At 33.8% G+C, this 61,428-nt stretch overlaps 9 protein-coding genes across 18 annotated transcripts; 3 read left to right on the top strand and 6 right to left on the bottom strand.

Moving 5' to 3' along the window:
• The first annotated feature begins 5,086 nt into the window (after positions 1–5,086).
• On the top strand, positions 5,087–9,775 carry LOC120253424 (mitochondrial outer membrane protein porin 5-like). The gene is made up of 6 exons (XM_039261770.1): positions 5,087–5,244; positions 5,335–5,402; positions 8,517–8,627; positions 8,714–8,800; positions 8,892–9,100; positions 9,183–9,775. The coding sequence occupies exons 1-6, from the start codon at positions 5,199–5,201 to the stop codon at positions 9,487–9,489; spliced, it is 828 nt and encodes a 275-aa protein (XP_039117704.1). The 5' UTR covers positions 5,087–5,198; the 3' UTR covers positions 9,490–9,775.
• A 738-nt stretch (positions 9,776–10,513) lies between these two features.
• LOC120253423 lies at positions 10,514–12,076 on the bottom strand. Its single transcript, XM_039261769.1, has 2 exons — positions 11,652–12,076; positions 10,514–10,814 (listed from the first exon to the last, which is right to left on the bottom strand). Exons 1-2 carry the CDS (start codon positions 12,057–12,059, stop codon positions 10,617–10,619), a joined length of 606 nt encoding a protein of 201 aa, XP_039117703.1. The 5' UTR covers positions 12,060–12,076; the 3' UTR covers positions 10,514–10,616.
• A 3,783-nt stretch (positions 12,077–15,859) lies between these two features.
• Positions 15,860–17,335, bottom strand: LOC120253402 (F-box/kelch-repeat protein At5g43190). Its single transcript, XM_039261741.1, has one exon. It carries the CDS (start codon positions 17,129–17,131, stop codon positions 16,064–16,066), a length of 1,068 nt encoding a protein of 355 aa, XP_039117675.1. The 5' UTR covers positions 17,132–17,335; the 3' UTR covers positions 15,860–16,063.
• Positions 17,336–22,918: 5,583 nt separating this feature from the next.
• LOC120253407 (BTB/POZ domain-containing protein At3g49900) lies at positions 22,919–26,677 on the top strand. 3 transcript variants are annotated; one of them, XM_039261749.1, is made up of 4 exons: positions 22,919–23,186; positions 23,276–23,345; positions 24,844–25,338; positions 25,941–26,677. In XM_039261749.1, exons 1-4 carry the CDS (start codon positions 22,990–22,992, stop codon positions 26,559–26,561), a joined length of 1,383 nt encoding a protein of 460 aa, XP_039117683.1. In that variant the 5' UTR covers positions 22,919–22,989; the 3' UTR covers positions 26,562–26,677. The 3 variants fall into 3 exon arrangements, with proteins under 3 accessions (XP_039117683.1, XP_039117682.1, XP_039117681.1); XM_039261748.1 differs by having other exon boundaries at positions 24,838–25,338; positions 25,944–26,677; XM_039261747.1 differs by having other exon boundaries at positions 24,838–25,338.
• Positions 26,678–26,930: 253 nt separating this feature from the next.
• Positions 26,931–30,800, bottom strand: LOC120253426 (pentatricopeptide repeat-containing protein At2g16880-like). Of its 4 annotated transcripts, none has more exons than XM_039261772.1 (4): positions 28,240–30,800; positions 27,288–27,522; positions 27,085–27,204; positions 26,931–27,003 (listed from the first exon to the last, which is right to left on the bottom strand). In XM_039261772.1, exon 1 carries the CDS (start codon positions 30,756–30,758, stop codon positions 28,368–28,370), a length of 2,391 nt encoding a protein of 796 aa, XP_039117706.1. In that variant the 5' UTR covers positions 30,759–30,800; the 3' UTR covers positions 26,931–27,003; positions 27,085–27,204; positions 27,288–27,522; positions 28,240–28,367. The 4 variants fall into 4 exon arrangements, with proteins under 4 accessions (XP_039117706.1, XP_039117708.1, XP_039117709.1 ...); XM_039261774.1 differs by having other exon boundaries at positions 27,288–27,468; XM_039261775.1 differs by having other exon boundaries at positions 27,288–27,419.
• Positions 30,801–31,494: 694 nt separating this feature from the next.
• On the bottom strand, positions 31,495–34,356 carry LOC120253429. Its single transcript, XM_039261780.1, has 6 exons — positions 34,089–34,356; positions 32,864–33,008; positions 32,709–32,779; positions 32,427–32,630; positions 32,206–32,258; positions 31,495–31,804 (listed from the first exon to the last, which is right to left on the bottom strand). Exons 1-5 carry the CDS (start codon positions 34,299–34,301, stop codon positions 32,247–32,249), a joined length of 645 nt encoding a protein of 214 aa, XP_039117714.1. The 5' UTR covers positions 34,302–34,356; the 3' UTR covers positions 31,495–31,804; positions 32,206–32,246.
• Positions 34,357–35,542: 1,186 nt separating this feature from the next.
• LOC120253428 (peptidyl-prolyl cis-trans isomerase CYP65) lies at positions 35,543–40,822 on the top strand. 3 transcript variants are annotated; one of them, XM_039261777.1, is made up of 12 exons: positions 35,543–35,852; positions 35,943–36,005; positions 36,085–36,188; positions 37,906–37,997; positions 38,096–38,185; positions 38,278–38,353; positions 38,435–38,808; positions 38,924–39,180; positions 39,248–39,536; positions 39,660–39,767; positions 39,845–40,052; positions 40,518–40,822. In XM_039261777.1, exons 1-11 carry the CDS (start codon positions 35,725–35,727, stop codon positions 40,037–40,039), a joined length of 1,776 nt encoding a protein of 591 aa, XP_039117711.1. In that variant the 5' UTR covers positions 35,543–35,724; the 3' UTR covers positions 40,040–40,052; positions 40,518–40,822. The 3 variants fall into 3 exon arrangements, with proteins under 3 accessions (XP_039117711.1, XP_039117713.1, XP_039117710.1); XM_039261779.1 differs by lacking the exon at positions 40,518–40,822 and adding an exon at positions 40,386–40,510; XM_039261776.1 differs by lacking the exon at positions 40,518–40,822 and having other exon boundaries at positions 39,845–40,155.
• Positions 40,823–46,144: 5,322 nt separating this feature from the next.
• On the bottom strand, positions 46,145–47,996 carry LOC120253430 (protein SHORT-ROOT 1). Its single transcript, XM_039261781.1, has one exon. The coding sequence runs from the start codon at positions 47,877–47,879 to the stop codon at positions 46,347–46,349; it is 1,533 nt and encodes a 510-aa protein (XP_039117715.1). The 5' UTR covers positions 47,880–47,996; the 3' UTR covers positions 46,145–46,346.
• A 5,088-nt stretch (positions 47,997–53,084) lies between these two features.
• On the bottom strand, positions 53,085–60,775 carry LOC120253412. Of its 3 annotated transcripts, none has more exons than XM_039261753.1 (3): positions 60,552–60,775; positions 59,693–60,298; positions 53,085–54,056 (listed from the first exon to the last, which is right to left on the bottom strand). In XM_039261753.1, the coding sequence occupies exons 2-3, from the start codon at positions 60,239–60,241 to the stop codon at positions 53,202–53,204; spliced, it is 1,404 nt and encodes a 467-aa protein (XP_039117687.1). In that variant the 5' UTR covers positions 60,242–60,298; positions 60,552–60,775; the 3' UTR covers positions 53,085–53,201. The 3 variants fall into 3 exon arrangements, with proteins under 3 accessions (XP_039117687.1, XP_039117688.1, XP_039117690.1); XM_039261754.1 differs by having other exon boundaries at positions 59,693–60,277; XM_039261756.1 differs by having other exon boundaries at positions 59,693–60,189.
• Between the last annotated feature and the right edge of the window lie 653 nt (positions 60,776–61,428).

The following is a 61,428-nucleotide window of genomic DNA, read 5'->3' as shown; positions in this document are numbered from 1 at the left end:
GGATTCAATTGGCAGGATTGAAATGGGAATTCTGGACAATGGAGATGTTAAGTAAGATTGATAGCATATGTGCAAGTCCCTTTATTGTGACAAGTTTACGTTATCAAAGATGAAATTGGGTTTTGCTAGAATACTGTTAAAATGGATGCATCAATGGATTTCCCTGATTGCATTGATATTTGTGATGAAAATGGTGTTAGTTTCTCACAAAAGGTAATATATAAATGGCAGCCACTAGTGTGTTAAAAAAGTAGACAATTTGGATAGTTACAGCAAAATTGTAGAGTGGGGAAGGTAGAGAAAAAACAATGGAGAATCAAGGATAAAGATGTGCCAATTGATAATGGTAAGAAGAATGAGAAGGAGCTGCATCCTAATGTACCAAAGATAAATGAAGGGGACAGTCTGAATGTGCCATCTGAGAAACTCCTATTGGTTCTATACCAGGATGTAGTGGGAGTGGTGATGTGCAAGGTGATATGGGGGAGAATTAGAAATAAGTTGTGATTATAGAAATCAAGTTGAGGAACACTGATAAAAATAACATAATTGTTGATTTGAAAGCAACTACTATGCCTGGATGCTGTAACAGTTTTGAAGTCCTTAAGGTAGGGAAGGAGGGTTCTTCTATATTGTCCCAATGTGTTGGGATATGTAGTTGTATGGGTGGAGATGGTAAGAAGGGCAGGAAGGTTAGCCTGCCAAAAACTTTGCAGAATGATTATGTTGTGGAATATTAGAGGGTTGAATAACCCTCTTAAGCAATCTGGTATTAAGTCTGTTATTACCAAATATAATATTGCAGTGTTAGGAGTATTGGAGATAAGGCTAAGAGAGGCAAACAAGGATGTTGTTTGGAAAAAATTGGCATTGAATCAATGGAAGATAAGGCACAATTATGCTAATAGTGATCAAGGTAGAATTTGGGTGCTCTATAATCCTCAATAAGTATCTGTGAATGTCATTAAAGAACATATACAGTATATACATTGCAAGGTTGTATAAGGAAATGAAAGTTTTCACTGGACCTGCATATATGGTTCATATGAACCGAGCATTAGAAGGGAATTATGGGTAGAGTTGACAAGGCTAGGCAGGATAATTAATGAACCTTGGTTGATACAAGGAGATTTTAATGTAGTGAGTTATGATGGAGACATGAGAGGACGTGTACCTGTTAATCTTGACGCTGCAAGAGAATTCCAAGAGTGGACATTGGGCTTGGATTTGCTAGAGATACAATGCATTGGCCCCAAATTCACTTGAACACATTTTCAGGAGAGGGGACAGAGACTGTACATGAAACTTGATTGGTGTTTTGTCAATAATGGTTGTTTCAAAAAATTGGGGAACCAGTACGTTATATTATGAATTGGAGCTTGTTTGATCATTGCAGCCTTTTAATAGAGATGAGAAGAGATAAGAAATCAGTGAAATCTTAGTTTAGATTTTTTAACATATGGTGTGAGCATCCAAATTTTTTCAAACTTGTTGAGAGGATATGGAGTAATCCTATTAGGGGGAGTAATATGTTCAGGGTATATCAAAAGTTAAAATTGTTGTGGGGTGAATTGAGATTGTTGAATAAAAAAGAGTTTGGACTGATTTATGAGGGAGTTATGCACAATCAATCAGCTTTAGAAGACACTTAGAGAAGCCTACAAAATGGTGCTTCTAATGTTGATTTACAAAAGATTGAAAAAAGATTGATGTGTGAAATGCAAAAACTAATGAGTTGGGAAGAAAATCTATTAAAGCGAAAATCAAGATGCCAGTGGATTAATCTAGGTGATCAGAATACTAGGTTTTTGTTGAAGATATTACATGAAATGAAGGCTAGGAATTCTATTTCACAATTAGTCATGGCTGATGGGGAATTATGTACTAATCAGGAGGGCATTAAAGACGCTGTGTTGAACCATCTTAAAGGTGTACTTGGTACATGCCTACAAAGAAGATGATATTTTGATAGCACAATGTTTCAGGAGAGGTTAGTTTCAACAAATGAGTGGGAAAAGCTATGTAGTATGGTTTCTAAGTAGGAAATCAGAGAAGCCTTACGGAGCATAAAAGATGATAAAAGCCAAGGGCCCGATGGATTCAATAGTCTTTTCTTTAAGAAAACATGGTCAATCGTTGGAAAGAAATTTGCTTAGCCATTTAAGACTGTTTTGCAAATGGAAAAAAAAATGTTGAAACAAGTGAACTCTACAGCTATCACATTGATACCTAAAGTTGAGTGCCCTACATATGTGAATGATTTTAGGACCAAATCTTGTTGTAATGTGATTTATAAAGTGATCTCAAAAGTGTTGGCAGGGAGGTTGAGAGGTATACTAGAAGAAATTGTTTAGCTCAATCAGTCAGCATTCATCCTTGGAAGGAAATTGCTAATAATATCTTGTTAGCTCATGAGTTGCTACAAGGATATCACAAAGACAAGTATGGTTGTTGTGCAATGAAGGTTAATCTACAGAAGGAATATGATTCTGTGTGATGGGGTTTGGTGGAGGAAATAATGATTGCACTCAGGTTTCTTGGCCATTTTATTACCTTAGTGATGGGGGTTGTGAGGTCATGCATGTTTTCTATAATAATTAATGGCCAATTAGAAGGATTTTTTCCTGGGAAAAAAGGTCTAAGGCAAGGGGACCTAATTTCACTTTTGTTGTTTATTCTATGCATGGATTATTTATCCAGAACTCTGAAGAAAATGACAGTGGATGGGTTTTCATTTCACAGAGGATGTGAAGTATTGAAACTTTCTCATCTTTGCTTTGCTGATAATCTAATGGTGTTTTCTAATGGTGATGGAGGTTAATTGGAATTATTAAGTCAGCTATACAACATTTCTAAGAGGTATGAGGATTACAACCTAATGTATAGAAACATTTGATTTTTTTCTCATGGGTTGAGCAACATGTCAGGAAGAAAATAGTTGAAAAGTTGGTCTTTAAAGAAGGTTGTTTGCCTGTGAAATACTTGGGATGCACTTAATCTCAACCAGACTAAAAAAAGATCAATGTTGTACATTAACAACAAGGATAACTGCAAAAAATCCTAAATTGGGCTACTAAATCATTGTCTTTTTCAGGAAGACTATATTTAGTTAACTCAGTATTGACAAGTATGCATATTTACTGGTCCTTAATTTTTATATTGCCTCAAGCTGTAGTTAAGGAAGTTGAAAAGTTGTGAAGATCTTTTCTATGGAATGGGACTGATAAAGGAAAGAAAGGAGGATTGATGTCATGGGCTATGGTGTGCCAGAATAAAGTTTGTGGTGGGCTAGGAGTGAAACCAATGTTGTTATGGAATCATGCAGCTATTATAAAGTATATATGGGGATTGATCATGGAGAAAAACACTTTGTGGGCAATGTGGGTGACACAAGTCAAACTGAAGAGGCTTAGTTTTTGAGAATTACTAAACCTACTAATTGTAGCTGGAGTTGGAAAAACCTACTTAAATTAAGGGAAGCAGCAAAAGCTATGTTTGTGTATAAGCTTGGAGATGAGAAGAAATTTTTGTTCTGGTATAACCCTTGGTGTAATGGACACTCTCTAGCAGATGTATTCCCTAAAATTAAAGTGAGAGACTCAGGTTTGCTAAAAAAAGCTAGGGTCTATGAATTTTGGAGGAATGGATGCTGACGTATTCCAAATAGGTGGAACTCTGATATGATGAGAGTTTTGAATTTTTTGAATGGCAATTTTACTGTACATGATAGAGAATAGGATTTGGTGTTATGGTGGCCAGAAAAGAGAGGAGAGTTCAATGTCAAAAGTGCATTGAAAAGCTTGATGAGAATGGGAGGAAAACTGGAGTGGACAAAAAAATAGTTTGGGCGTCGAGTAATTTACCAAGACATTCATTCATCATGTGGTTGGCATTGAAGAACATGCTAATGACTAAAGAGACGCTATTTGAATGAGGTGGCACTGATTCTAGTGATTGTATGTTGTGTAGTTCTGCAGTTGAAAGGGTTGACCATTTATTCTTTGAATGTGATGCTATTAAAGCTTTATGGTCTAGAGTGTTGTGGACTGTAAAAGTATAGAGAAGGTCATTGAGTTGGAGAAGAGAGATCAGTTGGTTTGTGAGAAAAGCAAGCGGGAAAACTCTATTCGCTAGAGTGAGAGGAACTGCCTTGGATGCGAGCATTTATTTTATTTATAAGGCTAGAAATTGCTTAATCTTCCAACAAAAACAATTGAATCCTAAGGATATCTTCAGACAAATGAGAAAGGTTATAATGCTGAAGTATATGGTTAATTTTTCAATAGACGGTGGTTATGAGAGTGATTTAAGGATGAGATGGTTTAAATAGTGAAAGTGCCCATTGCTAGGAACCTTGAATACCCAAGTTGAATTGGCTTCAACGATGAGAAGCAGTTAAAGTTGTTGAAAGGTGGATGGGGATTGGAAATATGTGGAAAGAAAGAATGTGATAGGTCACGCGTTGTTAATGGCGAGTTATGCCTACGTATGGTGGTTAGTTAATGATTGTGATGATCGGTTGTTTTTTGTAGTGCTAGTATTGGATGTGGAGTATGTGCAGTGATTTCCATATATTTTTTTTTTGAAGTTGAATTAATAAAATATTTTACTTTGATTTGACCAAATATATATATATATATAATTAAATGATAACATTTATAATTTACAATATTTAATTTTAGTTAGAAAATTTTATTTCAGCTATTGTTCATTTTTCTCACAATATATATATATATATATATATATATATATAGATATATAGAGAGAGAGAGAGAGAGATCTATTTGCTCAATGTGACAACTAATATAATCAGACAAAAGTGCGTAATTTCTTTGCACTTTACAGCCAAAAAAAAATATTTATTTTCAAGGAGCAAATTGAAAAAAATCAGGGAATCTTCAGGCCCATTAGCAAGGCCTAGGCCTATTACCCGGAATGGGCCTTCTATCCGGCCCATATCCCATTAAATCGTTTCCCGGCGCACATGCTATAACGATCTCAAACAAAACATTGCGTTTCCCTACGCCCAATTTTCACGTTTCTAATTCGTTTCCCTTTTCCCGTTTCCCCTTCGGCAACGGTAGATCCAAACTTCTTGGCAGCCGCCCCTCTTCTCCATTCCTCTCTCTCTCTCTCTCTCTCTCTCTCTCTCTCTCTCTTCGTTCGCTTGCTCGCTCGCTCGCTCGCTCGCGGTGACGATGAAGGGGCCGGGACTCTACTCCGATATCGGGAAGACGGCCAAAGGTACTGAGACACTCCTCTTGCTCTGATAATACCTAGTTTTCTTCCGATTTTTTCCAATTTTTGTTGATTTTTGTGGTGTTTTTGTTCTAGATCTGCTCACGAAGGACTATAATTTTGACCACAAGTTGACAATCTCGACCCAGAGCTCTTCCGGAGTGGTATTGCGATTTATGAAACTTTTGATTGATTTATTACTGAGTTTTTTTGCTGTTTGGGTGGTTTTTGGTCAAAGTTCTGGCGAATCTTTGGGTTATGAGGTGCTGGATGTTTGATTTCATCTGTAAATTGATGTTCTGGTTGTTTTTCGTTCATGTTTGGGATTTTCTGAGTATGTTTTGATGAGTTTTTTGAGATTTGAGTTTAGGTTTTGTTTCCTGGCGATTTGATTCTTAAATCAAGGGTTGTAAATTGTTGTCTATGTGTTAAAGTACTTTATGAATTTGTTCTATTGGATTTCCATTGAAAAAGTTTGCTGGGTTTTGAGAACATCGTGGATCCTTTCTGTTTTCTTTGTTCATGTTGGAAGTTTGTTGACATGAACTGAGGAAATTATGACTGATGTTATCCACATGAGCTGTTGAATCTATTAAGGTAGACCAACATTGACATATTTGTACCATTGTCTTCAACCAAGTTTATCTATTCAAATATCATTTAGTGTTGGTGCTCTTTTCTCTCCTGTGTTTTCCTAAAGCACTGTTGTGAAGCCGTAATGTTTTGTTTTTATTACTAGATAAATTTAGCTGAGGTTCTAAAGGGCATTGCACTGTCAACCATTATGCTCTTGTCAAGGCTTGTCATATTTTATTTATTTATTTTTTTTTTTTGTGGTTTTAAAGGAGTCAACAGGGTTATTACAGGATAATGGAGTTAAAAATTAGGTAGAAATAAGTTGCAATGAGAAATTTTAGATTATTGATTCTATTTTTTTTTTTTAGCATGAGATATATGACTAAGATTCTATGGTTCCAATGAGACTTTGGTTAGATCCAATGGATAGTTTGGAACTTTAGTGTGCTAAACATCTATGAAGATTTTCGATGGTTCGTTTTCTTTATGATGTGAGATCTGATCTTGATGCATGGATAAGGTTATATCCAAATTAAATTCAACAATTTAGGCAGGAGGGCATGGCCTAGATCTGAGGATCCTTATTAGATGAGATCTAGATGGATTGGTTTATTTTTTTGGGTGCATAATGTGGTGTCTGACCTAACATGAAGATTAACATGAGATTTGCCCTAGATCCAGTGATCTGGAAGTCGGCATGTATCATTTGTTTAATGGTTGTTAAGTTTTGATGGTTTTTATGGGCATCAGTGGGTGCCTGATGGTTCTCGTGTTAGTCATTTAGGCTTCTTGCTCAATCAAAAATGTGACAGCGGATCCTCCCTTTGCCCTGAGACTTGTATGATATTCCAAAACATTTCTTTCAGAATAATTAAATTTATTGGTTATTGTTAAATTACTAAGTAATATGTGAGTTTATTAATATGGTGAATTTGAACAAAGTCTAATTGCAATGGTAGAAGCTACCACTTTACATTTCTAGAAAAGAGAAGAATCTACATTAGTTTTTTAGTGGGTTTTTTTCATTGAATAATTTATGCTTTCTCATCTTGTTCAGCTGCAAATCTTCCTTAACAAGTTCTTTTTTAACTAGTCAATAGTGCACTAAATTGAGGACACACAGTTCTGTTCTAGTAGGCTTTTTTTTCATCATTCTTCTGGCAGTTAGATGTATATGTTCTTCTTTCTTAAGTTGTGAATAGCCCATTATCAACATTTTCATTTGATAAATGTGCTGATGATCTTTGTATGGTGGTTGTTGTGTAATGATCGAGTGAAAAAGTGTATTACGGAGATATACTAGTTTCTGTTTTTGTATGCCGCTGCTGATTACATGCTATGTTTTGCTGACTCCCTTGTCCTTGCTTATCCTCCATTCTCTATGGTTAGTTTTTGCAAGGGTGCTATGTTTTTTCTATTGGTGGTACCTCATAAGAATTGGTTGTAAATTTGGTCTTGTATAAATATGCAATGCATATATGAAGCTCTTTGGTAAATTGTATGCTGGTTGGTGCTAAGTGTAATTGACATTGATATTGATTTTAGTACTTATGCTGAATGTGTTGATGATGGAGTTGGAAACAATTGCCAACCTGTAAAAAAGCATTATATTAAGTTATTGAGACCAAAACTGGAACCTGCAATGGAGAGTCATATAAAAAGTATATTGTGAGGCCCATCAAGTATGCTGGTTTAGGGACAAATGACATTTGATGTTTCATATGTGAGTTTATTTGTGATCATGACATCAATGAAACAAGAATATAAAGACACATATAGTTAAAGGGCTTGACCATGGACATGATCAACACCATGATCTTTATTTCTATCAGGTAGAGATGAATATATGACATGCCAAAAAGCAAAGTTTGTGCTAGCCCGGGTTTTTAACTAGTCAACAGTGCACTTAAAGATGGATATATGATGTGCTTTTATAATTTACAAACTCTTTTTGTATAGCATTGTTCCAGGAGAAACTAGGGCTTGTATTTATTTTTGTGGTTACTTTTATTATCTAATTTGTCAGAGGTTCATTTTTGTTGCTTATGACTACTTGATTAAATTTAGAGGTTGAGATACCATTGCACTTCGTTTGGTGTGATAATCTCGTTTCATATGTACTTGCCGAACATTATCTTGATATCTGATATTTAATCACAAGTTATGTAATAAATGAGGAATAAGATTGGGTCTTGGAAGATCTTAGACTTTATTGAATATCCTAGAACTTTGTTGACCCTAATTTCTTTTCTAGCATGATGCTTCTATTTGCTGAAATTTCTGAAATTCACTGTTTATGTTGTGGCATCACACATGTATCTTTTGTTAATGGTCTTCTTTCATTTGCAACTTGACTTTGTAAATTCCTTTCTTTCTTGGGGTTATCATCTTTATTTTTCAATGGAACTTTATTAGTTGTTGTTGTATACCAAGTAGTGATGAAGTTTAATATCTTTAAATACTGTTGTATGCCAAAATGTCCAAGGTGACATTATACTATTTGAGTGATGAGTGTTATGTTGCCTCTGGTGCTACATCCCTTTAGGCTTCTATTGCTTGTATGACAGTTCCTCCCGAATTTATCCGTGCTTCAGGTTTTTTATAACATTGTTGCTAGTTTTTTCTGTCACAGTTACTGCTTTGTTATAGGTATATTCATGAAATCTTTTCACAGGGGCAAATCATCCTGTTTTTTGTTTCAGGCCCTTACATCTGGTGCACTGAAGAAAGGGGGACTGTTTTCTTTCGACATAGGCACGGTGTACAAATACAAGGGCACCACCATTGATGTTAAAGTTGATACAAATTCAAATGTGTGTTTGTTGTTGTCTCATCATTTTCCTTTGCAGACCAATGTTTCAACTCTCAAGTAACAAGTGTGGTTCTCTTCGTGTATCAGATCTCATCAACTCTCACTTTCACGGATCTTTTGCCATCCACAAAGGCTATCGCTACACTGAAGCTGCCAGATTATAACGCCGGGAAGGTATCAAGACCCTGAACGTTGTTTTATGCTTCTTCCAATTGCTTTGGATACTTTTAAGTGACTACTTTAACCTTCTTCTCTTTTTTAAAAGGTGGAGGTTCAATATTTCCATGATCATGCAACTGTTGCATCAGCCGTAGCTGTGAAGCAGTCCCCAGTTGTCGATTTCTCGGCCACAGTTGGCGCTCATGGTGTTGCCTTTGGTGCCGAGGCAGGCTTTGACACTGCATCAGGAAACTTCACCAAATACAGTCTTGCCATTGGTCTGACAAAGCCTGATTACGCTGTTTCCTTGATTCTGTAAGCTACAAGCTTCAAAACCTTCATTCCATGAAACTGTCAACAAGGCTGTTTTTCTTACATCTCCCATTGTTGCCATCAGGGGAGACATGGGAGACTCAATCAAAGGATCATACTTGCATTATCTTGATGAGAAACAGAAAAGCGCTGCGGTCGGAGAGGTCACCAGGAAGTTCTCTACAAATGAGAATACGTTTACTGTTGGAGCAGCATACGAACTGGATCCCTTCATGACAGTTAAGAGCAAGCTAAACAATTCCGGGAAGTTGGGGGTTGCTTTACTGCATAAAGTGAAACCCATGTCCACCCTGACAATCTCGGGCGAGTTCGACACCAAAGCCTTGGACAAGACTCCAAAGTTTGGTTTAGCTCTGGCTCTCAAGCCCTGATAAAAGTCGTAATATTGAATTTTCGGTCGGGTTAAAAGAATTACTAGCAATAAGAATTGTTCCGCAGATTTTTCTCGTCTTGTGAAGTTTTCGATTGCTGTGGATGACTCAATTCATTTTTGTGAAGGGTGTATTTAAACCCTTCATGAACTGGTCATTTTGTTGTAGTACCTGTTGTTGTCTTTGAAGTTAGAATAGCTCTGCAGCATTCCACAAAATGCTTCTGTTATTTGTGCTTGAGATTTCTTTGAATTCAATTTTCCCTAAGCTTTGTTTTTGGTGACCAGTGATTTGTTTTGCAAGTGGTGATCATCATTGGATTTATGAATATGCATTTTTAGTTTTATTCCATACATTGGAGGTAAGTCATTAGCAAGATCTCACGTGCTAGTTAGGTAAATTTCAATATGAACTCTTTAAGCGAAAAAAAATTCCAAAATATTAAATTATTCAATAAACCTAAAATTATTATATTTTATTGCTTGAAGGTGGGAAAAATGTGTATAATTAAAATTTCAAACCAATTTTAGAATATACAAATTTTTTTTTAATCAATCCAATTAAAATAATTGTTTATTGATTTATACTCATAATTTTAAGGGAAAATTAATTATAAGTTCTTGAAAGTTTTAAAACATTTTAGGCAAACTCTCTAATTTTTACAAACAATCTCTCATTTTTTTTGACAGCTTATTTTTTAGTTAATGTCGTTCACTTCATTAGTATATTCTACCTTACAACATATAGTTCCCACTTAAAATATATAATTTTTATTTAATGTTGCGCGTTTTCGTTTAACTACATAAGTTTTCATTTAATATATATAATATTTTTTTCATTTGACATTTAATATTTTCGTTTAATATTATGTATTCTTACATAAAAAGCTATGAGGTACTTTCATCAATATTAGTTACCTTTATAACAAAAAGACAGAGAAATACGTTGTCAGAAAAAAGAGAAATTTTCTATGAAAGCGTTTTTTTTATATAAATAATCAAATTTCAAATGGATTATTTGTTCCTTATCAGTAATTTTACAAGTAAAATATACAATTTTAAAAACCTAATACTATATATATATAACATTATAATTGATTAGTATAAATAAATAAATCATATAATTGGTTATGATTTCTCCGAATACAAAGAACGATCATGTGGAGGTTTGAACATTTTGGACCATTTAACAAGAAGGTGTTGGATATGAGCATCCATTCTAGTGCCACGACCTCCCCAAACGAGCATGTGAACCAAGTCTCCAATTGATGAACCATCCACTTCATGCACCACTTTGAACCCCATCCGACTGTAGAACCGAACCAGCTGCCATTATTCATTAATAGTTAATTAATCAACGCCCAAATCAAATCCCCCCATTAATTAAGATAATACCCATCATAAACATAAACAAATATTAAAAATTACACAAATATCCTTCGTATCATCCATACTTTACAAACAATGCTTGACTTTTCAGCTCATACATCAACACTGAATCAAGGGTACAGAGTAAATCATATATAGATGATATATAAATTAATTAATAATTAAAATTTTTATCAATATTTTCATTAATTATTAATAAAATAAATATATATTTAAAACAATGTCTGTATATTTATATGTATTGATATACTCCCTCCAATCTTTTTTACTTGTTTCATTTTAGAGCTTTTCTTTGAAACATTAAATATTATTTTTTCAAACTTACTTTTTATATTTAATGTACTTCTATAATTTTCAATAAATTATATCAACTATATATATGTTATTAAACAATAAAGATAATTTTAGAAATATTTATAAATTTTAGATTTCTAACGAACTGTAACCCATTTCCTTAACATGTGTGAATTAGTTAAAATTAACAAGTAAACAAAAATGAAAGTATTAAATATTGTTTTTTCAGATTTATCTTTTATATTTAATGTACTTCTGCAACTTCCAATAAATTATATCAACAACATATTTCATTAAATAATATTTTAAATAAGTGTAATTTTGGAAACTTAATATATATATTTTCATAAATTTTATATTTCCAATTAACTTTAACTCACTTTAATTAAAAGTAATAAGTAAAAAACACCAGGAGTATTATGTTATAAGGGTGGGTCCAAGTAAAAAACGTGGTCTTATAACTGAGAATGGTATACTTACTTTGGAGTGGTAAAGTGGGGAGTCATTAATTGCCAAAAGCTGGGCCCGTTTGCAGCCCAAATCGAACCCATATCGAACAGAAACGGCCCCAAGGAAAAGGCCCAGCCCAAATAAAGACCGGTCCATGTCCAGCGTGGCCCGGCTCATCCTCATCGAATCCAAATGCAGTATCTTTTCGCCCCCAAACCACGGCCTAATTACGCCTTCTGCCCTGCCGACCTCCACGTCACCCTTCTCACCGGCGGCGTTGATCTTGAAGAAGGGCCCGAAAGTTCTCAGCTGGATCCGAAGGCCTTGAGATTTGGATACGGCCATGATCTCCGACATGGTGGGGATCTCGAGGCATGTTTTGGCCGTTGATTTGGGTGGGATTGGAGAGAAAGAGATGAGATTGGAGTTGAGAAACATGGTGGAGTTTGGGTGATCTTCGGTTCTTTGGAGGTTGTGGATAATATTAACATATTGGGTTTTTTTTCTTTTTTGGGTTTAAGCGGAGCTCCGATAATCTTCAACCCGGATCCGTTTACTCTATATATTTTATAAATATCCGAAATTACACAGTTTCTTATTTTTTTTTCTATTTAAAATTTTTAATAATAAATGAAAAACACCAAACACCAACCACCAACAACATTTTGGTTTATTGGTACTGGGTTATTATTTTTTCGGGGAAAACTCAAGATTTAGCTCTAAAGACTCCTCCCTTGTTCCTTTTTATCTGTCACAAATTCATTTTTTTTTTAATCTGTTATTTTCTAACATTAAGAAGCATTTATTTATCAAAATTACCTTTAACACTCTATTCAATTCTCTTTTAGGAATTAAATATGAGAGAAAAATGTGAAGATATAAATTAGAGGTACTTTTGAAAAAAATAATTATCTTTTTTATAAAATTTTGTGATATAACTAAGTTTTTTGGTACGTGAAATTTGGTTAATTAAGACAGATAAAAAAAATAAAATGAGTACATAAATGATGGCAAAAGTAGTTATTGAGCTGGCGGTTATGCTTCACTTTTGTACAAGTTCCTTACTTCTCTTAAATAGAATGTGCTTGTAGTCAATTTGCCCAAAAAATAAAAATAAAAATAAAAATCTTTCGGTCTACTAGCACAAAATCTTATACAAAAGGTGTCTATATTTTTATTGAGAAAATGAGTTTAAATCTAATTCAAATAGAATGAGATATTAATTCTTTATCCGCAAACCGCTTATATGACTTCTCCATATATTTTGGAAAAAAACATAAAAAATAAAAACAGATGAAATGCTTTGTTAATCATTTTCATATTTATATTTTTAAAAAGTTCACATTTCATATGTATATCTTTTTCTTTCGTATTCTATATAAAGGAAAATTGGTTATAAATCCCTCAAAAATTCTATAATTGCATATTTATACCTTTAGAAAAAACATAATTGTATATATACCCCTGACAAATATAGGTAATTGCCAATATGCCCCTATTGTTAGATTTCGTTAATCAAACTTAATTAACTGCAGTTATAACTTGGATTAAGATATACAAAAGGTCTAAAATAACTTTTGTATAGCTTAAAAAAACTTTTCAAGGATATATATACAATGGCATAATAGTAATTATATATATATGTTGTTCGTTAACGAATGATTTTTTAACTAATTTGAACCACAAGGGTATATATGCAATTATATATATTATTCAAGAGTATGTATGCAATTAACTTTTATTCAGGGATATATATGCAATTTCAAAATTATTAAGGGGTACACCTGCAAAAGCCCCTATATATAATTATAATTATAATCAACTAAAAACATAAATGTATACCTTAAAAGTTAAAACTATATTTAAATATGATGTAGCACTGCCCCTATGAGACTCGTCAATAGCGTTTTCTTAACAAACACGCAGATGTAGCATTGCCTAAACTTTTTTTTAATTCACCCTCACATTATCCACTAGTTTGACTATTATTACCTAATAAGTTATTTTTTGGATATTAAATGAAAACTAAAGTTTTCCTAATTCCTCTTTCTTCTTTTATTATTGATTTATTTACACCTTTGTCATTTAAATATTATTAAAAAAAATTTCTGTTTTTTGTTTTTATAAATTTAGGCTCAACCCTAAATTAGAAAAAGACCATGGACCATATCCAAAATAATTATTTTCACAAATTTTTAAACCACAATAGTTTTAACTACTTATGTTAGCCGAATTAAATAATTGCTGCTCATGTTCAAGGTAGAGTATTTTTTAAATTTGTAAGACACCTGCCGACCCCAAAATAATATATTAATTTTTTTTACTATTTGGTAGGCGTGTGAAATCTTTATTCAAGTTTTAATTTATTTTTTATAGGTAAAATACCTGATTTAATCGCTCTAATATAGTCAATTTGTTCGTTTGGTCTCTCTAATATGATTTGTCTCTAGGAGATCCTCTATTTTAATATTTAAAAAATATAAATTTCTCTCTAATATAATTTATCTTTAAGAGATCACTATAAGAACATATAAGAACATACATTTCTTAAATATAAAAATAAAAATATCTCATATGGACAAATCATATTAGAGAAACCAAAAGAGTAAATCGACTATATTAGAATGATTAAATAGTATTATCTTATTATTATTATTTTATGTTTGATAAATGTAAGACAATACTTTTTTTTTTCCTTTTAGCAAGTAAATAGTTTCCAATTGGAAAAACCCAAGCCAAATGGCCCCTGTTGAACAGTACTTCAATACATGATCTTATGTTAAAGACAAGATCTTTGAATAAATGTAATGTCTCATTCGCAAAGATTAATCTTATTATTATAGTTCAAATAACTTGGTCCATATAAAATATTCATTCACACACACACTAAAATAAAAATCTCAGGTTAGGAATTTCAAAGTACAAAAGCAAAACACATGAATAATAAGTAATATTAAGGTCTACGCCATTGGCATTGACTACTTGGCAGTTGTTTGCAATTCTAGAATCCCAACATGTTTCATTAACAATTGGGATAACTATCAACTCACCAACTCAAATGAACAAAAATAACAAACATATATATATATATATATATATGTAATTACATAAATGGTTCCAATTGCATTGTTAACAATTAACTGACTTTTTCTACCCTTGATTGAATATAAAAATTATTTGCTTAGGTATCAATCATTTTCAACGGTGCGGTGCTGGTACGTTTAGATCAACCTATCAGAGTTTGAATGAGTGAAAATAAAATTCAGACATAAATTGCACAATTTTTTAAAGATATTTTTCATGTATATATCATAATAATTAATAAATATATTTATCTAACAAAAATTATTTAAAATAATATATTTTAGTGATACAAAAGCCTTTTCTTAAAAAAAAAAAAAATTAGCTGAGAACTAATATAAAAGTTAAATGGTTATTGAGCAAAAGACAAACAGAAATCCATTTGGTAATCAGCCTAAGAAAATTTTAAGAACATTCAAACCTAAAGCATTGACATAGCTAAACTATGTGGCTGAAATTAGATGGATGTGAACATGCTTTTCTTTTTCTTTGCCCCTGTACTCCATTAGCCTTAACTTAAACTTTGGGCATGTTTCACCATAAACAGCTTTAAAACATTAAAAAACTTTACATTATAAAGCATAAAAGTTATCACTTTCTGTAGCTTTGGTGACCAAAATGCAACTTTATTGACTAGTTTCTATCACTTCATTGCTAATTACTGATCTCAAGAGAAACAGTTAAATTCTAGAATCCTGGAATTTGTTCAACGGTAAACTCAACATTCAACATTCCTTTCCAACTTCTGTAAAAATTTCAGTGGTAAAAGAATCTCAGTCTTTGGTATTTGATCAATACTGGAAATCCTAATCCTGTGGGCTTGCTAAAAAAATATGGACTGTAAAAAACCCACTAGGGCTTTTCTTCTCAACTAAATATCTAACAACAAGCAAGAAAATGTTAATAAATGCAACAGAGAGTATAACACTAGTTTCTTATCCAATTCCACAGCAAAACAGAGTTTGGATTCAGCAAAAGGTTGTAATTTGTGTAACAGAACTTCATATCAGATATTCAAATCACATTAATTGTTATCAATCATGAAGTCAGAAGAAAAAGTTTAGAACCACAGACATCATGCACAACTCTGCTTAAAGAACCCACACAAATCAATGCAAATGAGGATGCAATGAGAACTCACAAAATGGATGAAGAAATCTACAAATATAACAGAATCACTTTGCACATAACCAAGACTGTTGTCCAAACTCACAACACAGAAAACTTCCAATGCAATCAAAATTACAACAACAAAGAAAGGAAGAAAGAAAGAAAGAAAGAAAGAAAGAAAGAAAGAAATCTATCTACAAGACATGGAAAGAAACAGCATACCAAAAAAGCAGAAGAAGCAGAAGGCAGGCTCAAACCATGGCAAAGAGATCAGGAACAAAAGAGAACCACCGGAACCCACAGCTCCACTTCTCCTGCAGGGAAGGGCACCGGGGAAGCCAGTGCCACGTCCCACGAACCACTTTGAAGAAGAGAACCTCAGGCCAAGTAGTGCAACAAACACAAATGATCCCCTCATGACAAAGACAATAAACATGAGAGTAATTGTGATAACAAACAGAGACAAACTTCCTCATCATCATATCAGGCAACCTCCCAACTTCCTCCCACCCACCCTGAACCATCTCCCAAACCTTCAAGCTCCTAGAAATCCCATCTTGACCCACACCACCCACCAAGAAAAGACCTTTACCATCACTGCTGACAATTCTGGCAAATGCTAGATCACCAGGGAGGTCAATTGGGGAAGGGAGCCAGTCTCTGGAGCTGAGACAAAGGCGAGCAATGGAGAATGGTTCATGAGTTGTGAAATAGAGGCAACCATCAAAAAAGGCAGGTTTTTGAGGGGAGTGAGGGAGGGCAGGGGAGCGAAGGGAAGACCAAGACATGGACTGGGAGTTGTAAAGGAAAAGCAAGTTTGGGTTTGGAGAAGGGAGGATGATGGTGTAGCCATTGGAGGTGAGGACAAGAGTGGAATAAAGGGAGGGAGGACAAGGACAAGAAAGGAAGCGAGAAGAGAGAGTGAGAGGGTTAAGGAGAAGGAGAGAAAAAGAGGAGGAGAAGAGAAGAATACCAGAAGAAGAAGAAAGTAGATGAGGGTGGGATGGTGGAATAGAAAGAGATCTCCAGATATCAGAGGAAGGGGAAAAGAGAGGAAGGTGGTGAGGAGAGAACTGAGGATGGGAGAGGAGAAGAGAAGGAGGGGAAGGAGAAGGGGAAAGGAGAGAGAGGAAGGAAGGGTTGAAGAGAAGGGAATGGAAGAGTTTGCAGGTAGGACGAAGTGAGATGAGGGATTGGATAGGAAGGAGGGAGAGGATGCGGTAGAGGAGGTCTTCAGGGAGTTGGCTCCAGAGTTTGGGTTCCATGGTTTCATGTCCTTGTTTGTGCTTGTGTTTCAGCTTCATCTTATATTTCTGCATACTTCAGTTCAGTCTGAGTTGTAACTTTTCTTGTTTGTTTTGATGGGAGCTTTTGTTTTAGTTAAAGAAGAGGAGTTTTCATGGGTGTGTGTGTAGGAGAGGATGAGGATGGGAAGGAGAAGGATGGGTAGCTCATGGATTTGTACAAGAGATTTTTGAGGGGTGGTTTTGACTATGTCCCTTCCCTTGTGTGTGATGTGTGTGAGGAAGGATTAATGATGATATTTCATATTTGTGAGCTTTTCACACAAAGATATATATATATATATATATATATATATATATATATATATATATATATATATGACCTATCTTTGTTGAATTTAGCAGTAACATGGATAATTTTTTATGACTTTGAACCATTTTCTACAGGTAGTTATGGACTAAACTAGCGTATTTTTATGGCAGTGTTTTAGGCTGAGATTTGAGCATCCTAAGAAATACAATCATTTATGTTTTGGTTGTAATTTATGTTTTTGCATTTTTATGTTATCTAACTATCCAAAAGGACACCCTTTTTTATTTATCATATTTATTTAATTTATATTAATTTAAAAAATGGTTGAAATTAGTTAATTACTCATTTAAAATTACCGTTATTTAAAACTTCACTAAATGAAGTATATGATTTAATACTTATTTGATTATAATTTGTTAAAAATTATATAATTATATTAAATTAAAGATTAAATTTTAAAAAAATTATTTAATATTGGATTAAATTTTTTAATTTGATAAATAATAAAAAACATAGAAAAACTCTAAAATATAATAAATAAAAAATAAATAAATAAATAAGAGGTGTAGTTAGTTATTGATTATAGTGTGTATAATTTTTAGAGGAAAATATCTAAACTAATCATGCAATTCTGTGCAAATGGAGATATACAATGTTCAGATCTATCACCTGAATTTAAGAAGTGGAAGAAATACGTACCACTGAACTTCATGTGAGGACTAAAACTAGGAAGTCAATTTGCCCTTTTATTATTAAATCATTATCTAATATCTATGATGCCACTAGTAACAAACTCAGTCAAACAAAAGAATAGTCACTGCTAATTGTTGGAATTTAATTATTTTATTATTTGGGTTAAAAAAAAAAAAAATAGAATTTGTGAATTGTTCATTGTGGAATTGAAATCATAGTCTAATCCACGAGGAGCACTAGGACAATTCTTTTTCAAGAAAGGTATCCGAGATTTCTTTCTCAGGCAAAAAAAAAAATTGAATTTCAATAATTTTTAAAATTTATTCTCATAAAATATATGTGACACATAAATTTTTTCACCAACAATTAAGTGGTATTTGGATCTTCATTAAAAAATTTTATAAATAATAAAAATTATGTTGAAATGCCTTGAATTTGAAATTGATTGTGATTGTAACCCTATCCAAATTATGACTTGACCCTAATTTAGAGAGTTAACCCTAAATTAGATATTTCAATGAAAATCTGTGGTGGGCTTTTGGCTTGGGTCTGGCCAACAGACTGATCCATTGTGGGTTATATTATTTTATTTTAATTTGGATATATATAGGATTTTATCTGTATCATCTATATGACTTTTTTCCTCAAAAGTGAAGAATAAGAAATCTCTATCTCCCTGCCCGTGGACGTAGGTCATATAGACCGAACCACATAAATCTCTGCTACTATTTTCTTTTGGTTTTCTTCATATTATTGCTGTGTTTGGCATAACAAATTTAAATTATAAATGATATATTTTTGAGAGTGTGAATCACATATGTGCTGTATCCCTTGTCCCATCTTATTCAATTGAGGTTTGTGCACATCTATATTTTTTTTAATGAACTAGTCGCTCATTTTAACAAAAATCACATGGATTCTATCCTATGCCAAGTCAATCATCTATGATAATTAATGCTAAAATAAAATAAATTGTCCTCCAATTGGCATGTGCATTGGATTAAGTTTTGTTAGGGATCCAAATCCATGGTTGCACTTGCATCCTCATCTAGAGATGCTGACAAAACAGAACAAGGAAAAATGAAAATAGAAAACACATGCTCAATGCGACCAGCCAACAACTAGGAAAAATGCATGTGGTATTCTCTCTATATTATCAAACCAGCATACTCACCCATTGTCTGCATGTATGGTAATTGTAAAATAGTAAAAATAGTTGGTTTAATTAACTGAAGTACATGAATAGGAATAGAAACACCAAGAGATGAACTAGCAACATGGAGTAGTTGTTATCTCATCATTTATATATCAAGCATGCAAAAAATGAGTACCATAGAGATGGAGGGTAATTAGTGGGAGCATAGGGGCCGTTTGGTTTCCGGATTGAAATGAGAATCATTATTTTATGAATTAAAGCTTTGCTTGGATGATTATAAATCAAAGTGAGTGAAGAATTAGCAATTCTCAGCGAATTGCTCACTCTTTGAGTTGAAATATCAATTTTGCCCATATTATTTAATAATGATGAATAATTAAAATAATAATTAAAATAAATAATTATTATTAATAAATTAATTAAAATAAAATATTTAATTATAATAATAAAAATAACGATACTCCAAATATTTTATAGCATTTATTTAATTAATGATCTAATTAATGATCATGAATGCTTGAATGTTTAAAAATAATAATTAATAATTAAAGTGAAAGAATAATAATTAATAATTAAAATATAATTTAAATAATAAATAAATAAATAAATTTAATAATAAATAGTAACTAAAGTAAACATTTAATTCAAATATATTTAATTATAATAATAAAAATAACAATACTTAAAATATTTTATAATTAAAAAATTATTATTATTTAACCTCACATTTTTATTTTTTTTATATATAATATTTTTTTACTTACATAATAGGCATAAAAATCATTTTATCAAATTTTCTTTTGTATTTTCTTCATTTCCATTAAATTATCTTCTCATAATTTACCAAACCAACCACATTCTTCATTCTCATTTTTATTTCACTCCTAATTTTCATTTTTATTCAATTCCTCCCCACTTTCAATCCGAGAACCAAAGACCTCCATAGTATATAGCTGGGTGTATATGTTTGAAATATTTTTTTATTGTTAATTTAAAAGATATTAAAGAAGACTCGCCCATCAAAATCAGATGCCTATCTTCAAACATTTGGAGAACAAACAACAGTCAGTCAAATTTGGAATCACTCCATTAACTTTGAAGAAACTAAGGGCTTATTCTATGTGGCTGCAAATGGTCCACAATTTCCACAAAGCCCTGTGTACTATGCATGCTTTTACTTTATTTTTGTATGTGAAATGTGAACCAATAGATCTCCACAGAATACTTATTGTCCTGAGGCATCTTGTTTATGAAATGGATAATAATAAAAGCTAAAAAGAGCTGTGCATTTTATATTATTGCTTCTACACTTCTTTTGTTTATTTAAAGATAAATCCCTACAAAACAAAAATACATAGTTATCCTCCCCAACTGCCTAATCCCTTCTTTATACTTGTCATGATGCAACTTATATCTACAAATGTATTATAATAAAAGCGAAAACAAAGTCATAAAACAACTACATTGGAGATGGCCAAGCACCAATTTTTTATAAGGAAAAATGTGTCAATTCAAAAGGAGTTGAGGGGGATGATGAGAAGAAAATCAGAGAAGTGGTATTCAAAGTCTAAACATGACTCAAAAGAAGTGACCTGCTAGAATTGATGTCTTACTTCCATTTCAACTTGATATTTATCATGTCTCACCAAGAACACTAAGATATTTGGGATGCTACTATTCAACTCTGTGGCATCTCTTCTAATGCATAAAAATGCCAAAGATTCAAGGCATGGATAAGTGACTTGACCAACATGTTCTTGCATATAATATCAGCTTAAAGATGGGCATCAGATCAGGAACAATCAGCAATTTATGTTTCTTGGCCTTAATGGAAGACATACATACTAAAATATTTGGCCCTTAAAGTAACATTCCTAATATCTATATCTATTAATTAGAATTATTATCTTTGTCTGGTATCTAGTTTGTTTTCCTTAACCCAAATAAAATTTTTTTACTAATAACATATGAAAACTGGGCGGGTAAAAATTTAAAGTCACTGTATTATAACCATTTTCCAATTTGCTCAGTGAATTTCAATTTTTTTAATTTTAGTCATCATACACTGATTTTCTTTCACCGGGAGATCACCTATAAGAATCCGGTCAAAAAAGCTGAGCTGGCCACCAGAATTGGCTAAGTTGGCTTGGACACATCACCAAACCAACTTAGCCATTTTTCCGATGGCCAACTCAACTTTTTTGATCGGATTCTTATAACTGACCTCCCGGTGAAAGAAAGTCAGTGTAGGATGACTGAAAAAAACAAATTGAAATTCAGTGAGCAAAGTGGAAAATGGTCATAGTACGGTGACCTCCTAAAATTTTTACTCTAAAAACTGCTTAGGTGATGAATACATGTAATGTATACCAATGAATTGTATTGACATGAATTTGCACTTGTCATTTGAGCAAGCTTTTGTGTTATTCTCTAAATATTAAGAAAATTTAGTTTGAGGAAATATGGTATTAAAAAAAGAAAATTTTTAAAAATATACAATCTAGTATAATACCAGCTTACCAAAGGAGAGTTAGTACTTGATGTCTATATCACAAAGTGATTTTAAGTTTTAATTAATGGCTCTTTTTAGGAGAAAATTTAATATAATTACCTTTTTAATTAGAAAACCAATTTTATAGTTAAAAAAATCATGAAGGATGTTTGTTCAACATTTATAAAAAATTCCTGAGTTTGAACTTAAAATCCACCTCCTACATTCAAACATAAATTTTCAAATTTAAACCATTTGGTCACATATCCTCACATATAAACCTAAGTCATGTACTGCCCCAGCCCCTACATGGCTGTTACTTTATTAGCAATCAATAATAACAATAATAAAAATACTAAAATAAAAAAGAAAAAAAAAATTTCTACTTTTGTCCCAAATTAATTTTGAAATATCACAGATAATAATTTCAGTTTTGAAGAAAAATTGGAAACATCACCTACTCATAATTATCAATTAAAAGCACAGTAAAATCAGCAGTTATTCAAGATTAATTCAATAATGAAAAATGCAGAAACAAAACCCACAAAAAGATTGCTTGAGAACTACTACTCTTAAATGTTTCGGTTCTCTTCCCATTCTCAGTTGGGTTGGGGACCTAACAATTAGCCTGGCTTGTGTATGTAGGTCCAGTTAGCAGGTCCACCAAGTCATTTTATTACTTAAAAACTTAAAACCTTTATCAATTTTTCATTTTAAGTTAATACCAGTTCCTGATAATAAAAATAAGCATATTTTCCAGACATAACTTGACAGAGGACATACCCGGTTATCTGCATCACAAGACACAAGCCAGCGAAAATCAGGGGCAAGAATTCCATTTTGCAACATCGTACCATGGAAGTTGATCAGACACTGATACTCTAGAGATTTGGCCTTTGAGACATGGATCTGGTTTGGTTCCATCTTCATTAAAGATGGGCACTAATTAAGGAAGAAGAGACCACCAGACCTGGAATAGATCTCCAATACAATTAGATTGGTTGCATTTGTACCATGACATAATAAATATGAAAGTTCTAATGCTGATCAAACATATTAAGTAATAAATAAAATAAGATCTACAAGATAATTTCAAAGATATAAGAAAGGAGATGCAAGGGAGGGTGTATATTTATGATCCTTCACATGCAAGCATTTAATGTTCTAACCATTTAACATCCCCCACAAACCTTAATGCCATTGCAGGGGTTGCAGCAAAAGGGTTTGAAAGGTGTGCTCTTCATTAGAAGAGTGAAGGACAACGACCAGAAAGAAGAAGAATGAGAGGTTGGCCAGAGTTGGGAGTGGTGGATACTATCTATGAAGAAGAACAAGAAGATGAAGAAGGAGAAGGTGAAGAACAAGATGGATTCAAGTACTCACCTTGTATCACCCCATCTCCAACAATCACACCTAGTCCCCCGGAATCCTCTTCACCCCCACCTCTTGCTTCACTCCAGAGCAGAGTTGAAGCATGGTATGTATGATCAAGCTCTTGTTATCAAATATGTGAGTGAATGAACAACTTCCTTCATTATTGAGATGTTTCTCTTTGATTTGGTGAAGGTCTCAGGCCACAGGATGCAAGCCTGATGCAGTCATACAAGTACATGACCAAAGTTTCCATCTACACAAGGTGAGCTTCAAATCTGAACTAATTTTACTCTATTTCGAAGGTAACTACAGTAAATAAAATTTCTAAACATCATATTTTGACTTAATTACTTTTCTTCCCAAGGTGGAGTGGAAATTGAAAATTCAACTATTTTATTTGAAGTATGTCAATATCTATCAGTTTACTTATTTGGAAAGTAGATAAGTCATATGCATTAGAAGAAAGAATCTATCAATTTCACCATTTACATCCATCTCAATTATCTTTTCTGTTTCAAATTTCTCAAATTTTAGAATGCATTTGTAGAGATTCACTGCAACTTCATTTTTTTTTTTTTCTCAATGTTCTATTTAATAATTTTAATTTATATTTTTATAGAGTCAAATCAAACTACTGCAGATCTATGGCAGTGGCTTATCAATAAAAAAAATTACTGCAAATCAAACCTATGAAATTAGAATTTAGGAGTATCAAGAGCTGTCTAGCCAATTATACCCCAAAAAACTCCTTGTATATGTTACACAAGTTTCTCTGCATTCCTCCTTTTCTCCATAGATGTTCTAGAACTCAAATTCACTCCTCTGAAAAAAATTTAGAGTATATATTATTTTAAAGATTATAAAGTAAATATTTTCTAGCGATTGTACAGCAAAAACAAATAAATATTAAGTAGTAAAGTTATTAATCGTCCTTAAAATTTACAGCAATATTTTTTTTGTAAACAAAATAAATTATGGATTTGATAGAAAAAAAAAAAAGACAGTAACAGAAATAAGAACTGGTACAGAAATAGAAACAATACTAGGGACCACTGGTTTTATGTTAACCTATAAAAATGTTAGTTTTTGTTTCTTTATTTTGGTCAAATAATACCTAAGAATGTCATGACAATTAATCGGCACAACTTGATAAACCATCTGAGCTGTGACTTTGTATTCATTTCTCACTCACAAACAATAAAATTGAATGAGAGAACTAAAGTAATTTTTTATAAAAAAAAAAATTATAAGTAAAATAAATATTTCTTAAATATTAAAGAGCAAAGTCAATATTTAAATAGTTAAGAGCTGAAGACCAACGTTGACTTAAATTTTAATGGTTTTAATCCTAACAGCCAATTATATAAAAAAAAAAATCTTCATTCATAATTCTAAGACCATTGTAGAATTTAGTTTTACCATTTTTTTTATTAATAAAAGACAAGTGTCTTTTATTTAAAAAATTATTAAAAAACAAATAAATACGGGAGTGAACTAGTTATGATAACTTCTAAATTTTTTTTATAAAATATCTCTATTTTATGATTCTAAAGAGTTAAAACTACTATTTTTCTCATAATTACTGATTATTAAAAAAATCTTTCAGCAAAATACAACAATAGCAAGGACAAATAATTACTGGAAAAAAAATAATTATAAAAAATCCATTGGAAAAAAAACACACACACACAAACCATTCAAGACTTCAAATTCATAAAAACAAAAAATTTTAAGAGAATTTTATATTTGATCAGGATCAGATCATATCAAGCAGTTGTTACCTCAAACGGCGGCTGACGGGATCCTCCGACGTCATCATCGCGCCGCCGTTACCAGTGACGGCGGCAACCTTCGCCGAGATCGCAGCCTTCTTCTACGGCTCTGATGTCGTCCTAACCCCTTTAAACATCGCCAGCATCAGGATCGGAGCTGAGTGTCTAGAGATGGAGGGTTTGGTGGGGATAACGGAGACCTACCTTAATGAGGAGCTGGCCGGGGGATCGGAGAGCTTGGGGATCGTGCTCCGGTCGTGCTTGGAGATGATCCCCAATGCGGCGGCGGTGGCGATCGCCGGGAGATGCGTGGAGGCGCTGGCATCGGAAGAAGGCGGCGGCGGCGGAGGAGGAGATGGGATTTGGATCGAGGGTTTGGTGGGTTTGAAGGCAGAGGAGCTCCTTTCAATCGCGGGGACGATGCGCGCGAGGGTTTCTCAGAGTCACGACGTCTTATATAGAATCGTGAATCATTACCTCCAGGTATCTTCTCGCCCATGTTATTCCGCAAAATTACTACTTATGCCATTCCATTATGAATAAGTATATATTTAGTATTGGAAAAAAAAAATTGTGGTTTTGGATTAATTTTAAAAAAAAATAGAGAATTTTTTATGATTATATGAGATTTTTCATATTTGCAAAAACAAGAAAAATCGGTGTTAGATTTTTTTAGATGTAAAATCATCTATTTTTTTTAAAAAAAAATTGTCACGTGGTATAAAAATATTATGGTTTTTTAACATAAATTTATTTAATTTTGGATTTAAGTTTTATTATTTTTATTGAAATTTTGAGAAAAATTAATAAATTTAAATTATATATATATTTACAACATCTAGATTGATTTTTAAATAAAAAGATGATTTTGCCCATTTAACATTGTTAATGGTTTAGTAACCGTTTTTTTCCTTTTAATAAATCTAAAAACCCACACACTTGAAATAAAAATAAAAAAACTTCTATTTATATTTTTATAAAAATAAAAAATCACAAGGTCGTTTTTGTACTTTAGTATTTTATCAAACAAGCAAAGGTTCCCACTAATACATGTTAGTTAATTAATTAATGTGATTAATTATTAGAAGCACAATGCAAAGCTATCAGAAGAAGAGAAGAACAGAATATGCAACATAGTGGACTGCACCAAGCTCTCACACAGCCACCTTCTTGACCTGGTTCAGAACCCAAACATGCCACTCCGGTTCATCGTCCAAGCCATGCTCATTGATCAGCTTTACACACGGCAAGCCTTGTGTCACCGGAAACACATTAATTCTCCTAATAAAACCAACATGAATATGAGTCTTGGAGAGATACTAAAGCGTGACGCTGCTCTCCGGCAAGCGGCCAACATCAAGAAGTCAATGGAGGATACTAGCTTTCGTTTGGAGAGTTTGGAGCGTGAGTTGGCTGGACTTAGACGGAGATTGAGATGGCCGGAGGAGAGGTCGGAGAGTTTTAGTATTTTGAGATATGAGGAGGAGGAGGTGGTGGTTGGGTCGCCGGAGAGAGGGTGGAAAAGGAGGGAGAGGAATGGGAATGGATTAGGAAGAAGGTTGTTGTATGGATTAAGGAAAGTTTTCCGGCCGGTGTTGGGAAGGGAGGAGGATGGCCGGAGATGGAGTTGTAAGGGTGGTGAAGAGATGGTTGTGGTTTTGGAGAGAGGTGGTGGTGGGCATAGGAGGAATAGCTCTTTTTCTTGACATTTTAATATTTTTTTTTAAATAATTCAGTGTGTAGAATGGAGACTGTTTTTTTTTTAGGTGGGACTTGTGAGGTTGTTTATTGGTTTTATGACTTTGTTAGGTGTGTTTGTGAATTGTTTCAAGATGTTTTTAGTGGTTGTGTTTTTGGTTTGTTTTTGTTGTTGTTGTTGTTTGTGTTGGTGAATAGGAATTGGAAGTTATTTTTATTCATGACTGAACAAAAATGACTTAAATCAATTGATCAAAGTGTTTTCTACTTGAAATAAGTTTGACAAAGAGGAAAATTATTCATAAACTCTGTTGACAAATTGAAAAAGGTGGAATCTTAATTTGAATATAAAGTCTTAACTTTGTTGCATGTTAAATTGACAAATTGACTGCTTTAAAAATCAATTATTGCACATCTGTGGGAAGGTAAAACTCCACTCTCGTTTAGCATCTAACCAAGATAATAAATGAAAATTAATATAAAAAATTAGTTTGGAATAAACAGGATGTTTATTATAAACATAAGCCTTACTCATCAATTCAGTAAGAAAGAAAAAATCCACTCCATCTGCAGTTGCTTGTCCACTAGTAAAGAATGAACTTGATATCTAGTTTCATTACACTGAAGCAAGAACAACAAGCTTTCGCCCTCCTGTAATTTTTGCATAATTTTATTTTACATAAAAAAAAAAAAGATAAACATAAGAATAAAAGAAAAACATGGAAAAAACATACCTGATGCAGCAGTCTTATACTGAAATAAGACAAACATTACCATTCAACAATGTTCATCCCAAGATTATTGGGAATTCCTCTCTACAAATTTAGGGTGCTTCCTATTCTTTTGCCACCATCTTTGATAAGGCACTGAGGTTGTTGGGCAAGAAGAAATTCCAAGTCAACAGCTGTTTGGTTCCTGATACCAAACTTCATAGCCTCACATCAAGTCTCACATAGATGGTCAGGTATCCTATTTTATATTTTAGCAATGAGAACTTTATTTACTTTGGATGGATACAAGTTCCAACCCACATGAATCCTTAAAAACAATCCTTCAAACAACTTAAATGAGGAAGAGAAGGGTGATTAAAACAAGTCAAGTAGCATGACTGCATGAGAATATGAAACTTGAGAATTCATAACACAAAAGGATTTTTTTTTTTTTTGGAAGAGGAGCGGGGCGAACCCACTAGAGACCCAGGGACGTGCACAAGCCTCGGTGAAACAAGTGGGGACGAGGCCGCGCTCACGTGGGCGCTAGAACTACTCGTACACAATCACTATTCACAACTCCCAGAAATGTGCCCTCAGTCGAGAATCAAACTCTCACCACTCGGTGAGAGCTCTATCGGCGACCCGTGTATCAATAGACCCGAAAGTCGTTGGCAACACAAAAGGATTACTTTGAGTTACATGCCGGCCATCAATAACTATGTTGGGGATTCATATTCATGTAACTCTAGTGTATTGGGAAAAGTTCATAGCATTACAATATATTAAAGGATGATTTTACAAGGCTCGATCACATTATATAGGCATATGACGAATCAGACAAAGTGATGATCGTTTCAAAAACAAGTTTCTAATGTGAAGTAATTATAAAAATCCTCAAAATTATTTGACAACCACATGAAAGAACTTCAAAAAAGAATGAAAAGATGTTGAATATGGGTATTTGTAAGCGTACCCAGTTTATCCTTTCACTTGAAGAAGTTCTGAGAATGAGGTAGCTGCCCACTTAATTTCAGTCTATAAATATCTAAATAAATCTGGTAAATGCCTTTGTGATTTGGAACATCCTTGATAGTCCATTCACTAAGCTGCTTTAGTCAATCTCTTTTGTCTCTTGATAAACCCATCCATCAATGTTATGTAGGTAGACCTACTAATAGTTAAACCCTTCTGTACCATTTCATCCAAAACATGTTTAGCTTCTTTGAATTGTCCATTGCTGCATAGTTCATTAATATTTTGACAATAGATGGTCGAGGGGTTTGCCTCGGTATCCTCTTTATGCACATCATCAAGCGTGGTAGCTTCTTTTGTATCAGTTACATTATCTGATGATGAAGTTTGTCCTGGCAAAGGGATGACGAATTGCTCAGGCAATTTTCCAGCTTCAACCAACTCGGACAACATATTTTGTGCTTCTTCTAATCTTCCTGATTCAAAAAGACCACGAAAGATCACATTGTAGGTGAAAACATCAGGAACCAATTCCTTTCTCTCCATGTCAGTAAAAAGCTCCAAAGCAATATCTATCTTCCCCTCTTTGCACAACCCTTGCATTAAAGTGTTGTATGTTATCACATCAACCTTCTTCCCTTTGGACATCCATGTCTCAAAGAGCTTCAGAGCCTTCTCCACCATACCATGATTGCACAACCCATACATAAGTATATTACATGTGACAACATCTGGCTTGAATGAATTCTCAACCATCTTATTATGAAACTGGAATGCTTTCTCCAAATCCCCTTGTCTACAATAAGCATGAATGAGCGTATTATAAGTCGTCTCATCCGGAACCAATCCTCTACCCACAAGCTCATTCAACATTTTGATAGCTTCCTTCATCTTTCCATGTCTACCAAGTCCATTAATCATGGTATTATAAGTCGCCACATTCGGCAATATCTTCTTGCTCTTCAACTCATCCCAAAGCTCCATCGCTTGGTCTACATCATCCTCTTTGAAAAAAGCAGCAATGACAGTCCCATAGCTAACCTCATCGGGCACAAAACCACGCTTCGGTGGACTCCTTAGCAAGTCCAAGGCTTCCCCGAACCGCTTCTCCTTGCACAAATTAAGCAGAACAGTATTCAAAGTGAAAGTATCCATCTTGAGTCCTCTCCCAACCATTTCATCCATCAATTCAAAAGCTCTACTCATCTCCCCAACCTTACAACTAGCACTGATCAGAGTATTATAAGTGACAAGATCCGGAGCTATTTCCTCCTCCTCCATCCTCCTCAAATGTTCAACAGCATCATCCATCCTACCATCCTTACAGAGCCCCTTAACCATAATATTATGAGTGATCAAACTCAGTTTCATTCCCTTCTCTTTCATCTCCTCAAGCAAGTTCCCAGCTTTACTCCCACAATCACAATGAAAACATCCATTGATCAAAGTATTGTAAGTAACAATGTCAGGCAATACCTGGAGTTTCTCCATCTCGGACTTCAACCGGAGAGCTTCATCCAATTGTCCCTCCCGGCAGAGCCCGGCGACAAGCATGTTGTAGGTGCGAACGTCAGGGAGGAAGTTGCTCCGAGTCATGAGCTCAATGGCAGCGGTCGCTTCCTTGATCCAGCCAAGACGGCAGTAGCCGGAGATGAGAGTGTTGTAGGTGGAGCGATCAGGGGTGAGGCCGCGAGATTTCATGTCGGCAAGCAGGTCCCTCGCCTCCTTGAGCATGCCCTTCTTGCAGAAGCCGTCAAGGATGGTGTTGAAGGTGATGGTGTCTGGTGAGAGGTCAAAGCCGGACATTTTGGGGATTAGGGCAAGGGCCTCGAAGAGAAGGGAGCGGGAGACGAGGCTGTGGGCGAGGATGTTGAAGGTGGTGGTGGTGGGGGTGACGCCAAGGGAGAGGAGGTCGGAGAAGAGGAGAAGAGGGAGGGAGGGGGAGGAAGGGGGGAGTGATAATGAACGGAGGAGGGAGTGGGAGGTGAGAAGAGAAGGGCGGAGTCGGAGGCGGCGCATGGAGTGGAAGAGCTGCGCGGCGAGGTGGGGAAAGCCAGCTGTGATATAGGAGGAGATGGCGGTGTCGAGGAGGGCGCGGGAAGGGCGGCGAGGAGGGCGGAGGAGGTGGCGATGTAGGAGGAGGTTGCGATCGGAGGGGATGAAGGAGAGGAGGAGGGATTTGACGTCGGAGAACTTGTGGAAACGGACGAGGGAGGGGAGAAGGGAGAGGAGGGAGGGGAGAAGGAGCGCCGGCGAGGGGTGGAGGGGTTTGGAGAGGTGGTAGAAGGAGAGGAGGGGTGCCGGCGAGGTGAGGGAGGGGGAGGAAGCGGCGGCAGAGATAATGAGAGGGATGAGAGAATGGGAGAGACGGGGGAGATAAGGGGAGAGGGATTCGGAGAGAGAGGGACAGGAGGGGGATTGGGAGGAGAGGAGGATGGAGGTGATGGTGGTGATCAGGTCGGTGGTGGAGGAGTCGGGTGGCGCCGGCGCCGGCGCCGGAGGAGGAGGCATCATCGCCATTGATGGAGTGGAAGACGTTTGGGGACGACGAAGTGCGGCGCGGAGTTGTGACTCTTGATAGTGTATGATTTTTTTGGGTTTCGTCATAAAGGTTTTTACAGGGGTGTCTTTGCAAATTTGATTTTCTTAATTGAGATTGTTAATTTGAGGGGGAAAAATTTGGACTTCTTTCTCAGTTTAATAATATTTATTAAAAAGTATTTTATTTTAACTAAAAGCTTAATCTACTTTTTCCCTTGACACAATTTAGAAAATTTTCTTTTTAAGACTAAAAGAAAAAATTAATAAACATCGTGGAGTTACACGTAAAAGCTCATAAAAATATTTCATCCGTCAGATAAGGACGAGGAGTTTGAACTGTGAACCAGCACCCACAACCAACAAACCGTTATCATTATTGTTTCTAAACTCGAGATTTTTTTATTACCTCACGCTCATTTTTCACAATGAGACCAAGTACCACTAGACTATAAGTTTTTGGTGCTGAATAAATATATTACATTAAATTATGTAATTATATATATATATATATATACATACATATAAACCCTTCTAAAACCTTCCAACAGAGGATTATAAATGTAAAAAATTATAAATACAAGGGCATACATGCAAGCACAATTGCAAAGCAATGCAAGGGTATAAATGGAATTATGCTGCTTTGCAGTGATATATGAATGCAATTATGAAAATCACTTTTTATCTAAACTCTAATAAAGAGATTTCCCATATTACATTTTGAAAGGCAATGAATTCATTTATAAGATATTAGCATTAAGTACAAATGAAGGTAAACACTGTTTATTCATCAGATAATCCAGCAACCAGTCAATCACAGATAGAAAACAGAAGATTTCAAGGTTTCAAGCCCAGAGTGTGGTCGCCTGCTGAAGAACCAAGAAGCCTACCAAGAAACAAGAGATCAATGAACAGACAACGGACCTTGCAGTGTCAAAGACTATGGTACATCTCCTTTCATGCAGTGCCCAAATAGTGGCTGTGAAGGTTCCTAGCTTCTTCACCATGGTCACCAAGGACTCCATTCACTGCAATACCAAGAAGAGCAACAAAGAGAGTCAAAGATAATAAGAACAGCTAGAGTGATAAAGAGTTCTCCAGGCTAAGTTTGGCAATGGAGGAATCCTGTTAATTGAAGCAAGAATGAAAGGTGGGATGTGAATGCATGATTGATTTGGTAATTCTTTCAATCCATTTTATAAAAACATCTAAGAGTGTACCTGACGTATATCTGTGAAATATCTAGGAGTGAATAATAATTTAGTATATATCTCTGCTACCAGATCAGCTATACGTGATTACTTTATCCGACAAGGTTCTCTGCATGTACTAGGGTCAAATATATGTAATTATTGTAAAGAATTGCTTGCAAGAATTTGAGTTGGCATCCAATTTCAACCAAGTAATATTGAGTTGTTAAGTTACCAACCTACTGAAATAGTGGGTAGCAGATATCTGTTTTTCAGTATTTCATGTTCCACCCTGCAATTTTAGAGAAACGACATGAATAAGTATATCTCTGAGAACTTTTTAATATGCAGATTGATCAATAGCTAATGAAAGCCAAAAGCCATTCTAAATTGATAGGAATTGTTCCTTGATGGTGCATTAACTAATGAACAATAGCAACTAGACCTCTTGAAAACTAACCTGCATCTCTCTGGCAAGCGAAGGAAGCCATCTCTCTCCTCGTATCTTTTTCAGCTTTGCGATCCATTCTTCTTCTCTCTTTAGTGCTTCCTTTGCAGCAGCTTCTCTAGCTTCAAATCTTGCCAGGGATCTTTGGCATGCATCTCTTGCAGCAGCCATTATGTTCGTCCCATCAACAACAACAGACTGAAGTCTACACTTAAACTGCATCCACAAATGCATTTGGATAAGGTACTTTAAAAAGTCAAAATCTGAAAAAAGTAGAAAGGTCCAAAGTTGTGCCTTCTTTGAATTCTCATTGACTTCCTCTCCTGGAATTATTCTTGGTCTCTTCTGCTGCTGCTGATGTGCATCTGACACCAGATATCAGACTTGAATACATTGTTTGAAGTCAGAAATTCAGTGGGCAGTTTGTGAAGGTTATTAAAAAAACACACCAAATCCATCAAGAATTACACCAGGAGGTGCGCGTCTAAATAATCGAATCCCCCCATTTGATTCAGAATTTTCACTGCCTGCAGGTATAGTGCTTCTCACAATCTCAAGACTTTTCTCCAGGACCTCATCCAAAAGCTTCTGTGCCTGCCATTTTGTCGTATAGTAGTCTAAAGTAATGTGGTGATAGTATTTAAGAATAGATAATGCCTCAATAATTAGTAAAATATCTAATGAAATTCACTTGGCTTTGACAAGAAACATACAATTTATTGTCTTCCTCTGAGAACATAGTTGTACATTACATTATCTCCAAGAAATCAATGACCCTTGCATTTACAATTTTAAACCCTTAAAATCTTCACTGTTAGTAACAAATTCTTATTCACTTTATTAGACTGCCTAAACCATAACTCCAAAAGAATTAGTCAGTAAATACCATTTCATTTAGAAATCAGTATATGAACTATATGAATATTTGCAAACAAACTCCTCAAAGATGATCACTAAAATCTTTAATTCCATCAATTCATATAGATCCCAAAAATCACCAACTCCCCAGTGTTTTTAGCCCATGATTTTACAGACATATTGACAAATTCAGAAGTCATGAAGTCACAAAGATCTATGGAAAATTTACAGGAAAAAGCAGAATAATTGGTTCTCCAAAAGAAAACCAAAACCAGTGAGCAGTGCAACAAATTCAAATCAATTAACAATAGTTGCAAGTATTTCACCTATATGCGATCACCAAAACACTTGAAACAGCATACATTCTTGGAATGAGTAAAAAACAGGATGACAAAGAAACATTTTTTCAATCAAATTCATTTCTTCATTCAACAAACACAAGAAAAAAAAAAAATCAATCATTCTACTTGCTTTCTTCTTTAATTTTCTGTTTTCCTGTCAAATCCAAACCAGCATGACTCACCTAAGGCACAAATGCAAATCACTAAACAATAATTACAAGTAGTTCGCCTACAAGTGATCAGCAAAAACATTGGAAACCTTGAGAATAAGAACAATTGGAATGAAAAAATATAAGAAAAACAAACTTTTATTTCCTAAAATTCATTTCTTGATTAAAAAAACACAATTTAAAAACAACAAATTTCCTACATGTTTTCTTCCCATTTCTTCCATTGTCCCTCGATCCAAACACTCATAACACACCTACGTTTCCACTAAATCCAAATCAAAGCACATAGAGAATAACAAAGTTACCTTAATTTGATAGAGCTTGAGACCGGAACCTCTGCTCTGATTTTGTTCCTCTAAAGAATCGTCCTGGACTGAATCAGTTGAGTTTTTCTGAGACTTCGCCGGAGGCTTAGAAGCCGAGGAGCCAAAATCTAAAGCGGCGACGGAATCAATGGCCGCCCTCCAACTAGCGTCTCCGTCTTCCTCCCCGCTGCTGCCGCCGCCGTCACCGCCCATCTCCGAGCTTCACCCGACGAGCTCTTTTTGCCAATGAGAAAAGCGGGGGCCGTCTTTCAATTTTGCCCCTCTAATTCTGAAAATTTTATGACTTAAATTTTGCGTATACAACCCTGTAGAATTGAGGATTTGCATTATATACTTACAGGTATATTATATATTATTAATGTATTTAATATGCATAGTATGAGCAGCATTACTCAATTTATTGTTAAATGACATACATTGAGCTTATTTGCAACCCAAATTAGCTAGTATATTTTTTTTTTAATAATGTGGATAAACCACAGCTTTATTAATAAAAAAAAAATGATTGGACAAACACGGAAAAAAGCTAAAATATATTTCTAATTGAATTTTCAGTCTTTTTCACTACTACAACCATGAAATTTTTTTTTTATCTTTTAACAAAACTTACAAATGTTGTAAAATATATATATATATATATATATATATATATATATATATACAAATAAGTAAATACATTAATTACATAACTCAACATTCATACTGGGCAGTTGTGGATGAGAAAGGATTTGAACTCCCCACATCGCGTGGTTCAGTAATCGTGTCTTCTAATCCTCCCGAGCTACTGAGCCCCTATTATGTCTCCACTAAATTTACTTTCGAAAGTACCTTAAGAAAAAAAAAATTTCACCTTAGTTATTTCAGATTAAGAATATATGAATGTGTATTTCTCTCTATAACATTACATAAAAAATTCTTTCTATATATTTATTATAATTAAAAAAATTAGAACCACCGTATGTGCACAGTTTTAAATGTTTTTTTTTAAAATATAGCTTGTGATAATTTAACCTAATAGCCTAACTCTACATGAGCTAAGGCTTAAATCCGCTTTCTTAGTAAAGATATTAACACTCTAAGCAAAAGTATTTAGTGAAAATAGGTATAAAAAAAAAAATCATTGGTTACAACTTTAAATTATAAACTAACTGTGCAATTATATTTTATTTTAATTAAGTTATTTAAAAATTTTATTATATTATCAATTCTTTTTCTCTTTAGATATATAGATATATATATATATACATATGAAAGTAATGTTTTCATTTTTATTCTTATATTTAAGACTCTCCGATTTTTATAAAATAAAATAAAATAAATTTTTAAAAAGTTGGCAAATAGGAATAACTTTTTGGGGTTTAGAACAATTATATTCTTTCTGGGGGTGTTTATATAATTTCCCCATATTCGGATTCGGATTTCGGAGTATCTCTCTATTCGGATTCACAACCCGACCCGTTACCACTTTCATACCTTTCGCTCCGGCGGTCGACGGAGAGAAGTCGCAACCGAAGAGAAGAGAAGAGCTCTAGGGTTTGAAGAAAAGTAGAAACCCTATCTTCAGATCAAAGCTTTCAATCGCCGTTGGTGATCTCTTGAGCTCCAGCACGCAGCAATGGGGAAGAAGCAGCACAGTAAGGACCGGATGTTCATCACGAAGACGGAGTGGGCAACCGAGTGGGGTGGCGCCAAACCCAAGGACTCCTCCGTCCCCTTCAAGCGTCTCCCCTTCTACTGCTGCTCGTACGCCTCAGAAACCCTAGAAATTCTGATGATTTGCTCTAAATTTTTCTTTTTTTCTTTTAATTGTTGAATTTGTTGCTTGATTTTTAGGCTTACTTTCGTTCCGTTCGAGGATCCGGTGTGCACGGCTGATGGAAGTGTCTTCGATTTAATGTCAGTTAGTTGCGGAAAAAATTGATTTTTGAGTGAATTTTTGGAGGAATTGTGTTTAACTTGGAGATTTTTTTTGCAGGAGTATAATCCCCTATATTAAAAAATTTGGAAAGCATCCAGTTACTGGCGCTCCTTTTAAGCAAGAGGATCTTATTCCCCTCATTTTCCATAAGAATTCTGATGGTAATAAGTCATAATATATATATATATATATATATATATATATATATATATATATATATATATAGCAATGCTACTATTATCTAGTGATAGTTCCTCTTCCATTGCTGAGGTTGAGTGTATGATTTGTGCTATTGGCTGTAGCTTATGATGCCTTTGGAAATGCGGTGATTGAGTTTAGGCATTATTGTTTTCTCTTTATACTTGTGATTACCTGGTTGATATTTGATTGTTGAATTTATTATAATGATGTTATTACCTGCAACTTGATTTCAAGTAATGTTTTGTGTTGCTTGTAGTTTAGTGAACTTTCGTAATTTAGCTCATGACTTTCATTTATTTTTCTTCAGTGGTGATCCAGTTTAGATTGTGATTATATAAGAATATGTTTTGCTTATTCAATCTTTGGTTCTGTTTTCACAATCTGTAAGATCTCCAGCAATCCTATATAATTCAAAATTCATTTGCCAATATTATGAGTAAATTTAAGAGAAGATTGGTACTATTGATAGAAATTAATAACAGAGAATTGGAAGAACAGTTGTATTATCTTCTGAAGTTTAAATTTACTTAATTTTTTAGCATAATTCCTGATAACTCATTCTTTTTTGGTCTAATTGCAGAGGCATTTGTCTCTGAAGGTTGATTGGTTTGTAATTTTATAAATGTCATGAGAAGTTGATATATTCTGGGTGAAGCCAAATCGTGATATGTTTCTTTTCTCACAATTCATATTAAAAAATATCAACAATTGGCTATTAAAGGCCAAGATTATATATTTCTCCTTTGTTGAGTTTTGCATCTATATTGCTATCTGTTGATTTGAACTCATGCCTTGTTACTAATTGTGATCCAAATGACTTGGTGTCAAATTATGAAAATTATCATCCCAAGAGTTCCTTAAAGGGCTGTTTGTGTGCATGTTTGATATGTTTGAAAGAAGTTTGGTGAATCAGAACAGACCCTGCATTATTATCAATAACATTGAGGAAGATATTGTAGGTGGCATTGTAATTACCGGAGAATAGAATTCCTATAGAAGATGCGTATTTTTCTGACTATAGGGAGGACTTGTTTTCCTAGTGTACATGTGATGTTAGACTTCTCTTGAGCTGTTTTAATAGCCATGGACAAAGTGAGAATGAAAGAATTGGATTCTGATACAAATGTCAAGGTTATGCATCTGAGTATATAAGTTATATTGAGATGGACTCAACATGATTAAGGATTTTGCATTTGATGAAATTTCAATAGCAAATAAATCATGACTTCTTTCAAATATGACTGTTTCACTCTAATATAGATCTTCCAATTCTTTGGGTGCATTGCGCATCATCATGTGGGGAGATGGTGCTTTATTTATCCGCTCTGATTTATGTTAGGCCCCTTTTACTGTCAATTATATTTAAAACCATTTATAAGTTATCAAAGAAACAATCGAGGCGATCTTACTAAGATCTAATCATCACAATCCTACAGAACGCTGAAACTAAACCAAATAGAAAGATGATTTTATAGTGGTTTGTTCTCAGACTACTATATTCCTTGCAGCCTGTTTTTTACCTTGTTATTCTGTGCCTCAGATAGTTAAGATGATGTCTATTATTTCTCTAATTTTGAATCATTCTTCCATTAAGTTGCTTTCATTGCAAAGGATGCAATTTGAGTTACTGCATACACAATGATTCTATTCTTATGCTTGTTTATGCTTTTGCTGCAGGTGAGTTCCACTGCCCTGTCCTAAACAAAGTCTTTACAGAATTTACACACATTGTTGCTGTAAAGACTACAGGGAATGTGTTCTGTTATGAGGTATATTGCATCTACAAGTACCATGCATTTGACCATCGCACACATCTTTGTTTCAGCTGCTCAAGATCCTTCCCTTTCCTGTTATATTCATTATGCAGGCAATCAAAGAATTAAACCTAAAAACAAAGAACTGGAGAGAACTTTTGACCGATGAACCATTCACTAAAGATGACTTGATAACCATTCAGGTGGGTGATTAAAAAACTCATCTTTTCTTTAATGCTGGTATTGTTAATTTAGCCAATTTTGTAACTTTCTTGTGCTGTTGTTGCTCATCCAGAACCCCAATGCACTTGATGCCAAAGTTCTTTTGGATTTTGATCATGTGAAAAATAGTCTGAAACTTGATGATGAAGGTGAGAATCTGAATTGGGCTTATCCTGAGAAATTCACTGCATTTTCTCCTGATTATGAGGCAATTTTCATTCCCTTTTCAGATTTGAGGAAAATGAACGAAGATCCATCATACAACATAAATATATCTGGTGATCTAAAGCAAATGTTACAAGAGCTTGGAACTGAGAAGGCAAAGGAAGCAGCATTACATGGAGGTGGTGGTAGCAAAGCACAAAAGGAACGAGCTGCTGCACTTACTGCAATTCTTGCTGCAAGATCTCGCATCAAAGAGGATTCAAAGTCAAATGGAAACGAAAAGGAAAAACCCGGCCAATCTTTCAGTATAGTAGATGCTGCTTCTGCCTCTGTTTATGGTAGATCTGCAGCAGCAGCCAAGGCAGCATCAAGTGATAAAACCGCAGCTAGGATTGCCATGCATATGGCCGGTGAACGGACACCTGTAAATGCAAAACTTGTAAGCTGCCAATACTTATGCTATCCTGCCACTCCCCACTCTTGATTTTCTTATTACTTATTTAACTTGCACTTTAGCGTTCTTTCACATTAAAAGTTGTTGGAAAAATTTTCAGGTAAAAAGTCGTTATACTACAGGGGCTGCTTCACGCTCTTTCACATCTACCGCTTATGATCCTGTCACAACAAATGAATATGAATATGTCAAAGTTGAAAAGAATCCAAAGAAGAAAGGCTATGTTCAGTTGCACACATCACATGGAGACTTGAACTTAGAGCTACATTGTGATATTACCCCTCGGACATGTGAAAACTTCATTACTCTTTGTGAACGTGGCTATTATGATGGAGTGGCTTTCCATAGAAGTATAAGGTATGATTGAAACATACTGCCTTTCAACTCATAGTTATCTTGACTTGTTGTGATACATGCTATGTAGGAACTTCATGATCCAAGGTGGTGATCCCACCGGAACTGGCAAAGGCGGTGAGTCTATTTGGGGTAAACCTTTCAAGGATGAGCTGAATTCCAAATTGACACATTCAGGGAGGGGTATTGTGAGTATGGCAAATAGTGGGCCTCATACCAATGGCTCCCAATTTTTCATCTTATACAAGTCTGCAAATCATCTCAACAACAAGCATACAGTATTCGGTGTAGTTGTTGGTGGTTTAACAGCCCTTGCAGCTATGGAAAAGGTTCCTGTAGATGATGATGACCGGCCATTGGTAAGTAAAATCATAATCTATTACTGCTTCATGCAACACAAATACACTATTGCAGATGCTACAAACTTCTCTGAATTACTTCAGTTGTCACTTTTGTAAATGTTTTTTTTTTTTTGTTCTCAGGAGGAAATCAAGATACTAAACTGTAAAGTCTTTGTGAACCCATACACGGAACCAGACGAAGAGGAAGAGAAGGCAGAAGAAGAGAAGAAAGTAGTTAACAGTGATGATGTAACACTCTTGCTCACCATTTCCATTCCTTAGAGTTAAAAGCTAACTATAAATGACCTAGTTGTAACTCATTTTAGGATAAGGTGGGCTCTTGGTATAGCAATCCAGGCACGGGAGCAAGTGGTTCAATCTCCGTTGGTGGAGTAGGTAAGTATCTTAAAGCAAGGAGCAACGGAACTGAGATGACAACCGTAAATGGTCAAGGTCAAGACAGCAAGAAGAGAAAAACCGACGTTTCCAATGTAGAATATAAAGACTTTTCAGGCTGGTAAAGAGTTAAAACAGGTATGATGATACAAAAATGATACATGTTCCTGCTTTAATTAGACATGACTGTAAAGTATGAGAAGTAATTTAAATTTACCAAGAGCTGACCTTTTCTTTCCCTGATTTGTTTGTGCAATCAAAATCTTACACATGATATTTGGAATTACACTCTATAAGCTCACAATTTTTTAGCTGTTTGTTAGATATGGCAATAAAAATCATAGGGTGAATTTTTTCAACTACAATGAGGTATAGCTTGAACCAAACAGAGCAAGCAATCTCTAGATTTGTAACTATACTTACAAGAAGCCAAACAACATCAAACAACATGACTTTCCTGCTTATGAACAGTGAAAGGAAAAGGAAAAAGGCCAAAGCCTAAAACTGGGAAGTGGGGGACACTATGGGTTGTAAATCTCTGATGTTTCAGCAGCTTTTCTTTGTAAGAGTTGGCATTGCATTGAAAACATGTTAATGTCTTAGGGATGATGGAACTCTGAAAAGTGACTTCCAATGAAAAGAGGAACCAAAACCTGAAAAAGTAAGCATTCAATCAAAAGAGGAACTGAAAAGTTGTTTTAAGTCTGTTTTGGAGCCGCCAAGGGAATGTATTTCACACAATGCATGGCTGAAACTCCCAAGCGGAACTTTACTTCCTGAAATGTCTTCACTCTTTGAAAGTATAGGAAATGTAAAGTGGAAGTGTTTTAAGTTTGTTGGGTGTTAATTGAAAATTTTTTGAAGGTTGTTTTGTCTAATGTGAGAATGAAGTTCAATCATATTCTTAATATGAAGCTCAATAAAAGCCTAATAAAAGGGTGGCAAAATTATGCTACTTTTCATATGTAAGAAACAGCCATTTCTTTTTTTCTTTTTTCTTTTTTTTCTTTTTGAAAATATTATGAAAATTTTAACATAAATGAGTTTTTAAAGAAAATTACTTTAAACCAACCAGACGACTTAGTCTATGGGCATCGGGTCTTGTGTACAAGTAAAGATCAAAGATTGAGTTTTTAGAGCGTGCACCGTGTCTTGTGTACAGGTATAAATTGAGTTCTTACCGTGCAAAGTGAGGGTATGTGGTATATATATCTTATAAAGTTCACGCATGTTGCTAATGTGTGGCTCATTAATATAAAAATAAAAAATAAAAAAAATAAAAAAAAAAACTTAAGGGTAAAGTCTTTGAATTAAGTAACAATTAACTTCTTTCAACAATTGAATAAATGAATGTTGTTACTTTCTTTCTTTAAAGGATGTCTTTTTATATAATCAGCCAAGCTTTTCGTCATATATTAATATATCATTAAATTATCGTCATATCTTGACTTCAATATTTTCACCCTTATCTTCTATCTTATACTTTAATTGAAAGTTACATAAAATTAAAATTGCTTACATTGACTCTTGATACGTGTAAATTACTTACGAATATCTTTATTTGTATATAAAATTATTATTAATATAAATAAGAAAAATCAAAATATAAGTGCTAGAAGATGAAATTGACCCGTCTTTTAAAAAAATATAAATAACTTTGAGCTATTTTCTGTTATTTATAAAATTCAAATTAATTTAAAAAATTTTGAAATATAAAAATATCAAAGCGAGGGAAAGAAGCTAATCAATGTTTACAAAGAAGAGTAAGATTTAACTTTGCTTGAATTAAACTTTCAATATATATGTATGATAAATAATTTTGATTTGTTTAAATACTAAAAACTGAGAAAATAAATTTAATGTTTAAAATAAATAAATAAATAAAAATATTTCCAAAAACAGAGGGAGAAATAGACCATATAAATTAGCCCCCAAAATTAACGAAACAGGGAATGGACATGCCTCTAACTATATGACAACAATGTAAACAAAGAGAACATTAAATTGTTAAAGAGAATGTCCCCCAAGGCACACCATTTACTTTTTTATATGATTTCATTAAATAGTACATTTACATCAAATCCACTTCATTATCATTATTATTTATATCACTAACCACCAAAAATGCATGAATGTTTTTCAATGCATTATTGCCTTTGCGAATGAAAAAAAAAAGGCAAAGACTAGTTTGGTAGCTAGTTAAATCACGTTAAGTTCAAGTCAACCGCCAAATATAGATTATCAATTGAATATGATATTTTTCTATACATGTATATATATTTATAAATAAAGTTACAGCTAGACTAAAAAAAGTTTAATTTCATAAAGTTATTTGTATATTAATGATGAGGTTTTGACAAAAAAAAAAAGAAAGAATAAATTGTTGGTGGTGACTAAAAAATATGGTTATGTGAGTACTAAATCACTGTATTTTAATAGAACTCTAGGCAAATATACATTGGTAGGAATAGGAGATAAAGGTCTTTTATTTTTGTTCTTTTGACTTATAATGATAATTATATGTGGTTGATCATGAGAGAGATTTGTATTTAATCTGTAAGGTTTTCCATAAGGTTTTTTTTTTTTTTTTGAAAAATAGAAAATATTTTAGTATAAATATTATATTTCATATGAATTTAAAAATGAATAATAAAAAAATGAAAAGAAGACTTTTTTTTAACAAAATTTCAAGATATTTTAGTTGACAAAAGAGAGAATTTTAGAAATATTTGTACATTATATTACATCTCAGTAAAATATTTTAGAGAAGTTTTCTTTTCCATAAATAATTATAAATAAAGTTAGATGGCAAGTATGAGGAGAATAGCATTAATATTATATTAATAATTTATTTATTTGTTTGTTTGTTTAATTGATATCCAAAGTGACATCTACATGATTAAAAATTTTAAGGCATTATTAAAACTAAAAGGTGTATTAGCACCAATGCTCTAGATCCTCACTTTATTGATAATGTACTTTATTAATATTTTAAATTTTTTTATGAAATAAACAAGATTAATGAATTTCCTTTTAATTTTCCATTTCTTGCAAAAATTTTTTAAGTTCTATGACCCATTGGTTTTTTAGGTGCCACAAACTTAAAATCCTGAATGAAATATTGACAATCTTTAAAAACAGTAGATTTTTGAGAAAGGCGACAAGCACCAGAATCTCAAGGACGTGCACGTGTGGGGAGCAAGGCTCAACGCTGATCCACGTGCCCTCATCTTGCGTAGGACATAAGGTTCAATCCCGGGTCCTCCCTGAAATGAATACTCTACGTAAGGGATCTAATACTAATTGACCCAAAGGCCGTTGGTAAGTAGACCTATTGTAGCGAATGATTTTTTTTGTATACAGAAAGATTTTAATTTGAAACCAACCCCAATTACTTCCGGTGGGTTTTTTTATCCATGTTAATTAATTAATTAATTAATATTATATTATCAGAAAATATTTTAGTTATTTTTTTAAAAAAAATTCCACATAAATATAATGTTAAAATTCTCTACCTCAATCAAATCACATTAAGGCAACTAGTTGTTGTTACCAACCCTAATCACCATACCTAATTTTAAACACTAATAATAAAAACCATCACTCCCTCCTAACCAAACCTCCATTATAAAACCATGTCCACTTCCATGACCTAACCCAACCAATCCATGCGTGGCTCATCCCTTACTCACCCTTCCACCAACTTCCACCCCCATCATGTATACATTCAATATATATACTAATATACACACACCAAAACATATATATATATGGAGAGAGGGCAGATCTTCTCCAAACGTTCATTAGATATTAATTTATGGATGTTGATTTGGACTTTGGATCTAATCCAACAGTTTTTGAGTATGAGTGAATAGTTTTTTTTTTTTACTAGAGGAACAGATAGTCCGAAAGCCCTGCTAAACCGTTAGGGGCGCACAAGCCTCGGTGGAGCAAGTGGGGGTGGGGCTCGCGCACACATGGGCGCTGGGACCATCCGCACACAACCACCCTCACATCTCCTAGAAATGTGCCCTTAGTCCAGAATTGAACTCTCACCATTTGGTGAAGAGCTCTATCAGCGACCCGTATACCAATAGACCATTTGGTCATTGGCATGAATGAATGAACAGTTATTATTGTAATTATAAATAGTGTATAGTAAAAAAGTGGACTAAACAGTATTTTGATTACTATACTTATAAAAATAGTGCTCAGTAAAATATGGAATGCATTAACCGTTAATTTTTTACATAGTAATTAAACAAATCACAACCGTTGAACTATATTCCTGCCAACACTTACACAGGAGATAAAAAAACAAAAAAAAACAAAAACACACTTTGCTATTAACCACGGACGTCCAGAGAATACCTTTTCTTATATATATATATATATAGGTTTTTTTCTAATATAATATTTTTTTATATAATTATTAAATGACCTCATTTAAAATTTATGGGTTTAAAAACATCACATCAAATCATATCATCATCATTTAAAATATTATTATTTTAATTTTTTTCATGCATACCCTTCTCCTTAAAAAAAAATAAATTAATGAGCTATTTTTAGATTTTAAACCATTTTTAAGTTATTATTATTTAAAAAAAACTATATATTTTTATTATTATTATAATAAATTTTGGGTTTTAATTAAAAATGGCATACATGGCACACCATATATTTTTAATTTTGGGTTTTAAAAGTGATGGATTATTTTGTTTAAACAAAATAATAATAACAACAATAATAATAAATAATAATATTTTCAATATAATTACTATTTAAATAATAAAAAAATAAAAACTTTTAATATTTAAAAATTTCAATTATTTACAAATTAATTATGTTAATAATAATAACAATTTTTTAAAATGGCTTAAAAACAAAGAAAATAATAATATTTTTTAAAATAAATACGGTCAAAAAAAATAAATTTTTTAAAAAGTTTAAAAATAAAAAATAGATCATTTATGCGAATTTTTAAAAGAGACGGGTTAATGAAAAATAAAAACTAAAGCCGATAATTTAATATTTCTAAAATGCCAACTCATTTTTTTAATGATGACATTGCTTGATGTGATATTTTAAAACCCATATTAGTGATTAAATTTTATATAGAATTATTTTGATAATTATAAAAAAATGGAGGTTCTATTGGAAAAAAAGAGCCAGGTGTTAATGAAAAATAAAAACTAAAGCCGATAATTTAATATTTCTAAAATGCCAACTCATTTTTTTTTATGATGACATAGCTTGATGTGATATTTTAAAACCCATATTGGTGATTAAATTTTATATAGAATTATTTTGATAATTATAAAAAAATGGAGGTTCTATTGGAAAAAAAAGAGACGGGTGTTAATGAAAAATAAAAACTAAAGCTGATAATTTAATATTTCTAAAATGCCAACTCATTTTTTTATAATTAAATTTTATATAGAATTATTTTGATAATTATTAAAAAAATGGAGGTTCTATTGGAAAAAAAGAGACGGATGTTAATGAAAAATAAAAACTAAAGCCGATAATTTAATATTTCTAAAATGCCAACTCATTTTTTTTTTTTTAATGATAACATAGCTTGATGTGATATTTTCAAAATAATATTGGTGATTAAATTTTATATAAAATTATTTTAATAATTATAAAAAAATGAAGGTTCTATGGGAAAAAAAACATATATATATATATAGTACAGTAACATTATACTTGACCTTTCTCTCTTTCATAAAAAGCATAAAACTTTCTTGTTTAACAACCCTAAAAGCAATGCAAGAGTGAAAGTGAGAGAAAGAGAGGAAAAGCAAAAGGAAAGCAGAAAGGCAAAGGCAAAGGCAAAGGCATGCATGGATGTCCCTCTCTTGGTCCTAAAACATCATCACTTACATCTCATCAAAGAACCAAAAAACAATACATTAAAAAGAACACTCTTTCAATATTCAGACCCCTAAAAAGCAGCTCCCACTACCACCACCACCACCACCACCATGACCCCCTCTTTCCCTCCTTTTTTTGGTCCTCATTTTTTCCCTAAAAAGTTCCTTCCCTTCTCTCTAGACCCCTCCACCTCCTCCTCCACCACACCCCCTCCACCACCTTTCTTAGATTCCAACATCACTCAATCCTAAGATTCTCTCTTAGATAACGACCCCCCCTTCTTTCATCTCTTCCTTCCACCTAACCCTCTTTTTCTATAAAAATAATAATAATAAAAATAAAAATAAAAATAAACAGAGAATTAAAGGGTGGTTCTTCATCATGAGAGTATATTCTCCAACAAAGGAGTTCAAAGTTCAAACTTCAAAGTTCAAACTTCAAACACTGTTTTGGTTTTTATACTACTTTCATCCACTTAACTTTAGTTCCCACGTGTGAGTATTCAAAAAACCGCCACGGTTCCCGCTTCTTCGCACGTGCCATTCCCCGCCACTAGCTCAACTTCCAAGCACTAGCCCACACCATCGGCTGCTCTTTCCAACCCAAAAACAGCCCGGCGCCGGCGCCGGACACCTCCTCCGATGACCGGAGTGACCATCCTTCTTTATACCTTCTTAGTAACGCTCTCACATCATCTGCCACGTCATCACTGAAGTTCACCGGAGTGAACCCAGCTGCATGTAGCTTTCTTGACCACCCCGCTGCTGTTTCTCTCCTCTCCGACGACTCCACCGCCGGACACGCCACCAAGTCCACCACCGCCCTCCCCGCCGCCCTCTCCAACGCCAACCTCTCATTGCTGGCCCTCGGAAAACTCTCTTCTAATGAATCAAAATAAGCACCGAAAAACCTCAGAGCTTCTCTAAACCCTCTCAAGAACCCTTCATCATCATCATCAACGTCAAGCTCAGCTTCTTCTTCAACGACGGTAACAATCCTAGGATTAAGACCACGAAGCATGGACACAAAAAGCTCACGCCGGTGACCGGCCGGAGAAACACCATGCAAAGAGTTAACACAATTGATGGCCAGAGTATCACCGGAATCAACTCCAAGAGAAGAGAAGTCAAGTGTGGAGAGATCACCGGAGTGGTGAACAGCGTTGAACCGGAAAGGCACGCCCATGAGTCTAGCGAACTTCTCCATCCTCGCGCCGACCTCACGCATGACCCGTTGGGAAGCGGAAGGAGCGACGGTGGTGATGGAGAGATGTGGAGCGTCATCGGCGGAGCGGGTGGCGAGAGCTTCAAGCAAGGTTGGCCATTGAGTGCAAAAAGTAGAACTGAGATCAAGAATATGGAGACGCTGGGAATCAAGAAAGGATTCAAGAATAGCTCCATTAGCAGCGACATGGCCGAAAGTGGACCAAGGACTGAGTTCTTGGAAACGGAGGAGAGTGCGGCGAGTGGAGTCGAAAGATGAGGTCTTGTCGGAAGCGGAGCAGAGAGTGCGGAGAGTGCGAGGGCCGGAAGAGGTGAGACGAGAGAAAAGGGCTTGGAGAAAGTATGAAGAGAGTTTTTGTTCGACATCACCATAAGGAGAAGAAAGCTCGTTGAGCATCCACATGTGCTGTTGGAGACGAGTGGTGTCACGGGAGGAGATAGAACGGGCGCAGTCTAAGAGAAGGTCGGTAGACCAGCGAGGAGTGGAAGTGGGGTCGAGATGGAGAGAGGAGAAGTCGGAAGAAGGGTCGAAGAGGAGATGGGAAGGAGGAGGAGGAGGGATAGGAGGAGGAGGAGGAGGAGGAGTGGAGGAGGAGGAAGGGAGGAGGTGTTTGGAGGAAGAGGAGGAGGAGAAGTCTTCATCCATGAAAAGAGAGGAAGGGTGAGGAGTGTTGCAGCATTCTTGATCAGGGTCAAGATTGTAGTAATGATGAGAAGGGGGTTTGGAAGAGAGGGAGCTGTGACTGTTGGAGGTGAAGGAGGAGGATTGAGGGTGGTGGTGATTGTGGTGGTGGTGATGATGGTGGTGGTGGTCGGAGGAGGAGGAGGATTGGAGGCTTACTAGTCTGAATAGTGTGTCCATGTTAATATGTAAGCATTGGGAGGGAGGGATAGGGAGAGACAGAGAGAGAGAGAGAGAGAGAGAGAGAGAGAGAGAGAGAAGGGGGATGGGGGAATAGAGAATGGGGATTGGAGGGAAGGGAAGGGAAGGGGTTTGGATTGGGGAGAGAAGGGGGAAGGGAAGGGGTGGGTTTTTAACTTTGTGGGTTAGTGTTTTTGTAGTAAGTTGAGTATATATATTTTTTTTTTAATTATTGTTATTTTATTTTTATTTTTATTTTTTTTAGGGTATGCCTTTCATACCCTAATAATAATAATAATAATAATAATAATAATAATAATAAAAAATAACCTCTCGGCCTATTAGTATGAGTCTTTTGTGTAGGTTGTTTGATTATTAAACTTGCGTTTACACTTTATTCTTATGCTTGTTCCTGACTTTTCTTAGATGTAGCATTTGTTGCATATTTGTCATAATAATAACTAGGCATTTTCCCTGGCTTCACATTGGAGATTTTAATTTTGTGAGAAATTTTGTGATAATATCATATATAAAATAATATAATTAAACAACTCCTACCATAAAAATTATTTTATACCTTGGATTTCAAAGATCATATGGACATTTATTACATAAATAATTAGGTGTAATTAATATTTTTTAATTATTACTATTATAAGTAATATAAATAAAAACTTAAATGTTATTAAAAAAAATTAAAATTATTTTTTGAAATGCTCTCGGAGTAGAGTATACATCTACTTTAATAGTATGTATAGATAATAATAATAATAATAATAAAGTTAAGTAAAAAAATTTTCTTTATAATTTCTTAAAGCATTCAATTTTGTTTCTAAACTTTTAAAATGTTCAAGACAACTTTTATATTTATATAAATAAAACAGACAAACCACATCAAGGGGTGCATAAGTGAGGAGTCAACACCTCAAGTCATCTGTGTGCCCTTACTCTGAGTGAGCTGAAATTTGAATTCAACTCTTCGACAAAGACATAAACATTCTATACATAGGAGATTTTTTTTTTAATTATTATATTCGATTGCATAGATTAAATATTTGTAAATATAAAAATATAAAATATAAATGTGTGTTGAAATAGAGTTAAGAGCTTAAAATTAATAATAATTTCAAATATATAATATAAAATTCTATGTACACTGGAATATATGTTGTATAACTATTTTGTTTCTCAGTAGAAGGAAAATAACTATTTCTCATCAACTGAGAGGTTTTCTCACAATTGTAAGTTGAGTGGCTTGTCCAGTATATTGAGTCACAATATTGATTAAAATGAGTGTGGTTTACCGGACCTATTGGAACAAAAATACATTTAAAATTATGTTTTAGAGAATTAAAAATAAAATGATAATAAAATAACACATGCATACAAATTTTATTGATTGGGAACAGGAAAAATTGAGCATATGTGAAGAAATTAGCTTGATGTATTATATTAAGAATAGACAGTAAAACCAAGAGAAAATTGTCTAAGTACAATTATATAATTTTATTTATCTATATATACTTCTAAATAGGTCTAATTATCTGTAGGGTCTCAAAATATTATTATTCTTTGGAGTACCCTTTCAAGGCATAATATATATATATATATATATATATATATATATATATATATATATATATATATATATAATAAGCTTTACACGCTTATATTTTCCTTATAATTTCAACTACACATAAGCAAGTATATAAATAACACTAATATAATAATAAATGATACTTTCTTAAATTAAAGCTTTTAATCTATGATAACAACCTTCAACCTAAAAACAGCTAAATCAACAAATATATATTTACACTTGTATATACATAAACAATAAAACCCACTTAAACAAATAAGTACATAACATATTCATACATAATATTAAAAATATTATTATTATATATATATATATATATATATATACAATGAGTAAAAAAGGAGGAAGAACTTTTTGTGGGTGATGACTGGGTGGGTGGGGAATCTGAGAGAGCTTTTTCAGAGATTGGCTTAACTTTGTTAGTGATGAATGAACAACACCTCTCTTCATCCTATCTATCTATCTATCTATCTATCTATTGCTGCCAGTTCTCTCTATGTATGTGGGGGAATTATTTCTGACAATTTGACTTTTTTGGGACAGAATATTAGGCGTGCTTCATGGGGGGAGGGTATAATATTTATTATTATTATTATTATTATTAGTTATTATTATTAAGTTTATATGTTTATTTATTTTAAAATTTTTTAAGGGGGAGAGAGAGAAAGACAAGGATGTCAGGGTAGCGTGCTAGCATCATCATCATGATGAAGAGCACCACCACTAGAACCAAGACATTCTTTGCTCCCTCCCTCACACCTTAATGCCATTCTTTTACTCTTTTCTATGTTAAAACAGCTTTCCCTTTTTTACTTACCATGTTAATGTTATTTCTTATTAAACTATTGCTTACCATCCTTCTTATTTTTCTTTTATTTTTTTTTAACAAAGATTTGCACAGGAAAATAACTGACTGAGTCTATTCATATTTTCTCACCCTACTCATATAAAAATTGAGTTATAAGTCTGCTACTACAGAATAGTACCCTTAATATCACTATATTCGGTGTATTTCGAATCCAAATAATGAAATCCTGTGAATTAAATCTTACACAATGGGGCTAGTATCATCAGACTAAAGATCATTTGGTCTATTGCTTACCTTGTTATTGTATTAAATTTTTACATTATTAAAAAATTTATCAAAATTCGCATATAAGTAGTAGGAGAAACTTGAATCATTTACGCAAGTGATATCAAATTCAAATTTTTATGGACATAAAAAACATTTGTCAAGATAAGTATATCTTTTTATAGGACTTTCAATACATCATCTATACTAGTATAAATTCTGCGACTCATAGAAAATGAGTAGATTAAAGGCAAAAAAGAAAAAAGTCATACACAATTTAAATATTATATATATAATAATTGAAAGTTTTTTTTTATAAATATGACAAGCGCTGTATAATCAAGTGTGTACGTGTCAACTGAGAATTAATCGTCTAGGACATGCACCCTCCCTCGGTGGCATAGGGTTCGGACTGCAAAACCATAATACAACTAAGGATCTATTACCACCACTATATCCAATGAAATTTGAATTCAGTTTTTAAATTTTCGTAATAACGTATTTTATAATGGACTCAATACTAGTGAGGTGTGAACCCTTTATCTAAAAAGTTAATTTTATCCTTATACCTTTGAAAATAAATATAATTATATATTTAATCTTCAAAAAAAATTATGTAATTTCTATGCGCCTAAAAGCCAAATAGTAAATATTGAAACACACATCAAATGAGTTGTTTTTATGAAGAAAAAGATGGGAAAAGGTTTTTTTTATTATTATTTTTACATTTGAAGAGCTATGTTTAAGACTATAAAAACAAATAGAATTTTTTGGAGGTCATATAAATAATTAAACCTTTATTGATATATAAATATTTTTTTATCATTATTAATTATTAGACCCTTTTACTGATTACTTGTCAATTGATTTACACTCTGGAATGTCTGTGTGTGTCCTTGACATGTGTGTCATTTATTTTTATAAAATATTTTTAATTTTTTTATTATCAAATGGTCCATTATCTTATTGTTGATGATGACAAGAATAAAAAATAAAAGGTTTTATAAAATTTGTGGATTAAAACATCTGTTGACTTAATAGTAGGGACTAATAATTAATTAAACTAATTTTGATAACAATCCACATTTGTTTATTCTTATTGCAAATGTTGTCTGAATTTTCATTTATTCATCATAAAAAAATTAAAATAAAAAAGCTAAATAAATTACGAATTAAATATAAAATTTTATTAATGTCATATGAAAATAGAAAGTATACAGAGTAAAGAAGGAATAATGAGAGGGCGTTGTTGATAAGGACTTGCAACATTGGCCTAAAGTTGTCCTTGCAAAGAACAATGAGAAAATTGTCAAATTATAAAGGACAAGTTTAAAAGTTTAATTTGTTTGGACAACACATTTTCCTTCTTTGTTTCTTTCAAAAATATATTTTTCATAAATTTTTTTTAATTTATTTTTAAAAATATTTTTTTAGTATAAAAAAATAAAAAATAACCAAAGGCCTACCACCTATTCATTTACAAAAGTTGTTTATTTATGATAAAACCTGAAATCAAACTCTAAAATTTTGTGAAGGTCCACTTAGGAGTCTAAAAGAGATGGGATTTAAATTATGAGTTTTAAAAATTTTAAAATATATATTTATTTGTATATTTTTAATTATAATATATATATATATATATATATATGTTAGTAATATATAATAACAGACACCATCTCAATATCTTACCTTGGCAAAGCCTTAAAAAATAAAATGTATAAATAAATAATAATAGTTTATGAAAATATATAAGTGATATACTTTCCAACATACATAATAATAATTACCTCTTTTGTGGGGTTTATTTTTTATTTTTTATTTTATCTATTTCCTTTAATTTTTCTTTTTATATAGAGTGCTCAAGGATGCCTTATTGGGGACCTTAGACTTTCCTTTGAATCCAAGCAAGGGACACAAAGTACATAGACATCATCATTCATTCGTATGTCTACATAGATTAAAATAATAATAATAATAATAATAATAATAAATAAATAAATAAATAAATAAGCTATTTTGTCTCCTATTGCCTTTTAAATTAATATTTTAATCCTTATATTTCCTCCTTAATGACTTCATCTAAACTAAACTCTTCCAAGCTTATTGTCATTAAATTAATAACATTTAAATACAATTTAGGTGTGTATTGGTCAAGAGTTCATTGACAATAATATTGATTAATGAGAAAGGATTAAGATAAGCAATTGTAGATAAGATTTGTATTAGAAAATTATACTTTGTTTTTTTAATCAAGCCCTCACTCTAAAGAATCATGCTTTCGTCCATTGTTTATTTCTTTGCTCATTGGAAGTTTCACAAGTATTATTGTTAGTATTATAATTAATTCTTTAGTTTTTGCTAATCATGCCAAAGTTCTAATCACTTCCAAAGTACTGTCAATGAAACAGTGTAAAACAGACAAGTTTGCAGAAAAAAAAAGACTTAAATTGGAAATTCCGGTCTCGGTTTCTTCTTTGTGATGTAAAACAATACATTACATACAAACAGAAGAGAATTAAGTGAATGCCAAATCAAAACTTCGAACCGATGAATCTATGTATATGTATATTCACAGACTATGAACAGAAAGTGAGTAACTGGTACTATTATTGGTAACAAAGAACGGAAATGAAATTAAATCAAACAAAGTTCAAGTTTGAGCATTCATCCATCCATCAGGAAGCCTCCACCTTCTATGCCAATAAACGGACACCCGGGACCAAAGCGGGAAGCCGAAATTGTACTCCAAAGGCTCATCAGCCACTCCTCCAACCCGTAAAGGCAACCAAACATACCGAGAATCTCTAAGCTCGGATGGATTCCATCGATCGGCCATAAAGACGAATGAACCAGGCAAGCCTGGCAATGGGACTACATAAGTGCTCTGTGAGAAAAATGTTGTCATTCTGAAGATCTTGTTCCCACCAACACATGGATTTCCCATGGTCTCCCAGGGCCCCATAATTGATTCTGCGGCGTGAGCTAGTGCTCTGTTAGGAGCCCACCCGGTGCAACCAGAGGTGATCATGTAGTAAGTCCCTTGATACTTGAAAAGTGCCGGTGCTTCCCGGTGTTGCCCCACCAAAATCCTTCGCATTTCATTAGTGACATCGAGGTAATCATCGGTTAATGGACCGATGTGTAGCTCGCTATTGTCTTCAGAAGAGTAAATTAGGTAGGCCTTTCCATCATCATCCTTGAAGACAGTCATGTCTCTACTTTCAAACCCGTGTGGCCGTTTGCTGTAAAGGTACTCAAAGGGGCCGGTGGGGGACTCGCTCACTGCCACACCCACTGAGGCCTTGGTGTAGTTGACATCGTCGATGTGCATCCACATTACGTATTTGTCTGTCTTATCATTGTATAGCACTTTTGGTCTTTCAAGCACATTCAATTTGTGAAGATCATGAGTGATATTTGTTTCCTCTCCTGGCAACACGACACCCTCGTTCGTCCATGTCCACAAATCCTTCGATGAGTAGCAGCTCACTCCAATTATGTCAACCTGGAGACAGAAATGACTTAATTAGCATGGAGTTCTATTGACCTTTTGTGCACAGCGGGACCGAGTATCCCATCCATCACCACTCATGCAATTTGTCAGAACAATGTTTTGAATCTAATCAGATTTTATTCAATAAAGCAAAGAATAACTTCAGATATGAATAAGGTTAGTTTTCACCGAGATCTTCAAATGTCAAGAGAACACTAGCCGGTGTCAAAAAATTCAACTTCAGACGGGTGGTTTTTCTGACAAGCTAGGTGATGTGAGTGCGGTAAGGCATAAAAAGCAATTGGCAACCAGATAGAGACCACAATGAGCCACCATAGCACATATTGGATGGCCAGAAAGGGAATGCTTTTGAATGGACTGACAAGAGCCAACAAACTTTTGTTCATGGCTTAAAAAGTATAGGAGAAATAAGCTGGAAAAGATGAACAGTACATGCATTGCTTTCTATGCATCAGAATCTGCATTCGAGACACTTAAACTAAGCTTAACTGATATTTAATCATATAGATTAATGGCTACGCAATGTCCATTCCAGTTTCACAAAATAGAGAGCAGAAAGACACAATAAAAAGTTTGAAAATCGGCTAATGGCAAATCAAGGACCTGCAGAATGATCATCGTCCTACTATCATGCAGTCGTCAAACACACTCAAGTATCCGAGTGGATGAACTGTGGGTGGCATCTTCAGAATCGTCAATTACAAGGTGGCTAACAGTGTTTGGCAGGTTTTGGCATCTATGACTATGATAACAACACTGAAAGTGAAATAGTATTGAGAATCCTGTCAGGCAATGGCCAACATGCGATGCCGGATTTGAAAAGGAGCACTCCAACAAAGACAAGAATGAAGCAGATCATGAGTATGATGATTCTCATGGTGGGATCAGAATTGTCATTTGTAAAGTATTGCATCCAAGATTCATCCAGGCAAAACATAAAATAACCACATTTGAAATTAGTGGACAGGGGGAAGGGACAAATGGGAGAGAATATATTTGAAGATTTGAAGTTATCACATTAACTATTGCTCAGAAAGGTAGCTTTCTGACAATTTGATCAACAAGCATAATGCCAGACTGAATTTTATGCAGAGGATAATCAACAGTGGCAAGGGATTTTGCCTCAAATTTGTTCAGTGTTTAGTCATGTGATGCCAACAGAGAATAAATTTAACATATCTGTCTTCCATCATGGTAGTCCATGCTCTTCAGAAGTGATAGAAGAATATGACGTATAAAAGTATTTGCGAAGTACATAAATAAGTTTGGTGACAATGAGATAGGATGTAGAAGACGCACATCCGTTGTATTATGCAATCCGAGAATTATTATATTCAAAACAGAGCATCTTCAAAGGCAAAATATGACACGGCAAAGCTGTCAACTCTATACGTCAGTAACACAGTGACACAAACTCCGAAGAAACTAAGAGCTTTTCAACATAACATTTGGAGTAACACAAAATGCAGTTTGCAATGATATGCTCCTTTGTCATTGATTTTAATATTCATTAATTTTTAAGCTTAATCTATAGAAGATGTGCATGCTATTTCTAATAAAGTTTGTGTATTTTAACATTGCATATAGTAATCATGCCATTTACGCTGATAATTTGGTATCTGATGTGTATATAGAAAGTGAATGATCTAGAATTTTCCTTTCAAAGATATGAGACGAGGATGTCTACTGGAAGTCTTTCTTTCTTCTAGCAAATATTCACTGGATATTGTTTCAAAACAAAATTCAAGTGAACCTGAGGCATGAAGTGCTCCGCTTGATGAGATTGAAGTTGTTACAAGCAACAGTTTCAAGGGTTTATATTTCAAATGCAATAGAATTAAAATTTCGAAAGGTAAATGCAAGCGTACGCCCTTATCAAGTATAATTGCAGAATGATAATCATTTATGACAATGGCATGTAAACATTACAATGGAATTCAACATAATTACATTAAAACAGTTGTCACATTTTACTATCAAATTCTAGAAACAGAACTGAATTTATATTTCTAGCGGTTCACAAATTTGATTAGGTGATATATTCTAGAAGGTGGGAAGAAGGTTCATAATTGTTGATCATCAACATGGAGATTCATTCTTCCATGTAATAAATGATGAATTTAATATATCCTTCACCTCATTGAATGCATGCATCATAATCAGAGGAAGAATTGGTGAATGAAAAGATATGCAGCCATCGTGCAGTATAGATAAAATGCGTATCAATGGAATGAAAATATATTCTTTCAGGGGAGAAAAACCACACTGCTTGTATATTGTAAATGGACTTCTTTATCATCTCTTCAAACCTAGACGTGGATTCCATATAGAGAAAAAGTTTGATCATCACCATGGTGGAATCCTCACACGTCTCCTAGTGGAACCTCCAATAACCAAACAATCACCCACTACATATAGTTCAAAGCACCATGACACCAAATGTCAAGAAGTCAAAAAACAGATCTTGTAATAGCCACTTATGTTTAAGTATGATAAAAGAATGATTCAAAGGTCATCCGAAGTGTATATAATACTTTTACGAGCAAGCTCTGACCTTCAAATTTATGTAAGTCAACCTAGAGAACAATCTACTTCACATGATATCTGTGTCGACTTCCAACAAAGTTCCAACTTAAAATTATAGTAGGTCCATATCTTGTTTCAAAATACCAACTTCGGCCTTTTCCCCACCACCAACAACAGGACTTTGTCTCATTAAGAAATTGTAACACAAAACTCAAAAAAAGGCATGCTAATATCAGTATGGCCAAGACCAGGGAGCCTTCAATTGTGATGTCTACTATTTCATTTGAGACAGAAATGTCTCATTCTCAAGCTCCTATGCACCTAAATTACATGCTGAAAAAGGTTTCCTATATTGTCAGAAATTTAAAACGATATCTAATGAATTGTGAAAAATAAAAAGGAAAAAAAAGGAGGTGTCCAAACAAATTTTCACAATAAACACAGGAATTAATTTCATTGCAAGAACTGTCATAGAAATGCATTAAGAAAAATGTTTCGAGCAACTTATACTCATTGATCAAAAAAAGTCTTAATTGTTCCCCAACAGTCTGCTAAGATACTGTCACATATCAAAGAGAGGATGCCTCCTTTTCATGTTCCAGTAATCCATTTAATCAACCAGTGTTTCCAATAGACTAAAAAGAGTCCATCAACCTGCACGTTAACTATGCTCTTGTCACCATCCAGTTTGAAGATACTTCTAATAATGCAAACCAACAGAAGACAGTCCTTAATCAACCCCAGGTAGTGATTGAATTATGAACATCTCCAATTTAACACATTTGCTGTCTCATTCCCGTAATCCACCACAATATATATTCCCAAAAGTTCAGAGATTTGATTGGACTATATATTTATTTAGGAAGGTGTAAGGAAGGTTCACAACTATCCCTCGTCTACATGGAAATTCATTCTCCAACATAACTAAGAGGAGCTTTAAGAAATCTTCACCCCTTCATATCTATGGAGAATGGTAAGAGCTTTCCTTTGAGATAGAACATGCTAAAATCAAAGCAGGGTCTGAACCAGAGCACATTCAGTAGTGAAGTCTTGATATTATTTTATTTGAGGCAGAACATGTTTCATTCTCAAGCTCCTTTGCACCTAAATTACATACTAAAAAGGATTTCCTATATTGTCAGAAAAAGTTGTAAAAAAAGGAAAAATAGGATAAGAGTTGGCCTCCAAACCCAATTTGAAACATATTTTCACGATAAAGCAGAATCTTATTTCATTGAAAGAACAGTCATAGAAAAGCATTAAAAAAAATGTTATCAGACACTCGCAATCATTCATTGAAAAAGTCTAGGTCATCCCCCACTATCTGCTAAGATATTGTCATATGTCAAAGAGAAAATGTTTCCTTTTCATGTTCGAGTGAACCATTTAATCCAACCATGTTTCCAAATAGACTAAAAAGAATTTATCAGCTCCCATGTTAACTATGCTCCTGTCACCCATCTGATCCAGTTAGGAGTATAGAAACGCCAGTTTTAAGATATTTCTGATAATGCAAACTGACATAAGAGAGTCCATAATCAACTCCTGATTATGAATGATTTTGAACATCCACAATTAAACAGATTTGGCTGTCTCATTCCAGTAATACACCACAAGATATATTCCTAAAGGTTCAGAGATTTAATTGGAATATATATTCAGGAAGGTATTGGGAAGGTTCTCAACTATCCATCGTCTACATGGAATTCCTAAAGTTCAGAGATTTGATTGGACTATATATTTAGGAAGGTGTAAGGAAGGTTCACAACCATCCATTGTCTTCATGGAAAATCATTCTCTGATGTAACTAAAAGGAACTTTGAAAATTCTTCACCTCTTCATATCCGTGGAGAATAGTAAGAGTTTCCTTTCCATGACTATATACTGACCATTACAATAGAAATGAAACAAGTAGTGGTGACTCAAAATCTATCCTTTTTGTAAGGGGGGAATAAGTAGAGGAAAGAATTCTTCTCACGCATTGTAAGCAAACTTCTTTATCATCACTTCAAACCTTGAAGTGGATTCCATATGGTGAAAAAGTTGTATCATCCCCACCTCTTAGGGAGGGACATGCCTTCTAGTATTACCCCCAATAATCTATCACCTAGTGTCATTGCTATCTAGCCAGTGTCAATAGAACTAGGATAACCATCGCTTAAAATCCACTTCATTCAAGAACGAGAAAATTGAATGATTTTTAAGTCATATGATATCTATGTTGTGCTTTTACAAGCTAGCACTAGCCCTGCAATTTATTTAAGTTGCCATAGAGAATGATCTTCTCCACATCATTTCTCCAAAATCAAGTGTCAACTTCCAACAAAGCTCCAAATTAAAACTAATAAAATTCCATAGAAAGAATTTGCTGACATAGTCAGAGTAGACCAGGGGCTCACATACTTCTCATCCTGTTCTTAATCCCATTTCAGTCTTTTTCACTAAAAAACACGGGATTATGTATTAATAAGGCAAACATATGATAAACATCTGCTAATATCAATAGATTTGAAACCATGGAGCATTCAATAATTAAGTCTTGATGTTATTTCATATGAGACAGAACATTCCTCACGCTCAAGCTCCAACTTGGCCATATTTAGCTGACTATGTCTCTAATAAACTACTCTACAAAAAGGTTTTTCTTTATTGCTGAAATTTAACATGGTATCTGATGATTAATGAAAAAAATTAGAATAAGAGTTGACCTCTCAAACCCAATTCAAAACTTTTTCCAAAATGAGCACAGGATCTTGTATCATTGGAAGAACTTTGTTAGAAAGAAATGCAGACAAAACAAATCTTATCAGAACCTTATGATCATTCACCAAAAAACTCTTGATCTTTTCCCTACAGTCTACTAAGGTATTGTCACAAATCAAGGGGAGTGCTTCATTTTCATGTTCCGATAATCCATTTAATCTAACTGTGTTTCCACTAGACTAAAAGAAATATATTGGCATGTCCGCTAAATTGCCATAAGGTTCTCAATGGTTGAAACGCCATCAATGTGAATTGCCTTTTACAGGTTATATATAGAACTACTGAACTAACAACACAAAAACATAATTTAGTTGAAGGTAATTTAAGTTTCAACTTACCCGGGCAGCTCCTTTTTGATGAGCATGATAAGTCGGGCCATCTTTATTTTCTCCATACCAGTAGAAGGTCTCCCTTCTTTCATCAAATAGTAGCCCCCCACCATGAGCTTGAATAGGATGTCCTTCAGTATCAAGCCATATCCTACCGGGATATAAATACTTGTTGACATCATCATCCTGTCTAGGATCGATTGCAGTCTTACGATCAGGGAAGAAGAAAGACCTTAAATCAGAAGATTCATCCAAGAACTCATCAATCACCGACGGAGGCTTCCGAGGTCCCCGTCGTTTGAAAGCACGAGGGGAACGCTTGCCTCTCAACGTCGGAAAATGAAAACTTTCCTCCTCAACCTCTTCCAATTCTCTCATCATTGCAAGATGGTTCAAACGGATTTGGTTCTCTAGATCGGAGTGACGATGAAGAGTAGAATAGAAATAAAACATGACAATGAATCCAAACAAGCTCCACACGACTAACGGCAACATACATCTGCTCCCTGCATAGCAATGGAAAGCAGATGATTTCCGGTGTTTGTTCCTCATCCTCATCCTCCCCCTTTCTAAATTTTTATCTCCAAGACAATGCTGCAGTAAAGAAAATACAACCTATACAAATTTCAAATTAATCCAATCAAACTCACACCTTCACCTACACAACTTTGCCTAAACAAGAATGAATTCAATGGCACCAAAACAAGCATGATTTGAATCTAAACATGTTGAAACTAATTATATCACAACAAAAGAATCAAACTCCCAACTTCATGTGCTATCAATAGAAACACAACTCAACATTAAAAGATCAACATACCTAGCACAAGATTAAACCAATCCAAACACAAAAGAGGAAAGAACCAACCTGGTAAAAGCCTAACAGAAGGATGACAATTCAGAGCCATTGGCAGTAATCATCTTGTGCCTACCATGGCAAATTGTTGAAGATTTTTCAATGGAACATGAATGGTGTCAGGATGAGTTCCAGAAGCAGAACACACCAAGATGTCCTTTTTCTTGGTTGGAGGAGATGTGGCTTACATCTTAAGTATGTCAAGCCTCTAAAGCCTATAAACACACTAAACACACTCTTTGGTAGATCTTGCTGGAATTTTGACTTTTGCTCATATAAATCAAGTCTTCTCCATTCCATTCTTTCTTTCTTCTTTTTAACTTTTTACTTCATTTTTTTTAGTGGAAATTGCCAAAAAAACCCTTTAAGTTTGTAAAATTACCAAAAACACCCCGTTAGTTTTGAATATAATAATTTAGTAAAAATTAATGAGTTTGGTGTATAGTAGTTGTTGTTAGGTTGTCCATTGTATCTAGTAGGTGGTTTAATTCTAATTTTTTTACTAGGGTGGCAGTTGTATGTAAAGACTTTTTAAAAAATATAAAAAATATATTAATATTTTTTTATTTATCAATTTTTTCAATAAATAAATATAGGATATATTTTTATCTTACACTGAATTTTTAAATATTGTTTTGAGATTGCATTATATATATAGCAACTGTGGGCAAAATCTGTAAATTAGGAATTTAATTTAATTTTTTTTCCACCTTTAGTAAAATATCTGTGATTTTTATTTTTCCCATATAAATTGAAATTTCTTTTAAACAAACATCTTTGAAACTTAGGATTTTATTTTTAAATTCATTTTAAAAAAAAATCTTTTCAAAATTACTAAATTATCCTAAAATTGAATAGTATGAATTATAAAATACATAAACATCAAATG

Source organism: Dioscorea cayenensis, unplaced genomic scaffold, assembly GCF_009730915.1.
Source record: "Dioscorea cayenensis subsp. rotundata cultivar TDr96_F1 unplaced genomic scaffold, TDr96_F1_v2_PseudoChromosome.rev07_lg8_w22 25.fasta BLBR01000075.1, whole genome shotgun sequence".
NCBI lineage: Eukaryota > Viridiplantae > Streptophyta > Magnoliopsida > Dioscoreales > Dioscoreaceae > Dioscorea > Dioscorea cayenensis.
Note: the sequence above shows the minus strand (reverse complement) of the source record. Positions and strands in the feature narration are given on the sequence as shown.

Excerpts from the sequence above, each read along its gene's own strand:
- LOC120253402 (XM_039261741.1), bottom strand. The coding sequence starts at position 17,131 with ATGCAGAAATATAAGATGAAGCTGAAACACAAGCACAAACAAGGACAT.
- LOC120253428 (XM_039261777.1), top strand. The coding sequence starts at position 35,725 with ATGGGGAAGAAGCAGCACAGTAAGGACCGGATGTTCATCACGAAGACG. Across the intron at positions 36,189-37,905 it reads TTTCCATAAGAATTCTGATG|GTGAGTTCCACTGCCCTGTC; the intron begins GTAATAAGTCAT and ends CTTTTGCTGCAG. Across the intron at positions 38,809-38,923 it reads CACCTGTAAATGCAAAACTT|GTAAAAAGTCGTTATACTAC; the intron begins GTAAGCTGCCAA and ends AAAAATTTTCAG.
- LOC120253430 (XM_039261781.1), bottom strand. The coding sequence starts at position 47,879 with ATGGACACACTATTCAGACTAGTAAGCCTCCAATCCTCCTCCTCCTCC.
- LOC120253424 (XM_039261770.1), top strand. The coding sequence starts at position 5,199 with ATGAAGGGGCCGGGACTCTACTCCGATATCGGGAAGACGGCCAAAG. Across the intron at positions 5,403-8,516 it reads CCCAGAGCTCTTCCGGAGTG|GCCCTTACATCTGGTGCACT; the intron begins GTATTGCGATTT and ends TTTTTGTTTCAG. Across the intron at positions 9,101-9,182 it reads TACGCTGTTTCCTTGATTCT|GGGAGACATGGGAGACTCAA; the intron begins GTAAGCTACAAG and ends TGTTGCCATCAG.
- LOC120253412 (XM_039261753.1), bottom strand. The coding sequence starts at position 60,241 with ATGAGGATGAGGAACAAACACCGGAAATCATCTGCTTTCCATTGCTAT. Across the intron at positions 54,057-59,692 it reads ATCAAAAAGGAGCTGCCCGG|GTTGACATAATTGGAGTGAG; the intron begins GTAAGTTGAAAC and ends TTCTGTCTCCAG.
- LOC120253429 (XM_039261780.1), bottom strand. The coding sequence starts at position 34,301 with ATGGGCGGTGACGGCGGCGGCAGCAGCGGGGAGGAAGACGGAGACGCT. Across the intron at positions 32,780-32,863 it reads TGTAATTCTTGATGGATTTG|ATGCACATCAGCAGCAGCAG; the intron begins GTGTGTTTTTTT and ends ATCTGGTGTCAG. Across the intron at positions 32,631-32,708 it reads TCAATGAGAATTCAAAGAAG|TTTAAGTGTAGACTTCAGTC; the intron begins GCACAACTTTGG and ends TTGTGGATGCAG.
- LOC120253426 (XM_039261772.1), bottom strand. The coding sequence starts at position 30,758 with ATGGCGATGATGCCTCCTCCTCCGGCGCCGGCGCCGGCGCCACCCGAC.
- LOC120253407 (XM_039261747.1), top strand. The coding sequence starts at position 22,990 with ATGAGAGGTTGGCCAGAGTTGGGAGTGGTGGATACTATCTATGAAGAA. Across the intron at positions 23,346-24,837 it reads AAAGTTTCCATCTACACAAG|GATCAGATCATATCAAGCAG; the intron begins GTGAGCTTCAAA and ends ATATTTGATCAG. Across the intron at positions 25,339-25,940 it reads TCGTGAATCATTACCTCCAG|AAGCACAATGCAAAGCTATC; the intron begins GTATCTTCTCGC and ends ATTAATTATTAG.
- LOC120253423 (XM_039261769.1), bottom strand. The coding sequence starts at position 12,059 with ATGTTTCTCAACTCCAATCTCATCTCTTTCTCTCCAATCCCACCCAAA. Across the intron at positions 10,815-11,651 it reads CCCCACTTTACCACTCCAAA|CTGGTTCGGTTCTACAGTCG; the intron begins GTAAGTATACCA and ends GAATAATGGCAG.